General features: G+C 46.8%; 1 protein-coding gene and 1 pseudogene across 1 annotated transcript; both read left to right on the forward strand.

Moving 5' to 3' along the window:
- Window positions 1–16,856: 16,856 nt before the first annotated feature.
- LBH (LBH regulator of WNT signaling pathway) lies at window positions 16,857–45,031 on the forward strand. The gene is made up of 3 exons (XM_032239204.1): window positions 16,857–17,157; window positions 19,770–19,872; window positions 42,378–45,031. Exons 1-3 carry the CDS (start codon window positions 17,132–17,134, stop codon window positions 42,564–42,566), a joined length of 318 nt encoding a protein of 105 aa, XP_032095095.1. The 5' UTR covers window positions 16,857–17,131; the 3' UTR covers window positions 42,567–45,031.
- An 11,220-nt stretch (window positions 45,032–56,251) lies between these two features.
- LOC116524345 lies at window positions 56,252–56,370 on the forward strand (annotated as a pseudogene).
- The last annotated feature ends 14,974 nt before the right edge of the window (window positions 56,371–71,344 follow it).

The raw sequence follows: 71,344 nt of genomic DNA on the forward strand, positions 1-71,344 counted from the left end.
TTAGGAGACTTTTGAAAGAGATGAATGGTATTGTAAGGAAAGATACTGAAGCCACAACAAGAAATAGAAAGTAAGTAATGTCTGGGAGAAAGCAAGAAGAGTTAGAGAGGGAAGAAGAGGACCAAATTCAGGGTCTTACGGAGGGCTTGGAAATCATAAGCACACGGCAGATAAAAGGAAATGAATAACAAGGAAGATTTAAAATCATAAAGGTGTCAATTCTTCTCAAATCAATCATAGAATTTCAGTTGAAGTCCAACAGAGATTTTTTTGTTGCTGTTGTTGTTGGGTTTGGGTTTTGTTTGGTTTTGTTCTGTTTTGTTTTGAACTAGACAATCTGATCTCAAAATTCCCTTGGAAGAGCAAGGGGCCAAGAATAACTGAGAAACAATTTCGAAAAAGTACAAGGTGGAAGAACTTGCCCTACCAGATATCAAGATTTATTGTCAAAATATTTAGTAAGGAAGACAATCTAGTCTAGGCGCAAGGATCGGCAGAGAGCAGAAGAGAGGGCCCAGCCACTGGCCTGCCCACGACGGGAAACAACACGGGGCAGAGATGATGTTACATGCCAGCGGGGAAAGGGGGGTCTGTCTGATAAATGAGTGCTGGGAGCAACGTTCATCCAAATGGAAAATACAAAAGTCGATTTCCACATCAGAGCAATTTCGGGTGGATTAAAGAAATTAAAAAAAAAAAAAGCAAAACTTTAAAAAAGAAAATGAAGAAACAGCCAAATTCTTCGTGACTTTAAGATGAAGATTTTATTAAAAAATGCTGAAAATAGAGACGTGGTAAGTTTAATTTTAAAAGTGGTGACTTTGACTAGCATACTAAAATTCACTTTTGTACAGCAAAGGCCAGCAGAACAAAATGAAAAACAAGCCATAGACTACAAGATAATATTTGGAATGAATACAATATGTAACACGATCTCTCAAATTAATAAGAAAAAGACAACATATGGGGGAAAATGGGCAAAACTATCAATTCGTAGAAGAACTCCAGAAGGTCAATAAAAATATAAAAAGATGCTTACTCTCACTATTAAAGCAATACAAATCCAAACAACAGTAAGATACCATTCACATCCAGATAGCAAAAGTATTAGCCAACGCCAATTGTTGGGAAAGACGTTAACTCATGGAGGCTCGTTCACTGCTAGTGGAACTGTAAATTGATCCAAGTACTCCAGAGAGCAATCTGGCAACAACAAATAAAGTTGAAGATGATCATGTCCAGAAATTCCACACTTAGGCATACAGTCAAGAATACACGTATTAAGATGTTCACTGCGGTACTGGAAACGACTTAAATGTCCATCAACAAGAGAATAGATAATTAAATTGTATTACAGTTATACAATGGAATACAACACAGAGTGTGTCAGCATAGATAAAAATCTCACAATTGTAATGCTGAGGGAGAAATGAACCTGGCAGAAGATAATGATACTATAGATATGATTATACACTATATGAAGTTTAAAAGCCTGCATAAAAATACTTTGCAATGTTGGTGATACATAAAAAATGTAGTACAAAGAGTAAAAATATAAAAACATGCATGAGGATGATTAACACTGATTTCAAAACAGTGCTTAGCTCTTGGAAATGAGGGAAGAAAATGGGATGAAGGAGGTGTACAGAGAGGAACTCAGTTGTACCGCCGATATTTACTTGGTTCGAAGTGAAAAGACATGAAGCAAATAAGGCAATGTGTTGATAGTTGCTAAAGCTGATGTGGCCATCATTAGTGCTGCCCACCAAATATTTCTGGTTCTCTGCCTGCCAGGCCCATAGTAGGATTCCATTTCCCTACCCACTTTGAATCAGGAGCAGCCTAGAGATTTGCTTTGGCCAATGAATGTGACTGGAATTGACTTGTGTTTCTGGCCTCCTGAGCCAGTGCACAAAAGCTTTGGCCAACATAACAGCTCAGAGACAAAGCTTCTGTCCTCCCCAGTCCCTGAGCAAGAATGACACCCCCAGGCAACCTTAGGAGGATGGGAGGATGAGTGGGAAATGAGTACCGTCAGCCACTGAGGTTTGAGAGTTGTTTGTTACTACAAGTCTACCCTGGAGAATAGAGCTGTGAAATGGGTCCACTCCTAGTCATTGGATCAGTCTCTCATTTTATCTACATGTTGAAATACTATCAAAAAATTTGTAATGTTTTCAGTTGGACAGGGTTTCTGTTTCTTCGTTCATGAAAATTCTTTGTACTGGCCTGTGCAAGGCCCCTCTCTTAATTTACTAAGTTCTGTGTTTTCAAAAAGTACCTCTAACTAGGGATGGAAGCAATGCAGAACTGCCGGAGCCTCTTGGTATGAAGGATGTATGGCGGGAATCATTGATTAAGCCCAGGTTTCTGGGTGAGCCCACGTTTCCTGCAGTGCTGTCTGCTAGCATTTCCCATCAATTCAGGGAGCCAGAAACCCAATGAGAAAATCTTAGCTTTTCTCCAGAGAAATATAAGCAGTAATTTTGATGAATGCAAGTGTCATTAGTTCTTTGTATGGTTTTTAAAGAGATCATTTCACCCTTTGATCCCAATTCTCTGCAGTTCACCTCTGGGAGAAATGTCAAGAAAACTTTCCCACACCTTCTGGCTTCCAGGTTCCTTTTTAGTGCCATAGGCAAGGCCCACGGGGAATAAAAGCCCCAACAGAAGGTGGAGGAGGGGCAGCACTGTGGGAGAAGGAAGAGAAACTCCGTTCTTGGCCAGTTGTGCTCTGTACTGTGCAGATACACAGGCAGCGCCTGGAAGTCACTGAGAAATGCAATGCCTTTGAGAAGTTCTGTGGAAAGAATGACATCATGACCAATCACTCCCCCACCCCACCTTTTTTCCAGTGGGAGTGAGAAATAAATAGACTGACACATTTTCCAGTCAGGGAGCCATTCTGGACAGCAAGTTTACCTTGGCACAGGAGCTCAGGTGGAGCTGTGAGAAACCTTATCTGTGCTTGCCCGGTAAACAAGGAGCCCGCAATCTCCCCGGAGTCTTGGCCACTGAGCAGGTGACCGCAGGAGGCAGGTGAGCAGAGCAGGTGAGCAAGGTGAGTCTTGGGCCCAGAAGTGTTAGGTAAATATTTCCTTAGCTTGATTGATGGACTCCCTAACTGACTGTCTGTTTGTTGCCAAGGGAAATGCCATCACCACCAAATTCAAAGGTAAAATTCCTGTCCCTTACATCAAGGGTTCTCAGACTGTAATGTGTTATTAGGTCACACAGAGAGTGCCATTAAAATGCAGGTTCTGATTCAGCAGGTTGAGGTGGCTGAGAAAATTGCCTTTCTAACAAGCTGCTGGAGATGCCGACAGCACTGGCCTGTGGACCACACTCTGAATTTGCAAAGTCTTAATGTTCAGGTGACTGTATGCATCTTACACAGTCAAATAGTTGAGGGTTAAGGAGCACTGATGCAGGTTGCAGGTGCTGTACCAGATGTTTGCTATCATCTCTTGTCACTCTTCACACCAACACTGCAAGGTGGGTGTTATTATCCCCACCCTGTCCTTGGCTGGCAAGGAAATTGAAGCTAAGAGAGGTTAATTCATGCATTATATGTATAATTTCCAAGAGATTTCATTGCTACCTTCCCTCCTTTCAGTGATCCGAAATAACCCAGACAGAAGATAATAAACACCTGTGGTAGAGACGGGCGTTGCCTGCTTGTGGTGATCGGCCCTCTCGCCACCTGGAAGTGAGTAATTCTGTTTTTACATTGTCAGGACCAAGCTCAGGAATTCAGAAATCCTGGTTATCAATGTTTGGCCTAGGAAGTCCTCTCTTCAAAAGAGAGAGTTGCTCCAAAAGGTGGACAAGACTGGTTTTCAGATCCCTCTGGTACTGATGTGTTTGCCCCTAGGACATGCAACTGGAGAAAGTTCTGAATACCAGGAGGAGTTGTTTTGATGTGTCAGCTTGGAAAGAATGCCTGGTAAGGGCCATTCAGGACTCCAGGAGAACAACAAAAACAAAAAAGCCCCAGCTCCTGGAAACATCAAAGTCAAGGCAATTATAACCAGACTGACCCACCTGGAGGTATTTAAATACCTGGAAGAACAATGATGTGTCCTTGCAACACCCAGGCAGCTTCCAGGTACAAACCTGAGTCATGTCTGGATCACAAGGAGGGAGGCAGCCCGGCTGGCTGACCCTGGCCACTCATTATAATCAGGAAAAAGTGAGGATAATGTGAGACTCTCCCTCCAGGCCCTTGGAAGACCTGAATTTTCGTGACCACTCAATAAGTCAGGCTGCTCCAGGGCCCCATTAACATTGGAACCTCATTCCAAGTGGTGCCAAGATGCTGCCGTGATCTGTACTGCAGGGTGGAGAGGCCAGATTTGAGCCCTCCAGGAAGTCCACAGCAACTCCATCCCTGGGAAGCCGTTGTATAGAAGAAAATACAGCTCCAAGTCCCAAGACAAACTGAAGGTCTCCAGAGAAGACATATGTAATTTTGTTCTTTACATTTTACATCTTTACAGAAAGTATTCAAGTTTACAAAAACCACATAAAATAGAACAAAGTTTAAAAAATAGAATATAGAGGGAAAGGAAGCATAACAGATAAACGAGAACAAAGCCCAGTGTGGCTACTACCTTATTGCTGTAAAGTCCTGTATACTTTCAGATCAAGTTCTGACTTCCCAACCCACAAAGCAAAAATTCAAGAAATGCACGTACAGCACTGCACCCATGACAAGCAAAACCAGGCAGCTGCTGCAGAGAAGTACATCTATTCCCGATGCTGAGGCTCCCCATGGGGCCTCATGAGAAGGAACTGGGAGACATAGTGGAATGCCACAAAAAGCATCCCCAACAACAGCCCTACCGTACACCATAGGGAGTTTCCTGGGATGCTTCCTATGATATCCCAGTGCAGGCTACTGGCCATGCCAATGCCTGGTCCAGCGAGAACAATTATGGGAGACTCCAGAATGACATCGGCTGAGCTGGCTTAATCCTAGGACAAAAAGCAGAGGAAAGAAACTGCTTTGGGAATCTCAGGGGCCTTGCCTCTCTGGGAATCTGAATCCAGGCTTCTCCCTTGGTCTTGTGCCAGCCTCACTCTTTGCTTTGAAAGGGCAGTCTCTAGGGTTTCCAGCAAAGTTGCAGTCATTGAAGACAGAGGCACAGCACATAGCCCATGCACAGGCCAGGCCCATAGTCTTCCCATCACGACCTCTGGGCATAGAGTAGTCTCCTCTCTGGTCAAGCAGAGGCCAAGGGGAAAGAAGGACTAAGTGCTGGTCCTGGGTTCACCATTAACTGACTGTGGGGACTTGGGAAAGCCACCTCCTCTCTGCAGGCCTTAGTTCCGTCAACTGCAAAGTGGAGCAGACGAGCTAGCATTGATCTGTCCTTTTCCTGAGGATTCTCCTGGCTGCACAGCTCTTCAGTTCACAGCAAGCTGAAGAGAGGCAATGAAGCAGCACTGGAAGGGTTGGGGGTCTGTGGAAGACGTGAAATGTGCCATGCAGATCCCCCTTCTACAGAAGGCCTGCTGCCCAGCTGCAGGAGTGGAACCAGCAGCCTGCCTCCAGCTGTTCACTCCTTCAAAGTCTGCCACGGCTGCAGAGAGCTGCCTCCCCAAGCTCATGCCCTCCCAGGACAGCCCACGCTGTGGACCGAGTGTGGCAGGCACTTTGTTGCTGTGCAGATCACTCTGACAGGTCATATTGGCTCCAAAGCTTCTCACAGAATTGGCCAAGATTCATTGAGCTGCATGTCTGTTAGACTTCTTTTTCTACCAAAGCCTGCGTCTTCCTTCTTCTTTGCTTAAGTGTTGGTCCCAAACCTATCCTGGCATCTGCTTCTGAAGAACCCGGTCTGCAACAGAGGCCAAGTACCCACAGCACAAAGACTTGACTGGCATATGGCCTTTGGAACAAACACCTGAGCCCCTGTGGACCCAAGAGCTAGAGAAACAACCAGCATGGATGGTCTGACAGCAGCGCTGGCCACGGCTGCTATTCAGTGACTGTTCATCACATGGAAAAGGGACATGACCATCTTCTCCCCCAAACCAGCCCCTTCTTGACTGTGTTTTTCCAGCAGATGATGCCAATTTTCCAGTCACCCAAGCTCAAGATCTCTAAGACTTTCCCAAGTTCCTTTCCCTTCTGCTTCTACATCCGAACAGTTACTAAGTTTTGAAGCTCTGTCTTGGCATACACCTCCCTCGTGGGCTACTGCAGTAACCCCCTGAGGACCCTTCCCTCCTTACTATAAGATGCTCACCCCTGGTACAGGTCCTGTCACTACGATTCCCCCTGGCGCTCTCCACCGTATGGGTCACGGCTCTGTATAAGGAAGGAATGACATATTGGAGTCACACCTGTTTCCCCAAAGTCATTTGGAGGTGTTCATTGCTGCTTATTAGAAATACCCAAACACAAACAAAAGGCGTTAAAACAATGTGAATTGGATGAGACGTTACTGCTTCTGTTTGGGTTGAGGTCAGTGCTATTTCCCTAGCGTAGACCCAGAAAACAGAGCACTTGTTCAACCGATGAGATGCCCCTGGCACGTAAGTGAATGTGCTTGTATGGACCTGTGGAGCTTCCAAAAACAAAAGAAGAGCTGGGCAACTTGCTGGCACTTGATACCCAGGAGTTTCTTAATGTTCCCAGTGAACAAATAGCTGTAAAATGCTGAAGGAAATGCCCACTTCCCTGTGTACAGAGGGCAGGCTGCAAAGGTGGGACACCATACGATCTAGTCCAAAGAGGACTCGTATAACCTCTCCATTAGGCCACACAAATGCCTCAGCCATGTGTGTGTAGCCAAGGTATCAGCAAGGTGAGACCCCACACAAATACTCCAAAATAGGCCCTGGAAAGAGAGAGGGATGGAATAGCAACCATGCTATTTCGCATCATTCTCTGCTAAGAGAACAGGCTTGGCCTCTCTTTTTCAGAAAACAGGAAAGGGCTTTGCTGCCTTCGCTATGATTTCCTGTTGACCAGCAATGAAGTGAACTAACCAATGTGGTTTCCCTTTCCCTTCTTTTCACTGTTCTTCAAGTAGGCCCATTAGAGGATAACTTACTACTGCACTGTGGAAAGCGGAAAAGTTCCATTTTAAACTTTCCGTCCTTGTTAAAGAATAAGTGTGCTCATAACTTTGTTAAGTCCTATCCTATGTAGCTGTTAGACATGCCATGCTTACAGGCATGTAGTACATTCTATGTCTTTGTACTTTAACCAGGATATCTGTGCTGGATGTGCTCACAGCCATATCCCAGCTCTTCCTTACTTTTACCTGTTTAGAAAAGTTTTAAGTTTTTAGCCAATTGGGTTTAGTTTAAAATGTGAGGTCTGGCTCAGGCCAACAGAAATCAGACACAGCAGTAAGGACAACCCCAAATGCATAAGGAATAAATTTGTGTGTTATCCTTTGTTCATTGTACTCTCATGGCACAATGGCTAGTGAGGGTACCCTTCCTGTAGCCCAGGAAGTAAAACTTGCGTTCCTGAAAGATCCTTTGTCTCAGTGCTAATTTTTCTTTGCGGCACCGCACATCTATTTCCAACATACACTTTTCTGTCAAGGAAGCTGAGTCTTGTCACGATTGCACAATTCTTGCCGTGCCGTAAGCAGAAGGCCAGGAAATATCAGGCTCATTTTACAGAGAAGCAAACTGAGCCCCAATAAGTTAAAAGAACTGATGGTTCTCTTATTAAGAATGCCGGGCAGCGTCATATCTCATGTGCAATCCATTTACTTTCTTCTTTTAAAATGGAGACATTAGTAAGCATTGTGGAAGAATAGGGTCCTGGAGATGAAGGCAACAAAATGAGGATAACGCTGGTGAATATGTATGAAGGAGTCCTCTCTAGGGCGGAAGTGGAGGCCAAGTGAGTCAAAGCTTCTATTGGACAACCTGCAACCATCCAGATAAAATAATCAGGTGGCTAAGAGTGGGGAAGGCCCCTCTACCCCTGGGAAGACTTAAACACAGAACATTCTAGCTTTTTGCAGTAATAATATCAAGGGCATTAAAGAAGGAGATTAGAAAACAGCTTCAGGTGCATCGCCCTCTGTCTTTCTGGTCTTTTCTTTTCTTCTCTTTTCTTTTCTTTTTTGGAGACAGAGATTCACTCTGTTGTCCAGGCTGGAGTGCAGTGGCATGATCTCAGCTCACTGCAACCTCTGCCTCTCCAGTTGAAGCGATTCTTCTGCCTCAGCCTCCCGAGTAGCTGGGATTACAGGTGCCCGCCATTATGCCCAGCTAATTTTTTTGTGTTTTTAGTAGAGACAGGGCTTCACCATGTTGGCGAGGCTGGTCTCAAACTTCTGACCTCGTGATTCACTCGCCTCGGCCTCCCAAAATGCTGGGATTACAGGCATGAGCCACCTCACCTGGCCCTCTGGTGTTCCTTTCTAAGAAGAGGGCTGGATGAGAATGGACAAAAAAGCCAGGCACTCACTCAGGAGAGTGCAAGGCAAGGTTCCTGCCTGGCTGGGCCTCTAAATTCACCCACCCAGGGCCCCTGGTGAGAATGGGAGGTGTGGGTGGCCTTGCCCCACCATCTTCAGTAGCTGGGGGTAGTAGGGCCACTGGCTCTGCCTGAGGCCAAACTGTGCCACCTGGCTGCTCACTGGGCTCTAAAACCCTGCATGTAAGCCACCCCTGAGGCCTCACCAAGCATGTAGAAAGGTCTTCCCTCTGTCATTACTTGTCCTAGCTCTTGCTTAGATTCACACAGGACTTACACCCCTGGGCAGGGGCACTGAGTGTTCAAAGTCCCTTTGGTCTAAAGCTCTGTCCCTTCTTAGGAAGGAAAGAAGGAAGGAAGAAAGGAAGGAAGGAAGGAAGGAAGGAAGGAAGGAAGGAAGGAAGGAGGGAAGGAAGGAGGAAAGGAGGAAGGGAGGAAAGAAAATGGTCTGCCCAGATATTTTTTCCCTCTTCCATTGATCAGTGGAGCTAACCCGCTAGATTACATTAGATCTAGGGACAAGAATTCCAGTCAGATCCCTCCAGAAGGACTGGGAAAGACAAGGAAAGTCACCTCCTAGTGTGCCCACTGGTTGCACCCACCCCAGCCCTTCCAGGTGGTTCGGTTCACCGTTTCTCTCTCTTGTTATGACATGGTTTCCTCTCAGGCTTCTACCAGCAACCATCAATCTGCCTCCAGGGCCAGAGACTTTCCTGTCACCCACTTACCCTGTCTGCAGTGCCACTGTGAGACTGAGACCTTTGAAGTGGTGCCTGCATGTCATTCTCACAATAGTGTGAATTTACTTGTCTGATCAGGTTCTCTGTTCTGGCAGCTGCCTGGGCTTAGAGAACTGCAGGATGGAAGTTTCAGTGGAAACGACAAGAGTGGTTTTGGAGCTTGCGAGGCGGTTGTGAAGAGAGCATGGGGCTTCCTGAGTTCGGTGGGTGCTGGGGCGGGTGGAAGAGAAGTGTGAAACAAGAGGGGCTGGAAAGGGGAAGTCTCAAAAGACAAATTCACAGACCCGAAATCTGACCTACTTAACACTTCTGGGGAGGCCCCACCAGGCTGGAAGAGAATCGCTGATATTAGCTCAAATAACACAGAGGTGAGGGAACCTGGATTGATTTGGCTAATGGAAGTGACAGACTTTTCTTTCTGCTAGAAATTGTGTGCACAGTCCCTTCTGCAGAGCATGAAGCCTGCTACTCACAAAGCCTTATTCCCTTCAGCATGAAAACTTGGAGTCAGGGGAGTGCCTCCTCCCCAGGTCTAGAATAGATACTGCTGCTGCTCACCCTGAGTTCCCGGCAGCCTGGCCCTTTCTGACTCCTACGCCTTTGCCGATGCTGATCTGCTGGCAGTGTTACCCTTCTCTAAATTCTCCCCATTCTTCGAGGCCAGCTCAGCTCCCATCCCTTCCCTTTAACTATTCCTGCTACCAGTCTTTCCACAGATATTCCCTGAGTGCCTACTAGGTGCCAGGTACTCTTCCAGTGGTGATCCAGTAATACACAAAACAGACCAATTGCTTGCCCTTAAGAACTTCTCTTCTGCCAGCCAGCCCCTCTCTCCCAGTCCCTCTGCCCAAGACCGAACTAATCATAACACCTTTCCTGCTCACGTGAGTCTACTGCAGCAGTTATTATATGGCATTAGAGGGAGTGGCATCTAGGTCCCCGGGCTCCCCAGTGCCTGACACCTTACCAAGCACCAGACGCAGACTCTCATTCTTTAAAAAAGAAATCAGAGGTAGCAATTTGCATAGGAAGGGAAGAGTCTGGGGGACTTACCTGCAAAATGCACTTGCTAGCATGTGTGACAGTTCTACTTAGTTTTGTGATTCTTTGGGGGATCACTTATGCAGTTTAGGGAATTTGTTTTACAGCTGCAGTGACCTTGCAGACATACTACCATCATACAGAGTGTGGTTATCTGGGATGGTTATGGGGAGTGATGGAGACGGGAGAAAACTGAAGGTCTCCTAAACAGATTCCTTGGAAACGCCAGCACCTGTCTGGCACACGGTGGGTGCTAATGCCTGTTAGAATTGTTGTTGAGAGGGCAGGAGGGTGAAATATGGACCCAGCTATCTGATCCTGAGGCTGGGTGCCATGTGGGTGTGAAGTAGATCAGGGGCTCCAGCCAACAAGTGCTAGCTCGGGTTACAGTTAGGGAGCTGGCAGAGTGTTCAGGAGGAGCTGTTCTCTGGGGCATGACACACAGCTCGCTCCTCCGGCGACACAGCTGCCCCTGGAGGAAGCTAGCAGACATCCTGTGTACTTGAAAAGGAAACTGAAAATGCTTTTCTTCACAAGAAACTGTTGTGTTTCCCTTTTTTTTTTCTATAAGACTCGCCCCCCCGCCCCACACCAGGTATGATGGATTTTCTCTGGTCCAGAGTTGTGGGTAAAATAGCAGGAAATGTAGACAGAGCAGTGTGAAGGAAGTTTGTACTAAGCTGTGGTCTGTGCTGTTCATCTAATTCAGGGAAGGTATCAGCCTACCCCAAGGAGCACTCTGCTATATGATCTGCATCCTGGTGATAGTCACCTCTCTTTTCTGGCTGTTGAAGTGCATTCCTATGAGGATGTGGAAAGAGAGAAGGCAAGATAGAGCCAGGGCTAGGACAGGAATGTGAGTATTTCCTTAATTGGACATGAGAGCCTTGAACTGGTTCCAGTTGGAGTGTTTTCTTTTAGGGCCTGGACCCTAAAGATTTCATACAGTTTTCTGTGTCAGAAAAATCCCTTTGGTTCAAAGGCCCCTTGACAGAAATAAAGAAAAAGCCAGGACTGGACTTCTTTGATATTTGGGAAGGCAAGAGTTTATGAGCTGCCAGATCTCAGGCTTCTTTTGGGGCAATGAGAGGATTCTGGATTGAAAAACGGAGGCGCCTCCTGCACTGCCGCATGGGAAGAGGGCCAGTGGCTTTGGGGTGAGCTGCAGAGCCTGATGGTAAGGATGCAAAGCGCTTTTCTCTTGAGCCTTTATAGAAGCAATTTATCTCAACCTTACTAGACCCCAGGCCTCAAAAAGAGACTTCTATTGTCTGCTTTTATTGCTTCCCACATCTGAGACACAGAGAGGTCAACCCACTTGCCTGAAGACTTACAGCAAAGTAAGTCACAGGCTGGAGGATTTTGTCTGGTGGGTTCCGGTTGCTTTCTGTTGTTGACTGCTAGTTCACTGAGGACCAGGATAGGGGGTTCACACTCTCGGGCCTCATTCATTCTCTGTGTGGCCAGTACCCAGCTGGGTACTTCCTGAGAGGTACCAAAGACAGAGGAAGTCATGGCTGTGAGAGAAGATGCTTGGAGAGAAAATGCTTGGACTCTGGGACCGCAAGAGCGGCCACCAGGCACAGCCTTACCACTTGCCTCTAATGTCTGCTCCCTAAAAGCTGGATATGTCAATCAAGGGACTCCAGGAGGAAAATGGGGCAGTCTGTGATGGTAATGAGTAAAACACTGAAGCAGATGCAATCAGCTCTGCTAAACTCCCTCTTTCTCCCAAACACCTTAAAAACAAGCCCTACGTCTGCTCAGTGCTTTCCAATTTACCAAGTGTTTTCATAACATTATCTCATTTCATTCTCACTTCAACCCACACACATTCTTGCCTTTTAGATTTCTTACGTACCCAAATGAGTTTCACCGAAAAATTGGCTAGAAACTTCCCTTCTCCTACTCACTTTTTTTTTTTTTTTAAACCCAAGCCTTTGATTGATATCTTTAAGAAGCTCCCAGATTCCCAGGGTGAGAAGGTTGTTTATTCTGCCAGCCCTGCCCTGCTGGATGGATACCAGTGGTCTTGGTCTTTGCTATTGGAACCAGCAGTTTTGCATTCAGTTCACAGTGTAACTGTGAAAACAAACAAAACCACAGAGGCATGGTAAGTGTCGTATGGTGGGGAAAGCATCAGCTCTGGAACCAGCAAGCCTCAGAGTCACATTTTTTTTTTTTTTTTTTTTTTGGGGGGTTTTTTTTTTCCCCCCGCTGGAGTGTAGTGGTGCAATCCCAGCTCACTGCAACTTCCAGCTCCTGAGTTCAAGGGATTCCCCTGCCTCTTAGCCTCCCGAATAGTTGGGATGACAGGCACCCACCGCCACACCTGGCTAATTTCTGTATTTTTAGTGGAGGTGGGGTTTCACCACATTGACCAGGCTGGTCTTGAACTCCTGACCTCAAGTGATCCACCCCCCTTGGCCTCCCAAAGTGCTGGGATTACAGGTATAAGCCACCACGCCCTGCCCAGAGTCACATTTGGTTCAGCCATTTGAGAGCCCTGTGGCCACAGCCATGGTACTTAACTTCTCAGAGCTTCTGTTTCTTTGTGACGTGGGGGCAATAGTGCCTCTGTCTAACATTGTTGCAAGGCATAAGCATAGTAAGAGACACCAGTGTACCTCAGCAAGTGTTGCCCCTTCCCTTCTGTTTTCCTCCCCAAGGTCAAATAGCTACTTTGTAAAGTCCCTTATTAGTAACCAGAATATCAGCTTTACCACCACTAAGCAAAATAAATGCAATACTGTCTTTTTGCAAGTCAGGGGGAGATAGGAAGTGGGAATGTATTGTTTAATGATCTTTTTCTTTGAGACAGGGCTTTGCAGGCTGGAGTACAGTGGTGCGATAATGGCTCACTACAATCTCTGCCTCCCGGGGCTCAAGTGATCCTCACACCTCAGCCTCCTGAGTAGCTGGGACTGCAAGTATGTGCTGCCATGCCTGGCTAATTTTTTATTTTTTGTAGAGACAGGCTTTCATCATGTTGCCCAGGCTGGTCTCAAATTCCTGAGCTCAAGCAATCTTTCTGCTTCAGTGTCCCGAAGTCCTAGGATTACAGGTATGAGCCACCACAACCAGCTGCTAAATGAATTTAGATGGAGACTTTTTTTTTTAACTAGATGAATGCCTGTCCTACATACACAGCATCCTTGCAGCTGAGGTAACTCTAATAAGATCTTAAGTTCATTATCTTTATTCTTTTTTATAAAATTTGTATTTTAGGTAGGAAAGAGAAGGTGCTGGCAAAATGGATGGATATAATGTCCGAAAGCCAGGCAATTCTGATTACACCTGGATATCTATTGAGGCAGAATTGCAATTCAACACTTTAGTTTCCAAAGACAAAGGTGGGAGAAGGGAGGGAGTGCAGAGGGCTCTGACTGGATAATTAGTTCACTGATCCACATCTAGTAGATGCTCAATTAATGTTGGTGATGGAGGGCAGTGGTTTACAGAGTCCAGGTCTTGTGTTTGACCTTTGCTGTGGACTTCTTGGCAAATGCAGTGCAAGACACAGTGTTAAAGTGGAAAGAACATCTGACCAGTGGTCTGAAGACCTGCATTAGGTTCCATCTATGCCACTTAATAGCCTGGTGACCTTGGACATGCCATTTAATCCCTTGGGTGTCTTCTCACCTGTAAAATGAGGAGACTGGGATGAGGTGATTTGGAAGGTCTCTTTCAGCTCTAAGGTTCTGGGGATCTAAGTAACTTCATTCACTTGTGTTTCTGTTTCTTCATTTATTCAAAGGCGGTAGGGACAGAAACCTATATCATAGGGTATTGGGAAGAAATGGTCAGTGTGCATGTTGAAATACTCTGTATCTTTAGAGATATGAAGGAAATGCAGTCAGCTGGAGCTACGTTAACAGAGTGGGAAGCTGAGTATGCCTACAACCTCTGAGTTCCAGGCTCAGCTCAACCACTTTCTGGCTGTGTGATCTTTGGCAAGTCTCCTAATTTATTTAGGTCTCACTTTGCATATCTGTGAACTGAGGACCTTAAGTTGTGTTATGTTACCCTTATCACATTCTTTTGAAAGCCGAGACAATAAAATGCTTAAAAACAAAAAACAAACAAACAAAAAACCTGCAAGGGCATCATATAGGCTAGTATAACTGAGAAACAGCATGCTAATTATGGTTTCATCAAAGCTTAGCAACATGCCTCCCCTATTTTCAAATGAATGGATGTGTGATTCCAGAGGAGAAATAGAAAATGTAGACTTGGAGGCCAGATGCAATGGCTCACACCTGTAATCCCAGCACTTTGGGAGGCAGAGGCAGGTGGATCACAGGGTCAGGAGTTCAAGAACAGCCTGGCCAAAATGGTGAAACCCCGTCTCTACTAAAAATACAAAAATTAGCCAGGCACATTGGCATGTGCCTGTAATCCCAGCTACTTGGGAGGCTGAGGCAGGAGAATCACTTGAACCCAGGAGGTGGAGGCTGCAGTGAGCCAAGATTGCACCATTGCACTCCAGCCTGGGCGGCAGAATGAGACTCCGTCTCAAAAAAAAGAAAAGAAAAAATGAGAAATGTAGACTTGGGATCACAACCCCAAGGCTCATTTTCTACTTTAACTTACCTACAGAGGTGAACTTTAGCTAAAATGGGCATTCATAAGTTTCCCAAAGAGTAGGCATCAGGTAATTCCCTCAATGCACTCCAATGTAGAGGATTTTTCCAGAGGCCAGGTGACAGCTGATGGAGGACTTACTCCCCACCCTCTTCTCCAAAATGAGGCCATTTTTGCATTTAGATATTTGGGGGAATGGGGAGAGGGAGGAAATAGCTTTCTGAGTTTTGAAAGCTTCACATGGCAATAATCACAAACATGTAAAGTGTGTCTGTTGTGTGTAAAAATGTCGAGACACTCTTTGATCCCAGCCTCACCAGAGATTGCTACTGAGGAGGAATGGCAGAAGGCTTCATCCTTCCCACCTAGGGTCCAGCTCAGAATTTTCCTGAGTGCCAGGAAGCCCCAGCCTGGAAACCAACTCTCCAAGCATTGGCTTCTCCTGTGGCTGCCTAGATGACATTGTGTCACACCTGGCCAGTGACACTAAGAAGCTTCCCCACCCTCTGTGCAGGACACCAACAATAACCCCACCCCAACAACAACCCCATCCTCCTGCAACATCTCCAGTTTAGCACCTCCATCAGACACCATTCCCAGAGGAAGAGAATGGGTTTAGCTTGGGAGGCGGGGGAATTTCTCTGGTTGGAGGGTGCAGCCAGGGGCTTGTCATGAAGATGCGTTTTCATAGGAAGCCCACTATTTTTACTCAGATTGTACATATAGGCATATAAGTGATTGAAAATAGCCAAGTTATTTTAAAATATTCTTGTCAATTCTTATTATTTTTGTTTTGTTGGTTTTGCGGGGGCTGATGAAAATTATGAGGGTCTTCTCTCCTGGCTTCCTTCAGGGTCCTACCCGTTGAACCCTCACCATTAATTCTGTCATCCTTTTGAGTGAGATAAGCTGTTAAGTTTCCACTTTCAAGCACATATATACGGATTCAATACGCTCGCTGCCTTTCTTTTAAAGAGTTGATTAACTTAAAGCCGATTTAATTTTGCTTAGTTTTTGATCGCCCCGCGCCCCCTTTCCCCAGCCTCTATACACACACGTAGGTCATGGTTCTAAAGCCATTTTACAGGCGTAATTGAAGCATAGGCCACAGAGAGGCAGCGCTGGGTCCGGAGTGAGACTCCCCTCATCGGGCTCTGGGGGACTGCGCGGCTTTGCCTGGACAGACCCCTGGAGCTGCAATTCCTGGGCAGTGTGGGAGGCGTTCGGCTGAAGCTCTTTGTTTCTGCTTTCATGAGCGAGTCCTCAGAGAAGACGTGGGAGTTAAGGATGGGGGGCGGCGTGGACGCTGCCTGCCCGCACCCCCTGCCCCCGCTGCCGAATGTGTGCGTGTCTCCAATGGAAAAACCCTACCTAGAACGACACCACATCCTTGTTCCCACAAATAAAACCTTCCACGGATCTCAGGGTTGCAGACCAGCCCTTCGCAAACCAACGCGCCCCGTGGGCACTCGGTCCCCCGGCTCCGCGTCTCTCCCACTTCCCACCGCGTCTTCTTTATGCTCTTGTTTACCCGCGCTGATCGCGAGGCTGCAGGCGAGGATTCCAGGGAGAGGCCTAGTCCGGGGAACAAACGCTTCAGAGGGGTCCCGAGGTGCGGGCTGGGGACAGCCAGTGGGTGGGAAGGAGGGCGCTGGCGCCCGGCGGCCGGGGTGGAGGAGTGGCGGGCGCCCTCCCTCCGCGCAGCGCAGCAGCTGAGCGGTCACGTCCGGAGCGACCCCCGCGCCCGCCTCGCGCCCACCCCGCGTCCACCCCGCGTCCACCCCCGCCGCGCTGGAGTCCGGGGTGAACGCGGAGGGGGCTGTGAGCGGGCGGCGGTGCGGACTCTGAGTCGCGGCAGGGTGCGAGTGAGCGCGTGTGCGCGTGGGAGAGTGGCGGGAGGGGGCCGGGCTCGCAGCCGCAGCGAACCACGGCCCAGGGAGCACAGTAGAGCGCGCCCCCGAGCCGCCACCCGCCGGAGCTGCGAGCGCTGAAGCCATTCATGATTTTGGTGACGTTATTCCAGGAGTGGGCGAGGGAGGGCGGGGCCTCTCGGGGCCGAGCTCCGCCCCCGCCCCTATAAATACTGCTTCCCGGGCTCTTTGTGGGGCCGAGAGCTCAGTGGAGAGCTGGGAGTTGTGTCCGCCTCGCCGACGCCGCTGGCCGTGGGGCTGTCCTGGGAAGGCGGACGGCGAACGCCCGGTGCCCGCACTCGGCCGCCTGCCGTGCCCGTCTGCGCCCGTGTCATCCTCGCTCAGGACGCAGGGACAGCTTTTAAATCACAGGGGCGTGGGTCAGCCTCCCCTAGGACTTCATGTCTATATATTTCCCCATTCACTGGTGAGTACCCTGCGCCTGCTGCGGGCGTCCGTCTCGCGGCTGTGGCTGCTGGCCCGGGCGCCTGCTTCGTGCCGGCTCCGGGTGCGAGGGCAGCTAACCCGCCGCCCGAGCCAGTGCAGGAGTCAACGTCAAGGTTGCAAAGGTGCGGGTGGGGGAGGGGGCTGCTGAGAACCGCCAGACAAAGGACGTGAACTCGGAGCCCGCACCTAAGTGACGGCCGGAGGGTTTGTATTGGTTGGTGGGGGAGCCAGGGGTCACGTGTGAATCCCCTCAGTGAAACCCCCTCTGCGGAGGGCTGCAGGAGGCGCGCGCCGCCTGGCGCAGGGGGGCTCCTGCTCTTCCCGGGCCCCTCCTCTTTTTCTTTTTGTTTGCATGCAAGTCTCGGCGTCGAGGCCGGTTGCAGCGGGGCAGAGCTGCTGCAGCCGCGGGGTTTGCAGAGCTCCGGGGGTTGGGGGACGGGAAACGCTCTCCCCAAACGTAACCCCGCTAAAGCCACAAGCAACAGGGCACAGGCTGCAGCCTCTCGACCCCTGCCTTCTCCGTAGCCCCTAAAAACCGATGCACTTTGGTGAGGGCCGGGGCCGGGAGGTGCCGCCTTCGCCGTGCAGAGCTGGAAGGAACCCCAGCCGGGCTCGGGGCGTCAGAGGTTTGCCACGGACTGGGAATCGGAGCCGGGAAGGATGCAGAGAGAGGCAGGCAGGCCCCTGGCTGCTGGGACTTCCTCGCCGGCGGTTTCTTTCTTCCTGCGCTGGGTTAAAAGAGAAGCGGCCGGGGCCGAGCGCTAGTGGCCCCGGGGCGCGCTCTCAGGTGCGGACGTGGGGAGCTCGGCTCCGAGTCGCTGGCTGGCGCTGAGCAAAGGGAAAGCAGGCTCAAACCTCGGCGCGGTCCGGCCTGGCCCAGGAAGCGGAAAGTTCATGCTTCTAGCTTCAACTTTTCGGGCCGGACCACAGCCCCGAGCGAGGATAGAGCGCCCCTAAGTCAGGCTCTTCGCCCTGTAGGCGCCCTTCTGGCTCCTTTCTTTGGGGGTCGATAGCAGCCTTTCCAGGACCCAGGAGGAAACTGCCTTTGCAGGGCCCGGCTCCGGAACCTAAACTTGCCCCAAAGAGCCCCATCTTCTCTTAGTCTCCCTGCCCCCATCCCAACCTAGCAGTGTTTAGAGAGGGGACTGAACTTCCCTCTCTCAGCAGTTCAAGTTCCCCCACCCGGAGGCTTGTGTGCCCTTCTTGTGGGCGCCCCTCCCTTGCCTCTGCCATAGTGTATGAGCAGCTTGGTGCCTTATTCCAGGTGAGGATTTGAAGGCTGTTGGAGGCTTTGTGCCTTTGGCTGCTCAAAATGTGCCAAGGTGGGTGTTTGGGCATATTAGGCATATTATGAGAAATTTAAGGTTTAAGATGATTTCATCAATTAGCACTTTGTAGCTTGCAATGCTTTTGTGGAGACATTAGTCCTTAACCTAACTATGAGGTATGCACTATTAGGATCAGAGTAACAAACAGGACACTTGTGGCTCAGAGAAGTTACAGGACTTGTTCAAGATCACACAGCTCTTGAGGGGCAGAGCCTAGAATCTATTGCTTCTGTTTCTAAATCCAGCGTCATTTCTTGTCTATGTAGTAACCTTACAATAAAGAGGAATCTGGTACCCCTGTTTCCTTAGATAGCGTACCTCAAAAGCCTTCCCCACATTTTTGTTTTAAACCATGTGCACAGGCTCGAATGTGAAAGCATTGGGTGCTGTGTCGCGGGTACCTGGATTTGCTGGGTATGTTCAGCGTTATGTGCACGGGATCCCTTATGTGCCCAGGGCTTGTGCAAGGATAATGGAACATTTGTATCCTGCTTAGAGAGTACAAAGCACTTTCACATGGCAGCCATTGGTGGGCCAGCTTGGCCCCTCTGGAAATTTCCTTTGCAATCAGAGTCTGGTAGCCTTAAGGCTTTTAATCCAGGGGATGTTTTTCAAGCTGTGAGCAAGCAGCTGCTATGGCTGGGGCTAGAGAAAGGGTTGGATGGCAGATGTGAAACTTGCAGAAAAGCTGACCCCTTGGGGCTTTAAGTGGAACATTTTGCCAAAAAGAGCACCAGAGAGACAGATATTTAGGAAGGCCATATGATTGGACTTTGTTTCCCTCCAGTTGACCTGTTGTTGTTATTATATGTTATATAATAACATATAGTTTTGCTTTGGAAAATTTATGTGAGGATTATTTTTATTCTTGGTTGGAGAGGTGAAGGGAGATGTGGTTGAATTGGTTTTAATATAGACAGATGGACTCAGCTACCTACTGTTTTGGTTTCTCTAGTTCTGTCATTTAAAAGAACATTCAGGGTCCTTCTGTCCCAGTGGGGACTAGAGTATAGGGGAGGAGGGAAGAGGAGGTTTGCCGGAGAGGTCTGCAGACAATGGGCTTTATCCGCTGGGGCTGAGTCCTGGGGCTGTGGGCTTGCAAGGCGCTTCCTCAGGGTGTGAGCTTGTTTTTCTGCAAGTTCTGTTTTGAACACCTCTCATCCTGTCTCCAGACAGTCCCCTGATCCCACAGCAGCAAATGCATGAAGAGTAGGAATGTGAAAGTGAGTGTGTTTGTTGACTTTTGGTCTGGGTTTCTCGGCAGCCCTGACTATCTGAGATCGGCTGAGATGACTGAGGTGATGATGAACAGCCCCCCCATGGAGGAGATCGGCCTCAGCCCCCGAAAGGATGGCCTTTCCTACCAGGTAAGTCCTGGCTTCCCTCTGACTCTCTAGAGCCTGGTGGCTTCTGCTGGGGGTGGGACAGACTTGGTTTTGCATCCCAATGCTACTTATAAGAGCTGTGGGACTGTGGCAAAGTCCCCTAATGCCAGTAAGCCTCAGTTTCTTCATCTGTAAAATGGGGCAGCAAATGCCCTTACCTCCTAAGATTGCGGTAAAGAATTCACTGGGATGAGAGGATGTGTAGAGGGCCTTCCTAGCGTCTGGGACAGATGAGGGGTCAGCCAGCATTAGCCATTGTGATGAATTAACCCTACTGGCTCTGAACTTTCCCACTCACCGCAGCAAAGGAGGAGGAAGTGATTTGTGCAGTTGATTGACACCAGAACTTTCCTTCCCAGCCATTCCTGGGGCAGTAGAAGCATTGCTGTGCGGGGCTTCTGCAGAAGGGTAGTCTGGTGGGGATGGCCATGTCCAATGATACTTTTGTCCTTGGGTTGATGATTGACCAGTTGATTCAGAGTTAACATTCAGACCATTTAGGAAGAGATTTCCCCCAAAGGGAGGCTAGCTCAGGGGTGCTATTGCTGGGATCTTGCTTAGAGGTCTTGTCCGGTGGATCCAAAATGCACAAGGACCACAAAGAGGGACCAGAGTGACCCCACTGTACTCTTCACCGCAGCCCTCCCTCCGGCTTTCCCTGCTGTCTTTCTACTGCCCCCAGGCAGTGAGCTGGTTTGGGGTTTTGGAGGAGAGTTCCAATGAAATTAAACGGGGGGGAGGAAGGAGTGTGTTCTTAAGGGAAGACCGTGGGGCTAGGGAAGTTGTATAGGATGGCCAGTCCTGGGAAGTCAAAAGGGAGTGTGATGGATCCGTGCAACATACATGAAGGGCATGCCCATCGTGTGCCAAACATTCAGACGTTACCTTGCTCACACCTTACCACAGCTCCCAGTTGGGAATCCTCACCCTGTTCACTGATGAGGAAATGTCTCAGCCTGAGTCAGTGACTTGGGTCTGTCTAACCCCAAAGCCTTTTTCTTATGATGTATTGTGTGTCTGAACCATGGCTTGGTTTGGCTTGGGTCTAGGAGGACTCAGGGGTACAGCTTACGCCTGTAATCCCAGCACTTTGAGAGGCCAAGGCTGGCAGATCACCTGAGGTTGGGAGTTCAAGACCAGCCTGACCAACATGGAGAAACCCTGTCTCTACTAAAAATACAAAATTTAGCTGGGCATGGTGGCACATACCTGTAATCCCAGCTACTTGGGAGGCTGAGGCAGGAGAATTGCTTGAACCTGGGAGGTGGAGGTTGAGGTGAGCCAAGATCGTGCCATTACACTCCAGCCTGGGCAACAAAGCAAAACTCCATCTCAAAAAAAAAAAAAAAAAAATAGAAAGAAGGAAAGGAAAGAAAGAAGGAAGGAAGGCAGTGAGGGAGGGAGGGAGAGAGGGAGGAGGGAAGAACTGTTTCAGGGACATTTATTTGAAAAAGAAAAAAACAGAAAGCCAGGGAGTCAGGGTGGGTGCCATGGAGGCAGAGTGATCAGATAGAACCAAGCTCAAAAGCTCAGGCAGGGAAACAGAACTTCAGACACGCTTGGGAGGCTAAGGAGGCCCTTTTGTTTTGCCTAGATTGGCAGGCCCGTCTTGAAGACTGGAAATAAATAGCCATTAGCCTGAAGTGGGTGTGTGGGGCAAGGGGGAACTCTCTTTCCTATGTTTGACTTTTCTACCCTCCTCCCCCAGAGTAGGTCTGAGGAAGACAATTGAGGGCCCCCCAGCCTGGTGGGAGGGGTAGAAGTTTCCTGGCCCACCAGCCAGGGGGTTTTGGGTAGCAGTTTCCAAGCCCCTGAGTCAGACCGAATCTCTTTGTGGTTACAGGTGAGGTTCTCTTTCGGTTCTGGGTTTTAGATTTCCATCACAGAACCTTTCCAAATGCAGTCATCTGTTCATCTTGTGTGTGCTTTTCATATTTTCCTTTTAAACGCATCCCAAGATAAAGGGCCAGGCCTTACAGGGCAGTTTTCCCAATGCTTCGAGTCCCTCAGGCCATTCTGCTGAACCTGAGGCTCAAGGAAGGTAGTGAGGGAGGAAGGGGCTGGGGGAGGAAGGCCGAACTGGGGCTGCAAGGGCAGGGGGAGAATAAAATCACCTCTGGGCTCCTCACACATCTGGGCACTGCCTGAGCCAAAGATCCTCAAATCATTCCTTGTGGTGCTGGACTGAAAGCCCAGTTCTCAGAGCCCTCTCTCAGGAAACCTGTTTCTGCTACCTTGGTCGGGACCACTCCGCAGCTCTAAAATATCTTACTTGGAATTTACAAAGCACTCTTGTCACACTTTTTCACAAATTTTCTGATTTCAGAAAGGTCTCATGGATGCCTGGCGAAAAGGAAGGGGAGCAACGGTAGTATTTAACCAAGCAATCTCTAGGGGCACTTTATCTGTGCAACCTGCTGGCCTCTGTGCCCAGGGTCCAGGGCCCTTGTAAGAAGCCAGCATCTACACAGACATCTGGAACACAGGCAGTGCAGTCAGTCCGGTGTGGGACACACAGAAGCTACAGCGAGTCCAGATATTGACAGCAACAATGAAGTCCCACCGACAGAATTGGAGGGAGGGCAGACTGGGGCTATTTGAAAGAAAATTAGGACTTTGAGAGGGCAGCTCCATCTCTAAGGTAATGTTCTTGCACCTTCAGACACCCCTGGGCTCGTCCCTGTTTAAGCCAGAGGCAGGGCTGTGCAGTGAGCTGGTCTAACAAATGCGGTGTGACAGATACTCTCTGGGCCCACTCAAAGCTAGTGCCATCCAATTAGATACATTCCCACCAGAGCTCTGGGGATTGGCTGGGACAGACACTTGGCTGGAGCCTCTTCCCTGTGCATGCTTGGGCTCGGCTCAGGGCTGGGGGCAGGGGATCTCGGAGCTCTGTTCTTGGCGTTCCTCCTAAGGATAATAATAGTACGTGGCTCTTACCGAGACCTGCTTTTCTAAGGAACTGAGAGTGGGAAGGAGACATCAGTCCAGACTTGGCAGATGAAACAGGATCTCAGGCTTGTTGTTTGACCTTGAAACAAAGTCATCAAATAAATGGCACATTGGACTTTGTCAATCACTTCCCTGCCTTGCAGATCTACCGAGAATCGAGAATGATGTTTTCCCGATTTCTCTGTACCAGATGTGACCTTTTAACGCCTGTGGCATTTTGTACTTACCAGCGATGCCGTGCTGGGCTTCAGGGGTACCGGTCCTGCTTTACCTTCTTTTTGTCCAGGTCCTTGAGGGCAGGGAAGGACTTATCTTCATCTTTGTGCCCCGCCCCCACCCAAGGTGCCTAAGTGCTATAGTGGGCGGTGGTTGTTTCCGTGAACTTGAACCTCCTGATTCGAAAGCTGGCCACCTCCTGTCTGCCTTAGCCTGTGTAAAGGGCCTGCTCAGGCTCATGCCTAGCAAGGCTTCCGATAGATACCCTTTTAATCCCCTGAAAGATTCAAGCAAGCCCTATCTCCTGTCCTGGTGCCTTGTTTTGTAGTAACATTCATTTGGAGAGGCAGTTCGGTAAGGGAAATCCACGTGTGCGCATTCACTTAACATGAATAGTGACACCCTGTGGGGTGGGTGAGTAAACGGTTACTAGAAAGTCTGAGTACATTTTGGGCAGGCGGGCTGTGCGCGGCCAGCTCCCAGCTCGCCCGCTGAGTGGGAGAGTCTCCAGCAGGATGTTGAAGGCCGTGGTGGCAGCAGCTCCCTTCCCACCTCTATCCAGCCTGTGGAACAGGAGTTTCTGCCGCCCAATGCCTTCTTCCTTGTCTTGATTCAAGGAAGCAAGTCAGAGGCTGCTTTCTTAGCTCCAGGGACTCTAAAAATGTGGTGTTAGGGAATGCCTCTGCGACCTGGTCTCCTTCCATGCTGCACCCGAACTGGCCTGGGCTCTGTCTGGGGAAGGATCCTGGGAGTTTGCCTGTGGGCACTGGCACTGCCTGCACCCAAGGGCCCTGGGACCCTGGCCTTGCTACTGTAACTTCCTCACACAGCAGCAGAGGCTGCTACAGTTTCAGCACACCAGCCGAGGTCTAGATACAGATGTGACTCCTTGGTTTTCATTTAAAACTGTCCCTTCTGAGCACCAGGACCAAGGTCTGAACACATTGTCCCTCCCTAGACTCTAAATTCCGTTAATCAGCACACTCCCTTCCTGACTGCCCTTTGTATTCCCTCTGCTTTTATTCTTGGCGTGACCCCCGCCATTTGATATCCATCTGTCAGTCAGGCAAGCATCAGGCTCCCCTCCTCGGGAAAGTGATGGAGGATGCTCTAGGAGCCAGAAGGAGCAATTTTTTCACACACCACAGTGCTCATGTGTGCCACACATTCCTTTTGATAAACGGAGCTGAGAGGGAGTGATGTCCTGGTGCTTGCTACGGTAGGGAAGGGCAGGCGAGGGGGCTGACCTCTCTTGCTTCAGCCTTAGCATTTTTGAGGAGAGGTGTGAAGGACCCTCCGGGGTCAACGGCCAGCCCCTCTCGGCATAGGATCTTTTGCCCCTTTATCTCTCAGGTCCAGACACAGCCACCTCCTTTCTCTCACTCCTTCCCATTTTCCTTCCTTCCTTCCTTCCTTCCTTCCTTCCTTCCTTCCTCCCTCCCTCCCTCCCTCTCTCCCTTCCTCTCTTTCTTCCTTCCTCCCTCCCTCCCTCCCTTCCTCTCTTCCTCCCTTCCCTGCCTCCCTCCCTCCCTTCCTCTCTTCCTCTCTCCCCCCCTCCTTCTTCCTCTCTTTCTTTTCTTTTCTTTCGAGATGGAGTCTTGCTTCGTCACCCAGTCTGGAGTGCACTGGTGCAATCTCTGCTCATTGCAGCCTCCACCTCCTGGGTTTAAGCGATTCTCCTGCCTCAGCCTCCCAAGTAGCTGGGACTACAGGAGTGCGCCATCATGTCAGGCTAATTTTTTGTATGTTTCGTAGAGATGGGGTCTCTCCATGTTGGCCCTCCCCACTCTTTGTCAGAAGCAGCAACTCGTCTCTCAAAGAACAGGCTCAGTTTCGTCACTGAAGCTAGGTGGCAGCTCAGAAACCCCTTCTGTTTGCTCATGTCTCTGCTGAGCCCCTCTTGACGGAGACCTCCTGAGCCTGGCTTCACTCTGCTGGTGCCTCCTGGGTGGAATGTGTGTGTAGAAATAGGTGACGGGTTAAGCCCTCGGCAAGGTTTCTGCTCAGTGGCCTCTGTCCCCCACCAGCCCTTGCTCACGAGACCGTTTTGGGCATAATGCATCTTCTACCTCTGTCTCCTGCTCTCATTACCCCGTCTCATTGGTTACCCCCAGTTGTAGTACCCCACATGTTCTCAAGAGTTTGGGAGGCCCTGCTGAGCAGTGGCAGGCAAGTCCCATGGTCTCCAGGAAATCATCTTTCACAATGTCTGGCTTAAAAGGCCTCAGTTGTCCCTGGAGAGACATAGAGCTAAAATTCCAAAACACTTGGCAGGAGGCATCCAGCGCAGACACATGTTCCTGGAACTGCAGCGACTTTCTTTTCTCCTATCCCTCTACCCGCCTCTCTCCTTGATAAAAATCATAGGAATGGGATGTAAAACAGGCATTGAGGGCCATTGATCTCAAAAGCACAAATAGTGTGTTTCTCTGAGTGGCCCTGGGCCCGTGTCTGCGCTTTCTGCGTCCATGCGAGTCACTGTTCACCTTGTTCAGAGCAAGTGGACTCTGTATGAGGATCCAGCACCTCCCCTCCTGCAGTATCCTGTAGAGGGCTGGAATTATTCCCATGGGGATTTCCTCCTGGCTCCCACAAAGCCCCTGGTCACAACAGTGAGTCTGTAGCCTGGCCAGGGAGAGAACAAGCTTTCCTCACTTTCCCAGCCAACACATTGCATACTAGGGCCATACACCCCGGCCTCCTCTCAAGGGGCCTGTGTTGGGCCTGATGCCTCTCTCTCCAAGTGATAGTGTGTTTATCTCTCTGCTGAGCTAGGGGCTGTGTCTTAGACTGCTCTTTGTTTCTAAGACGCTGGGCACAGTGTCCTACAAATAGTTGTTTAATGAGCCCGGATGATGGATTGGCCCTTCCTCTCTCCCCATCCTGCACTGAGAATCCCTTTATCTTGACAATCCCATGAAGCCGATTTTTATGGGATCAGCATTTTCTCTAAGTAGGCCCAGTCTTCCACGTTGGATAGAAAGGATGGTGCTGTTAGGGAAAGGGATGAGTTTGGGTGGCGAATGTTGTGACTATAGCCAAGAGCTATTCCGGGGTGTCTAGTGAATGTCCTGAAATGATCTTGCAGGCTTGAGCCCCGAAGTAATCCTCAGAGGATGTGAAGACAGGACCTCATTCACACAGGGCTGAGACCTGCCGGGGCCTCATTCCTCCCCAGTCTGGTAGTTGCTGTGCTGCCTCTGCCTGCCTCTCACCTCACCACCTGCCCTTCCCCTGTCCCCCAGCGCAGCTCAGGAAGGAGTGGTTATCAGCACATCAAATCCTCTGCTTCCTTCCTGGGCTGGTAGGGGGAGGCCCTTATTATACAGACACATCTTGAAAAACAATTGAAATTTGCCCAAAGTTTCTCCAACCTGTTGTCAAGCTAGCATTTGAACCTCAAGGCATGATTGGGAGCCCCTTCAGGCCCCCTCTCTGGTGGACTTCATTGCCTTGCATCGGTGGTACCTTATTTTAAGTAAACTGTGTAGAAGAGACCCCAAGCATTTAGCTGAAACTCATCCACTCCTTGCTCCTCAGCCAGGAATTTTATTTGAACCAACGGGAAGGAAAGTTCTGGATCTCTTACGTAAAATAGAATTGGTCCGAGCACAGGTGGCACTCATAAATTTCAGCGCAGATACAGTTGGTGTCTAAGCCTGACTTTCTCCTAACTTGATTTGGTGGTTCCCAAACAGAATTTAAAATATACCTTGAATTCATCTTCTACCTTTATTTTGGAGAGCTTAAAGCACTTGTTCAAACTGGATTTGAGAGGTATCCTTGGCTTTCCCAAATTCCTAAACATTTTCACTAGACGTGGCCCTAGATACAAGGTCTAATTTAGAAGGTGGCCTTGAGGTCAGCCACTTATCCCCATGGACACAGGCAGTGGTGCCAGCCCACATCCACCAACACACACACTCACACACACAACTGTAAGGGCAGATGGGGGTTAATAAGTGGTTGCTTTAGATTAGTGTTTTAATTATAGGAAACTTTTCCTTCCCTTTCCCTCTTTGTTGGCAATTTCATATTTTCATTGATAAAGTGTGTATTTTATTGTTTTTATGCTTGCTTTTCCAATTTTAAAAGAAACATATACTCATTATGGAATTTTTATTTTCTTTCTTAAATTTTCTTGTTTTACAGTCACCATAATTTCACAGTGTATAAACCATAATGGGTAACAATTTAGCATCTTTGCCTTCATTTCCAGTTCACTTATTTTTTTTAATTTTTTTTGAGATAGAGTCTCACTCCGTCACCAGACGCCAGGCTGGAGTGCAGTGGTGAAACCTTGGCTCACTGCAGTCTCCGCCTCCTGGGTTCAAGCAATTCTTCTGTCTCAGCCTCCCGAGTAGCTGGGACTACAGGCGCACACCACCACACCCAGCTAATTTTTGTATTTTTTAGTAGAGATGGGGTTTCACCATGTTGGCCAGGATGGTCTCGATCTCTTGACCTCGTGATCAGCCCACCTCGGCCTCCCAAAGTCCTGGGATTACAGGCGTGAGCCACCGCACCCAGCCTATGTTATTATTTTAAAGATAATTTTTTTTTTTTTTGAGACCAAGTCTTGCTTTGTGGCCCAGGCAGGGGCACAGTGGCACCATCTCAGCTTGCTGCAGCTTCTGCCTCCTGGGTTCAAGCTATTCTCCTGCCTCAGCCTCCTGAGTAGCTAATTTTTGTATTTTTAGTAGAGACAGGGTTTCGCCATGTTGGCCAGGCTGGTCTTGAACTCCTGACCTCAAGTGATCTGTCTGTCCTGGCCTCCAAAGTGTTGGGATTACGGGTGCGAGCCACCACACCTGGCCAATATTTATTCTTTATAGAAATTTAGGAAAATACAGAGATGCATGAGGAGAAGAAAAACCACACCCATATTTCTATCGCTGAAACATTTGGTATCTTTACTTTCAGTATTTTTCTAAGCATTTATAGTTAAAAAATAAAATTGAGACCATATTGTACATGTTGTAGTGAATCCCTTTTTCACTTAATATAATATCGTGACTATGTTCTTGCCATTTGGTTTACTTTATAAAATTCTATTATGTAACATTTCTTAATACTGAATATTTAGGTTGTGGCATATTATGTTCTTACAAAGAACGCTGCTCTGAACATCATTTTACGGAAATCTCTGCACAGGTCTGATTCATTTCCTTGGAGTAAGTTCCTGGAAGTAGAATTACTGATTCAAAGAGATTCAACATCATTAAGCCTCCTGATTATATGTTACCTTAAAAACAGAAAACATCAAAGAATTTATCAAAATATAAGCTCCCAGCATTGAAAGCTCTAGCAAATAGAATCTCCAGGATAGAACGTCTATAAAGACGGGATAATGGCAGAGCTTTTTGGATAGAGTCAGAAAGATATTTGGCTATTTTAAAGTGTTTAGGAGATATTGTACATCTTCCTATAGTTTGTTAATTACTTATTTTAAGTGTGATGATAACAGTTGATGATGTTTAAGCAACATTTAGCCAGCATTGCAAAATAGCTGGTGATCACATTCTTGTCCCGTAGTAGGCAGACTGACACCCTCTCTAGATTAAAAATGTACGTGGGTCAGTGATTGCTCGGCTTGTCTCCTCTGTTTTATTAATGACATTGAGCATTGCGTAACCTTGAAGACCAGTAAAATTACATTGTTCTGGAGACCCACGAAGGTTCACCAGATGCATGCTTTGTCTCTGAACCAACGTGGCTTTCCTGGGGTTCCAGATCCAGCTTATGGATAAACTCATGATTGAGAAATATTCCTTCCCTGGAATTAAGGATGGGCTGGACTCCTTTTTGTTTTTTTTCTTTTCTTTTCTTTTCTTTTTGAGGTGGAGTCTTGCTCTGTTGCCCAGGCTTAAGCGTAGTGGCGTTATCTTGGCTCACTGGAACCTCCGCCTCCCAGGTTCAAGCGATTCTCCTGTCTCAGTCCCCCAAGTAGCCGGGATTACAGGCATGTACAACCATGCCCAGCTAGTTTTTGCATTTTTAGTAGAGACAGGGTTTCTCCATGTTGGTCAGGCTGGTCTCAAACTCCTGACCTCAGGCGATCCACCCTCCTCGGCCTCCCAAACTGCTGGGATTACAGGTGTGAGCCACTGCACGTGGCCTGGGCTGGACTCTTAAAAGTAGATCTTAACATAATGGAAGTCTTGGACTCAGTGTCAAAGGGCCTTCTACCCAACAACCCTGCAAGGGTCTAGGTGCTTTGCAACACATAGACAGTCCAGGCCAGTGCTCCAGCAGGGTCCACATACTCCTGATGGTTTACAAAGTTCATTTAGGTGTTATACAGACAGCTTGAAAAATGTAAGGCTAGTTTTTCATTTACGTAGTGGTAGATTTTTAAACAAGTATATTTTAAACAAATGAGTGAAGGGAAACTAAAACGTGTGTGGCCATAACAGGAATGACGAAGGCAATATCATGAGGCTGACAAATACCAGCTCACATGAGTGTGAAATTCCACAGCACTGTCCTTTTAGGATCCCCTCAAATCTGTATCTCTTTGGTCATGTTCCCCTCGGGTATGGCTATTGAAGCATCAGGAACCTTCTTGGCTGTTTTCATTGGCATTTGATTATTAGAGATTTTTATGCCAAATTACTTCTTAATAATGTTTCTATGTATATACTGCCTGGCTTGAATGTAGTGGCATGATCGCAGCTCACTGCAACCTCTGCCCCCCGGGTTCAAGCGATTCTCCTGCCTCAGTTGCTCCTGGGGTTCACAGACACTTTCCCAAGGACATGACGGGAGGGAGGATTTTCAGGAAATCCATTCCACATCTTTAGCCTTCTTCTCTTGCTTTTTGCAAATTGCATTTTCTGAAGACTAGCTTCACCTGTTTCCTTTTCTTGCTTCAAAACTGCCCTTCTTCCTCTTTGCAAGAGGAGAACCTATCGCAATTCAATCCATCTATCATAGTAACAAGCCTTCATAAGGCTGGACACATGGCTCACACCTGTAATCCCAGCACTTTTTGAGAGGCTGAGGTGGGTGGATTGCTTGAGCTCAGGAGTTCAAGACCAGTCTGGGCAACATAGGGAAAACCCATCTCTACAAAAAAAAAAAAAAAAAAAAAAAAAAATTACAGGCGTGGTGGCATGCGCCTGTAATCCCAGCTACTTGAGGGGCTGAGGTGGGAGGATCGCTTGAGTCCAGCAGTTGGAGGCTGCAGTGAGCCAAGATTGCACCACTGCACGCCAGCCTGGGTAAAAGTGAGATCCTGTCTTAAAAAAAGGAAAAAAAGAAACCTCAATAAAAATTTACCTTTTTGTTTAGTAATTATTTGTGATATGTTCATTGATCAGTATATACTAATAGCTGCAATAAACCAATCCAGAATTTGTAAATTAACAAAGCCTTAAGGTCATAGGACATTTTTAAAATGTCAATTTATATGCATAAATATATCTTTTTATTGTAGAGAAGTATGAATAGCTAATGACTAAACTTTCGAACATGAAAATATATTACATTAAAAAAATTCAGTGGGGAAGTAGAATGGAAATACAGTTTTACATAGAGAAAGTAATAATACAAGATTTGAGTTAAGAGTTTGTTCTTGAGTTTTTTAATAGGTCATGGTTACTGTCAACTTCTTATGGTATTTGTAATCCATTGAGTACATTTAAGAGTGGTATGTATGTTTTATTTGAAAATGTTAATATTTATAATATATCAGGGGTTTAGAACATGTGAAAGGGGACAGAGTTGTTCCGAATTCTGTTGAGGGGCTACACTAAGAGTTCGGAAACCATGGACGTGTACACTTTCTTTAGAATCAAAGCAGTGGCACTGTAGCTCCTCAGAGGGGAAGGCGGCTTTGAGATTGGTTCTATTACCTTGATAAGAATGTCCTCTACAGTAGCCTGACATCGGGTCACCCAGGTATTCTTTGGACACTGTGACACAGAGCCCAGAACCTCTCAGCACAGAGGAATTACAGACTAAGAATCTGGATAACTGGTTTCTAATCTTGGCTTTGCTGCTATCTGTGTCATCTCAGGCAACTCGCATCACCTGTTTGGGTCTGATTTCCATGTCTATAAGTGAGAGAGCTAATCCTTACTGTGTTTTTTTAAAAGTCGAGCAATGACATGAAATCCTCTGTCCTGATCCTGGATGTGCCCACTGGAGTTTAAAAGAAAAACAAACAAACCTGCTATTTCCCTACATTTCAGCCTTTCAGATATTAGAAGGTAACTTTTATGTTCCCCTCAAATCTTTACCAGTTTTAAAATATGTTGTTTTTCAACCTTGATTTACATAATCTTCTTTTTTTTTTTTTTGAGACAGAATCTCACTCTGTCATCCAGGCTGGAGTGCAGTGGTGCAATCTCAGCCCACTGCAACCTCTGCCTCTAGGGTTCAAGGGATTCTCATGTCTCAGCCTCCCGAGTAGCTGGAATCACAGTCATGAACCACCACGCCTGGCTAATTTTTGTATTTTTAGTAGAGACCTGGTTTTGCCACGTTGGCCAGGCTGGTCTCAAACTCTTGACCTTAAGTGATCCGCCCTCCTCAGCCTCCTAAAGTGCTGGGATTATAGGCATGAGCCACTGCACCTGGCCCATAGCCGTTTTACTGAGAGGATTATTTCTCCAGGCCATCTATTCTCAAACCTTTTAGTCTTGGTCCTTTTTACACTCTTAAAAGTTATTTAGGACGACCCAAAGAGCTTTTGTTTATGCAGATCATGTCTTGATATTGACTGTTTCAGAAATTAAAACAGAATTAAAAAAATTTTTACTTATTAAATCATGTAGAACAACAAAACTGTTACATGTTAATGTAATAGCAGTTTTTAATAAAAAATATATTTTTCAAAGCAAAATGTTTAGTGAGGAGAGAGCCATTGTTTTACATGTTTGCATGTCTGTTTAATGTGTAGTTTAATAGAAGAGACTAGGCTGGACTCTCATGAGCTTCTCTAGTCAATCTTGCAGTGTGTGTTATTTGAAGTCAATGAAGGTCATCTGGCCTATGCAGATTTGTTTCTTTGGTATTTCATTAAATCTCAGCAAGTGGTAGTTTTTCTTTCTTCCTTTCTTTCTTTCTCTTTCTTTCTTTCACTCTCTTTCTTTCTTTCTTTCTTTCACTCTCTTTCTTTCTTTCTTCCTTCTTTTCTTTCTTTCTTCCTTCTTCTTCTTTTTTTTTTTTTGAGACAGAGTCTTGCCCTGTCACCCAGGCTAGAGTGCAGTGGCATGGTCATAGCTCAACTCCAACTCCTGGGCTCAAGTGATCCTCCTGCCTCAGCCTCCCCAAGTAGCTAGGACTATAGACATATGCTACCATGCCTGGCTATTTTGTTTATAATTATAGAAATGGGGTCTCACTATGTTGCCCAGGCTTGTCATGAAATCCTGGCCTCAAGCAGTTCTCCCACCTCAGCCTCCCAAATTGCCAGAATTATAAACGTGAAACACTGTGCCCAGCCAACAAGTGGTAATTTCTTAAATGTTAGTGGCAATGTGATATCTGAAATCTTATCAATGACCTTTTTGTACACTAAAATTCATTTGTCTGTTTTGTACTTTGAGTACATCTTTTACCAATGCTTTGTGTAATCCTCTGATCAGTTGGAAAATATAGGTTCACTGAGTTACGCAGGTCTTCAAAATGTTGACACATTTCCTTACATGATATCATAAAATGACATTTCTTAATGTCTCCACTAATCTCAAGCATTAGGAAGCTATCAAGCTCGTGGTGGCTGATACAACTCTTCCAAAATTCTAATTTTCACTGGCAAGCTCTATTTTTATCACTGGTGACAAATATTGTCAGTCATTTTCCTCGAAGTGATAGGCTCACTTTTTCACTTTGTCCATTTTCTGAGAAAAATGCCTGCCAAAAACCCAAGATGGAATAACTACAATTGGTTGGAAAGTCATTCTTTCAAGTAAGAATGGTGCTCCATGGTACAAGTGGCTAGTTCAGCTGGTAACTCCGTCACATGACTGCATTCCTCAAGACAGCTGTTTTCCGTCAGCAGCAGAAATGTAGGCTGACTGTCCATTTCACTGCGTATTATATAAGTAACGTGTAGTTGAGTCAGGATTTAATATAAATTGCTTTTTACTGCTTCATCAAAGGCATTAAGTTCTTTCGTTTGCTTGCTTTCATTTTATTCATAAAGGTAAGCTGGCGAACAGTTGATGACAACAAGTATGGTTTGCTGCCACCATGTTTATTCTTGCTAAGATGCCAGCAGTTCCATCCACTATTGCTTTCTATACCCTTGGTGTAAGTGTTAACACCATGGAAAAGGCAAACATCTTAGTAATACTATGAGAATATTTTCTCTCTGTGGATGGTCCCTGCTGGAAAGAATCTTGGCAATTGAGCTTGGAGAATGGCTGTCCTAGGCCAAATAGAATATGTCTGATAAGAGGGTAGCAGGGCCCTCAGCTCCTCTGTTAGTGTAGATGGCTTCATTGAAAGGTATATACCTTTCGGAATATAGCCCTACTTGCTTCCCGTGTTAGCTTCAATGCTGCAGTTGTGATCAACTAAAATCTCCAAGTTTCTTTTCTGAGAGCTACTAGCAAGCAATACTTTTTATTTGGGACAAAAAAAAATTTTGAGCAGGGGACGACAAAGTGAGTTGTCCTGGTAATGCACTACAGAATGGGTAGAGACGGAATCAAGTGGAGCGAAGGCCATGGGGCAAGACTGCAAGGAAGGCCTTGGAGATTTGTTGCCATGCAGGGATGTTTTTGGAAGCTACATGGGTGGGGGTTAGGAAGGGAACCCAGACAAGAAAGGGAAGGAAGCAGCAGGACCAGGCTAAATATTCAAGATTTGTGTTTCCAAAACAAAGAATGAGGCCCGGCGTGGTGGCTCACGCCTGTGATCCAAGCATTTTGGAGGCCAAGGCGGGCGGATCACCTGAGGTCGGGAGTTCAAGACCAAAACAAAGAATGAGCAAATGGTTATAAATGGCAGCTGAGAGAGAAGATGTGACCGGGGGACATTTCGGTAGTACCAGGGAGGGATTACAGAGGGACGGATGTGCCACCCACAGAGGCTTGGAGGTGACAGGGGCCAGTCATCTTTCCAGAAGATCATGATGATACAGTCAATAAGACATGAATATTTGAAGTCATCTGTGTCTGATAATTGCACAAGTCTTTTTTCGCTGTCCCAGATAAATTAGAAAAAATTCTCTAACATTCCAAAAGTCCCCTCATTCCACTGGGCCCAGAGTTATCAGTAGAAATTAGTGCTAATTAATTAGAATTTGGAACTCCTGATTCACAGGATGGGTGTGTGTTTGAGAGATGTTTATGAAAGATGGTGTTTATCCAAAGGATTTCCTTTTCTTTCAAGTTTCAAGGCTGGAGGCTTAAGCATCTTTGATCCAAAGGAAGGAGGTCCAGCAGTTGTCATAAGCCCCAAATCTTTGCTTAAGTCCTCTATAGGATTAGAGGCACCAGGGTAAGGCAGAATAGAGTGAGGTGGAGGTTCTGTAACCCCAGTCCAGGGGAAATTTAAGGAAGATGAGACAGACAGTGAGTGGATAAGTCTCTGAGTAGAGACAAGAATATTCCTCCTTCCCTGCGTCTAGTCAGTAGCTGTGCTGCCCGTTTGCTACAATTCTTTCTGTTCTTAAGAACCACATTTCACTTGGAAAAGCCAGTAAAATGCAAACAATCATAATGATGATAATAAAATGGCAGGAGGCAAGTATTTCAAAGACTGAATTTCTTGCCTTCACACATTGTTAGGGGGCAAAAACAGGTGTGCTTTTTATTTGAATTAGTTGTGGCTTGTCCACTCATCCTTTGGCAGAGCGGGATGCTGGTAGAAATCTACCCATTGTTATAAGCCAGCCCCTCCTAGGAAGGAAGAAACATACAAGGCAATTCATTGTTGTTCTCCAGGAGACATAAGAAATCCAGAAGAGGAGGGGCAGGCCCCTGGAGTAGGAAGGAGGAGATGCGTACTAGGAAGGCCTCTGGTGGGGGGTGGGGTGGTGACAAGGACATGGTTTCTATTCCAGTGGGCCTAACCCGTGCCCTAGGGGAAACAGAGGCACGGGGAGGAAAGTTGCAGCCGTTTCCCCAAATAACTTGCCCTAGGATTTGTGGGTACAAGCCCAGGAGTGCTGTGTATTTGCTCCTGTCCCAAGCTACAACTGTTGACCCCTTGATTCCTCACTCTAAGTGCTCCTGAGGGGCCCCAGCCTTACCTAGTAAGAGCCATCATTAGGAAGCTGAGGTGTACGGATCACCTGAGGTCAGGAGTTTGAGACCAGCCTGACCAACATGGAGAAACCCCGCCTCTACTAAAAATACAAAATTAGCCAGGCGTGGTGGTACATGCCTGTAATCCCAGCTACTCAGGAGGCTGAGGGAGGAGAATTGCTTGAACCTGGAAGGTGGAGGTTGAAGTGAGCTGAGATTGTGCCATTGCACCCCAGCCTGGGCAACAAGAGCAAAACTTTATCTCAAAAAAAGAATAAAAAGGACCATTGTTAGGAAGTTTGAGTTTACAGAGCATGTTCACACATACCTGTATTTGATTCTCTCCAAAGCCTGCAAGGCCAGCATTAGCATTGATCCAAAGTATAGAGGAGGACCGGAGGAGAATGTGCCACCACTTCCATGAGACTGTCAGACCCTGTGCTGGCTCTCAAGGCACAGCACTGTGACCATGCCAACCATACTGTAAAGTGGAAATGATTTCCTTCTTTTACTCAGGAGGCAGATGAGGCTCAGGGGCGATAAAATGATGTGACCAGGGTCATAGAGATAATAAGAGATGGAGGCAAGGGAAAAGCCAGATCCTTCGGACTCTGTGGTCTGCCTGTGGGAAGAGCAATTTTCCTGAGCGGGTTTGGGCTGATTTTTCTTAGCTCTCTACAACGAGAGAGGGTAGAGGCTTACTGTGTGGTTTTGTCCACAGTGCCTTAGGGAGCTAGCCTGGTTATGTATCTCAGGCTCTCTGCCCTCCCTCACCACTCCGGCCCTCCTCTTTCCTCTTTCCAGCCTTGCAAAGAAGAGCAAGATGTCCAGGCTCCTGAGGTCTCAGCTTGCAGAGCTGGTAATTAGCCCTTTGTGTCCTGTTAACCACCTTTCATCTCCTCCACTTGCTGGTGTCCGCTTTCCCTATTAGCATCTCCCGGTTCTTTGTAGAGCCCTCGGCCTCTCTGTGGCCAGCTCGGGTTGTTTGTCAGAGACGGCGTCTGAGAGATGCACGCTCACCGGGGAGGGCGGCTCCGACCAGAATCGCTCACATTTTCCATGCTAGGTGCCAGGCATCTCTCTCCTCTCCCCACCCTGCGCAGCCAGGTTTAGGTCACCTGGCGTGGAGGCAGACAGTTGATAGCCAGGTCCCCAAATTTGGGGCCTTTGAAGCCCTAGTGTTGCCTTTCAGTTCCCCTCCATGGGTGAAATGGGAACTGGCTTATTGGCAACTTTTACGCCTAAGCAAGAAGCCTGAGGCTTGACCAATTCAAGCTCACCCTCAGGCCCCGGATTCCCTGCTCCAGGGAACGCCTGGGCTTCCCTGGAACCCCCTGCTGCCTCGTCATCCTCATACTAAATTCCCTCTCCAACAGGGCAGCCACTCGCCACACAGGGCCATTTAAAGTTACATTAAATTGTTGTTTATGTTGCATCACATATAAATTTATATTAATATAAATAATAAAATATAAAATTTTAGCCACTTTTCTTTTTTATTATCAGCAGGATTTTTTTTTTTTTTTTTTTTTTTTTGAGATAGGGCCTTTCTTTGTCACCCAGGCTGAAGTGCAGGAGCACCATCTTGGCTCATTGCAGGCTTAACCTTCCAGGCTCAGGCAATCCTCCCACCTCAGCCTCCCAAAGTGCTGGGATTACAGGCCTGAACCCCCCTGCCTGGCCAACTTCAGCAACATTTCATGTGCTCCATAGTCACACGTGGCTACTGTATTGGGCAGCACAGATAGAGAACGTTTCCTTATGCAGAATGTTCTATTGAACAGCACTGACCGATACAGTGAGAAATCCCAGTATCTTGCAGACCATCTCTTCCTCCTACAAAGTCTTGAAGCTCTCTGGACCTTTCAAGTGAATTCATTTGAGTTCCCAAAATGCTAGGGCCTGTTGGGACTGGAGGTCACCAGGCAAAGGATGTCTCTGAAGAGGTGTCCCCTGTAAAATTCACTGTCACCATGGCCAGGTACGGTGGCTCATGCCTGTAATCCCAGCACTTTGAGAGGCTGAGGTGGGAGGATCACCTGTGCCTGGAAGGTTGAGGCTGCAATGAGCTGATATTGTGCCACTGCACTCTAGTCTGGGTGATGAAGCAAGACCCTATCTCAAAAAAAAAAAAATACTATTGATAATAAAAAATAAGAAAAATGACTAAAATTTTATTTTATTTTTATTAATATAAATTTATATGTGATATAATATAAACATCAATTTAATGTAACTTTAAATGGCCCTGTCTGGCGAGTGTCTGCCTTTGATTTAGTATGAGGACGACAAAGGCAGCAGGAGGTTCCAGGGAAGTCCAGGGCATTTGTTTGACCCACCAACAACAGCAGCTGTTGGAGCAGAGAATCCTGGGCCTGAGGGTGAGCTTGTGGAGACAAGGAATGGTGCTTATTCTTCTATACTGTGGGGCATGCAAGACCTTGGAGGTTCATGGTGTGTGTGAACGTCAAGGCTTCATTCCATTTGCAAAGGATGGAACTTGGTGAAATGGTTTGGCTGTGTCCCCACCCAAATCTCATCTTGAATTGTAGTTCCCATAATCCCCTCATGTTGTGGGAGAGACCTAGCAAGGAGGTAATTGAATCATGGGGGGCAGTTATCCCATGCTGTTCTCATGATAGTAAGATCTCATGAGATCTGATGGTTTTTATAACTTCACCACTTCTCTCTCCTGCCACCTTGTGAAGAAGGATGTGTTTGCTTCCCCTTCTGCCATGATTGTTTCCTGAGGCCTTCCTAGCCATGTGGAACTGTGAGTGAATGAAACCTTTTCCCTTATAAAAATACCCAGTCTTGGGGATTTCTTCGTAGCAGTGTGAGAATGGACTAATACACTTGGTATCCATTCGATTCATTCCAGCCATCAGCCTTGGCAGTCCAGCGTGGCAGCTGGATGTGGAGTCCAGGGCTGGAAGAGGGAGGAAGGTGTAGGGCAGGGAGAATCACAGCTGGGGGTGGATGCTTCTAAACCTGCCCTACCCTGAGCTGAGGGTGAGAAATGCCTCTGAGAGCCACAGAGAGAAGGGAAAATGATTTTTGTTTGTATTTCCCTTTCTGTAGTATAGAGAAGCACTTTGGGGTAAGAGGTTTAACTAGAAGCAGTTTCTTTTGGGAAGAGGGGCAGTTCTTTGCTCCCTGCCAGTTCCTGCAGGCAGACAGCATGCCGGGCTGGCCTGCCGCCTCAACCCTACCTGTCACGTGCTTGGCAAGTCTGACTCAAGTCCTTTTTTCCACTGCCTTCCCCACCCCATCAAATTGCAGTTGCAACCTCTCATTTTTCTGCTGCCTAGATGATTAAAAAGCATGACTTAGTGGAAAAATGTTGACCTCCTTGGGGTCAGCCTCCGAAGCAGCTGTCAGAGATAAGATTGTGCTGGCAAATTACTCAGCAGCACTGCAAGGCTTTCTGTCTGTCTGTGAGGAAACCAGAAGCTGTTGGTTCTGGGTACTTTTTGTGTTTGGAGAGAGCGACAATTTTGAGGCCCAAATGGGTATAAGCTGATAATAAAATAAGATCTCTGATGGAAGGGTTTGATTATTACAGTAATTTTTAAAAATACAATTATTAACAGGCTTTGTAAAAAAAAAAATTTTTTTTTAAGCAGTGCTTGCTTGGGGCCATTCAGGGAGCAAAGTTCTCTGGCAGCTAAGCACTATCAGAAGTTCAATTCTCAGACTTCTTCTAAGGACTTAAAAGACTTAATTGTGTAGCTCTCGGTATGAATGGCGCTGTTTGGAATTATTTTAATTACTGTGTTTGTATGACTGGCTCTTGCTTGGAGATTGGATGCTTACTGTAATTCTGTTGAAACCGCTTCAAAGAGGACATTATAGATTGAATTTCACTTATTTCCTCGAAGTATTTTATCATCTTTATGTTTGCCAAGAACTTGTATCCATCTAGTGAGACAGGAAGGTCACTCACTTCTCAAAAGGAGACACTGAGGCATTTGGGTTGAAAGGACTTGACCAGAGCTTTGCAGTGGTGGTTGTGTGGCTTAACCCATGGCATTTGAAGTCCTGTAGATCTGGGTTTGGATCCCAGTTCAGCTGCTTCCCAGGTGTGTGGCTTCGAGCAAGGCATTTACCCTCTCTGTGCTTCAGGTTTCTCATCCATAAAACAGGGTGACAGTAGTCCCCGTTATCTCTGGGGGATACGTTCCAAGACCCACAGTGGATGCCTGAAACCACAGATAATTCCAAACCCACATATGCTATGTTTTATCTTTTATATCCATACCTGTGATAAAGGTTAATTTATACATTAGACTCAATGTGAGATTAACAAGGATAGCTAAGGATAAAATAGAACCATTTTAACAGCATACCACTATTAAAGCCATGTGAATGTGGTCTCTCTCTGCCTCCTTCTCACAATATCTTACTGTCCTGTACCTACCTACCTTGGGACTGCGGTTGACTGTGGGTAACTGAAACCAAGTAAAGAAAACCTGGATGGGGGAACTTGAATTAGCTCGAGGTTTGAGATTCCGCTCAGCAAAAAATTTCATCCATCATCATCATCGTTATTGAGTTTTTTCTCCTTATTTTAATGAAAGACCTGTTCCCAGCTTGAAATGAAATCTAATGCTTCTCACCCCTCTCCTCCTTTTCTTCCTCTTTCTCTTCCTCCTCTCTTCCTCCTTCTCTTCCTCCCCCTCCTCCTTTTGCTGGTCCTGCCCTGCTTGTCATCCCTTTTGCTTTTCCTTGGCTTAGGTCATCATGGTTAGATTGGATTTTCCCTCTCCCAGCCCAGGCAATGAGTGTGGTCAGCATAATCCTGGCAGTGAGGTCAGAGGGTGTAGGCGGGGCCAGGCTCTTCCCGGGGCACGTGCCCCTCTCCTCTTGACAGCTCGCAGCTCTGTCTTGGATCCTGAAGGTTTAGAACAAGCATCAGAACTGGGAAGCTCACCTCCTGGATTGGTGCCCCCACAGCTCCTGGGCAGTCAAGGCCAAGAGTTTGGCTCTCCTTCCCTGCTCAGCTTTCCATCTGTGAAACAGGGTGGAGACCCAGCAGCAGCCTAATCCATTTTCCAGAAGGCACGGGCACTGAAAACAGCAGATGTAGGTTTGAATCCTGGCTCTGCCATGTGACCCGCAGAGTCCCAGGTCTTACTGTTCCTGGGGTGGCAGTGAGCCCTGAACAAGGCGACATCTGAAAGAGCTTTGTGACCTGTAGTGTGGGAGTGGGTGAGAGGGACCCCGATGGAGGGGTCTGAAAGCTCATGCTTGGAGGGCGCCTTGTGTCCCCACAGCCCATGGGGAGCTCTGGCTCCACCCAAGAAATGAGGAAGTGTCTAAAAAGCCCACTTGGCCATGCCTCGCTCGGCACACGCGTGTCCGGTCACAGCACAGTCCGAGGGCAGGACTTCCGGGCTGGCCTGGTCAGGAGGACGCAGCCCCGAGTCAATGTCCATGTCCCTGCGCCTCCATGACCCACACTGGCCCAGCCCCTCCCTAAGCTTGTTTTCCTCCTGGCTGCCATTATGATACCTTTTATGAGCCTCGTTAAGTCTTTAATGATGCCTGGTTGTGCAGCTGGCTTAAGGCTTAATCCCCAGCAATAGGCCTTTATTGGATAAATGGTTAATAATCACTCGTCTGCAGGGATTGGGGAGGCTTCATTGAGGCCTGTGATTCCTGGAAGCCCCACGTGGCCTGTGATGTGGTGAGAGTGTGACTTGGCTGGGGCACTGCATGGGCTTGGGTGGCAGTAAGACCCGGCACCCTCAGAGCACCACAGAAGTTGGGGAGGCCTGAGTTTGCAAAAGAGCCTTCCATGTCCTGGTCACGGAAGATTTCTGTCTGCTGCCATGGGTCTGTTTCCATCTGGATCGAGGAACAGGCAGCCCCCCAGATCTCTTCAAATATGTCCCCACTCAAGGTTTTGCTTTCCTTTCTCGTGCCATGAACAAGCTGTGTGACCTCGAGTGGCTCTCCTGACCCCTCTGGGCTCTTGGTTTACTCATCTACCAAATGGAGAGGTGGGAAGAGATGGCGGTGAAGGTGCCAAGTGCCTGATTCTGTGAGCCCAGCATCCCAGACAGAGCCTCCTCTCTCCGGCTCTGGGGTGTGTCACTGAGGGCTGTGAATGGCAGGGACCAGCAGCCCAGCGGATTAAGTACTTAAGCTGCTGGGCAAAGAATTGGGTCAGCTGTAGTCACAGGGCAGTGTGTGCAAAGGGAATCCACAGAGCCAGATTTGGTCCTTGATTTTATAGCTGAGTTTGGGGTTTCTGCCAGCTCAGGGCAGGACACAGAGCAGGCATTAAAAAAACAAAGCCTGATTGCTGGGACTCTGGAAGGAGAAGTAGATGCCTTCAGGTGTAGAGCTGGCAAGAAGCCAGGTCGCAGGTGAAAAAGAAGGGATCCTTGGATTTTGTTCCCAGCCTGCCTGTGACTGGGGTCCATGCTTTTCATCAGGATTTGGCTTTGACTTTACAGTTGCAATGGGATCAGGACCGTCTACTTGAGGGACAGGCTGGTGTTGGGGCAGGGGAATTGAACAGACCCAGTTTTTAATCTCATCCCATCCCTCACTCAGCTCTAGGCTGTCTGGCCTTGGACCACCTACTCTCCCAAGCCTGAGATTCTTTGGGCTAGCATTAGCAACAGCTATTTTTCAGCATGACTGTGTAGGCTGGAAGTTATATATGTATAGCACATGGCAGCCTGCTCACTTAATGCCGATAATTATTCCGGGAGGCACTTAATGTTGTGGCACCTGTGGTATCCTTTGCACTGCTGGTGTAAATTACTTGCTGCAGAGAAAGATCAGACTTGCTGTGGATAATATGATTTGGGATTATTTTATCTGAAAATGAAATACAGTCATCGGCCTTTAGACTCAGCGGCACTGTCCCAAAACTTTCAGCTCCAGGATTAGAATCAAAGCCTGACTGAGGGACTGTTTCCTATGTTTCCCCAGAATTTTCTCCTGTGGTTCCCATCTTCGGCTCCACAGCCTCCCAAGTGCAAAGCATAGTCCCTGGCCTATGGCACACACCCAGTATGCCACACGGATGTGCAAAGAAGGAATGGAATTTCTCTTTTCAAATATGTACATGACCAGGCACCTGCTCTGCTTTTCTTTCAGATCTTTCCAGACCCATCAGACTTTGACCGCTGCTGCAAACTGAAGGACCGCCTGCCTTCCATAGTGGTGGAGCCCACGGAAGGGGAGGTGGAGAGCGGGGAGCTCCGGTGGCCCCCGGAGGAGTTCTTGGTCCAGGAGGATGAGCAAGACAACTGCGAAGAGACAGCGAAAGAAAATAAAGAGCAGTAGAGTCCCCGTGGGCTCCCATGGGTCATACCAGCGAGCATCTGTTCCTGAACTGTTTTTCCCATCATGATGGAAGAAGAGAGTGAACCACAGTCATTCTGAAAATGTCAAACGAGGCTTCCGTTTTGCACCTGCAAATCACCGAGTTGGTTTTCTTTTCTTGTCTTATCTTTTATTTTGAAATTTGCCGAGCAGTGGAGCCCTCTGACAATTTGCAAGGCCTTCTAGAAAGGAAGCAGCTTAGAACCAGGGGGTTGGGCTTGAGGGGGAGTGAGTGCTGTTTTTGAGATCATTATCTGAACTCTGGCAGCCCAGTTAGAGGCAGTGGTGGGATTCCAGTGGGTCTTGGGGGGTGGGAGGTGGGGCATGTGCAAAGCAAGCAAGGAACATTTGGGGTAAGAAAACAAACATGTGGTAAAAGAAGAAAACACATGTTTTTAGGAAAACATTGAGCAGAGAACTGCAGCCAGGATGCGCTCAGCAAACATTCACTCCGGCTGCCGGGGCGTCAGAAAACAAAGTCTTCATCTCTCTATCCGGTTTCACCCAGCCCACCCTTTGCTTTCATTTCAGGAGTGTTGGTCTATGACAGGGAGGAGAGGAAAGGAGAGCAGGAGCAATTGGCTGTTGCAAAGCCAGCTAGAGGTGATGTGCAGGAAAGAAAGGTCACCCCACCCTTCTCCATGGCCTCTCTTCTCCCAGCTGTGGTAGGCTCACAAAGCCAAGGTGATCGGTTTCTAAGAGGCAGTGCTTTTCAGCTTTTCTCCCTGATCTAGCCATGTTGCTTCCCAGCACTTTTAGGAGTAGTGAGAGCATTTCTTGCCCTTGTTGGATACCCCGGGGTGGACACTTGGCATGAAGGTCTCTCCCTCAACTGCTGCCCTCCCAAGATGAAGTGGTGTGCCCTCCCTGGCTGGCCCTTCCTCCTCCTCACCGCCACCTTCCCTGCCCCAGCCACAGCAGCCATGGACACATAGGTCCCCAGCTCAGCTGTGGATTTCCGCCAGGCTGCCCAGCTGCCGTACTCATGCCCATGGGGGCTCTTGGTCTGTTTTTCTTGTGGGTGCCAAGTGGAGAGCAGATGTGGCTTTTTCTGTGTCTTGTTGGGGAGGTGAGCTTTCATGAAGGTCCCAAGAGCTGGCACACCCATGCCAAAAATAATTCCCAATAATTCTTGGGAATTATTGCATGGTGGGGGCAAGGCTCTCGTGGCAGCCTTGGGATGAAGTTTGAGACTAAAGGATGTCACGAGATCCCTGGCTTCTCCCCATGTTGTTCCTGGGCAAGAGCGGAAGGGAGGCATAGCAAGGGACCTCTGCTGCTCTTACTCAGTGGTGGTCCTCATCCCTCCCCACCGCCCACCCACTTCCTGCAAGGGCACCACTCGTATGAGAAAGTTGGCCTTTGGACTTAGCGTTTCTTATCGTAGCTAAGAGCCGTCTGGAGTAGTAGGTCGCAGGACAAATGCTTCAGTCCACCCGAGAGCAGTACTGTGTGGCCCAGGGGTGGACCGAGAGCCTTCCTTGAGCTGAACTTGGCCAACCAAGGCACGCAGCATGTCCCCTCAGGTCTCCAGTCAGTCTAGGCTGACCCTCGGTTCTGGACTTGTGTATATAGCTGTATTTAATACCTCAAGGTCATTGTGGCTCTGGGGATGCCAGGGCAGGAGGATGAGGGCGTGCTGTGGACGCAGCAGTCTGCGGAATTCAGATCTGGGAAGCCGATGGTCGCCCGCACCCCCTGCTTCCTCCCTCTGTCGTCTGCCTGTGTGACACACATTGATGGCAATAACTTCTTCCAACTCCTCACAGAAGTGGGAGAGGCCTGCAGCCTGCACCAAGAGGGGCTTTCTCTCTCTCTTGCTCTCCGCTTCGTTCTGTTTTGGCTGCAGAGAGTGGTTCACCCATACTCTCATTCCCTCACCTCCTTTGTGGACGGGGGTCTTGCCTTTTCAAGTCCTGTGTTTTGGTGTCTTCCCTCATCTGCTACCCTGAATCACCTGTCGCGGTCTTGCTGTGTGATGGGAACGTGCTTGTAAACTGCGTAACAAATCTACTTTGTGTATGTGTCTGTTTTGGGGGGTGGTTTATTACTTTTGCCGGTCCCTAGATCACTTTGTATGACTGTTTGCAGTCTGAGCAGGCCAGGGGCTGACCGCTAACGTCAGGACCCTCAGTGGTGGAGCCTGCTGGGGGGACCCACCTGCTCTTGGACAAGTGGCTGAGCTCCTATCTGGCCTCCTCTTTTTTTTTTTTTTTTTTTTTTTTTTTTTTAGTAATTTGTGTGTATTTCTAACTGATTGTATTGAAAAAATTCCTAGTATTTCAGTAAAAATGCCTGTTGTGAGATGAACCTCCTGTAACTTCTATCTGTTCTTTTTTGAGGCTCAGGGAGAAACTAGCATTTTTTTTTCCAAACTACTTTTTGTCACTGTGACAGTTGTAAATAAAGTTTGAAAATGCTTTCCACTCTGGTCTGGTTTTCTTTTTCCTTCCTGTTCCATTGGAATGGAGTGAGCTCAGGAGCAAGATGAAACCCTGCAGGGAGGCTGAGCTGGGGGAGTTCCAAGAGTGGTGCCTTATGTAGCTCACCTGATGGCTTGTCTGGGGAGAATTCCCTGGGGAGATTTAACTCACAGCCAAAGTTTGAACTACCCCCTAAAGGAAGAAAAACCCAAGACATATTGTAAGATCATTCACATGGAGGGTGAATGGTTGGGCATGCGGCAAGCTCAGGCTATCACGCAAAGCATTTACTGAGCACCTACTGCTTAGCAGCCATTGGTAAGAGGTCAAGGTCACAAATGTCACTGGGCCTGGCTCTCACAGCACTGCCTTAGTGGGAAATTAATGACGAATATGGTGAGTGCAAGGCAGGATCATACTGGGATGTCCTGAGAGTGAACATCAGTTGCGATGGTCAGGAAGGTCTTTGGAAGCAGTGACAAGGAGAAGTTAGCCAGGTACTAGGTTGCAGGGAGCAGAGGGGAGTGGGGGGCATTGGAAAATGTTTCCATTAGGGAGAACAGCTTGGAAAGGGCTTGGCAGGTGGGGTGGGGTGGTGGGAGAGGAAAGCATGCAAGAGGGCTACTCAGTCCTGGTGAGGAGTTTGGGGATTGTATTCTAATGGCAAGGCCTAGCATGGTCTGCTTTATATTTTTATATAACCCAGATGAATGGAGATGGGATTGGAGGGGGCAAGATGAGAAGCCTAGAGACCAGGAAGGAGGCTTTTTGGAGGTCAGAGTGAGAAAATGGTGCTTTGTAGAAGGGACTTGGGGGCATCTTTCTAACCCACGGCTGGATATTTTGCCTTCACCCAGCCCTCTTCTGGATTCCTTAACTGTGGTGAATATAGCCAATCCAGTGGTTTGTGCTGAAGGTGTCCACCAGGACTTACAGAATAGCGACCCATTTTAACATTAGCCTTAGTGAAACACCTAGATCTGTGGGTCTGCTGCCCCAAGGATAACCGGCAGGACCTGACCCTCCTCATATTGGATTACCCCTTTATTTTCCCCCAGCAGCCTGAGGATGGAGTTTATTAGAATGCAGACTCCTTGAACACAGCCCTGCAGAAAACTGTTTGCAGATGGCATCATCTATGTAGAAAATCCTATGAAATCTACACAAAAAAGCTCCTGGAACTAATAAGTGAGTTTAGCGTGGTTGCAGGATCTAAGCTCAGTATTCAAAAATTGACTGTATTTCTGTATGCTGGTAATAACAGGACAAAAAGCAAACACTACATCTTCTCACTCATAAGTGGGAATTGAACAATGAGAACACATGGACACAGGGAGGGGAACGTCACACACTGGGGCCTGTGAGGGGGTTGGGGGCAAGGTGAAGGAGAACATTAGGACAAATGCCTAATACATGCGGGGCTTAAAACTTAGATGATGGGTTGACAGGTGTGGTAAACCACCATGGCACATGTATACCTATATAACAAACCTGCACGTTCTGTACATGTATCTCAGAACTTAAAGTAAAATTTAAAAAAAATAACAGAACATTGAAATTTAAAATACAATTTACATTAGCATAAAAAATACAAACTACTTAGGGTAACACTGATACAAGGTATGCAAAACCAGTTCAATGAAAATTTCAAAACACTGCTGAGAGAAATTGAAGAATCTCTACATAAATGAAAGCTCTACCATGTTCGTCGGATCTGAACACTAAATGTTAAAATGTCAGCTCTCTCCAAATTGATCTATAGACTCAACACAATCAAAATCTCAGCAAGCTGTTTTGTAGACATTGATGATCTGATTCTGAAATTCATATGGAAATGGAAAGAACCCAGGCTAGCCAAAACAACTTTGAAAAAGGAAAATGAAGTTGGAGGACTCTCAGTTCTCAGTTTCAAAAACTTAATACAAAGCTACTTTCATCAAAACAGTGTGGTGTTGGCATCAAGACTGAAAAATAGATCAGTGGAACAGAATAGGGTCCAGAAATAGACCCACAGATGTGTGGTTGACAGATTCTTGACAAAGGTGTCAAGGCAGCTCAATGGAGGAAGAGAAGTCTTTTCAACAAGTGGTGCCGGAACAATTGGATATCCACAGGCGAATAGCTCCTGGGGATGAAAGGCGAGTCTTCCCTTCTGTCTCCCACTGTCTCCATGTGACTTTCTAAACAAAATAATTATTTGTTTGGTAAAAAGTTCTGTCATTCTTTTTCACGGTTAGCCAGTTGCTTTAATACCCACCTGCTTCATCCCAAGTTGTCCCCTTTCCCTAAGAGAAGGATTATGCAAGCCGACTTGCATTTGAGTCCTGCGCAGCCCCTCCATGGGTGCTTTGGGTCCAGTTTCTTAATGTCTAGAATCCTCAGTGTTCTTGTCTGTAAAATGGAGGTAAGATTAATAACTCCTACACAGGGGTGTGAAGATTGAGCACCCAGTAGGTGATCCACAGTCAGGGTGTTTTCTGTCTTTTGAGGGTCTAGTGGCTAATGAACTAACTTCTGCCTTCTGTCTCCTGCTTTTTGCTTTGGGTTCTTTGTGGACATACAAAGGTAGCTTCAAGGTGAAGATAAGATGCAACTCCTTCAGTCTGCCTCCTTTTGTTCATCACCTTGAGAGGGGAAAGGCATGGAGAAGAGAACTTTAATGCCTCTGCCCACCTAAGATTGGAGAGGGAAGAGTGGGAGGTCCCTCATCAGGGTGGGTCTATAGCTCTGCCCGGCTCCTCTTTAGAGAGGATCCCTGTGCAGAAACCTGTTTGAAATGAGAGCTGAGCTTTGAGAGTAGGTTGGGAAGAGATTCCAGGTGAGGAGACAGCAAGTTCAAAGGCCTGAGATAAAGATCATCTCCATCTTTTTGAGGAATGCCTATGAAGCTAGTATGTCTGGAGTAAAGAAAAAAAGAAAGCTGAGAGCAAACACCACAGAGCAGTGCCTCATGGGTCCTGGTGAAGGTGGGTTTCAGAAACACAGGTGGCCATTGTGAGAAGCCCTCAGGGAAGGAGGAAGGCTCACCGGGCATCCCAGCCCCTGAGATCCACTGATCAACTCATTCAAAGTTGCCCAACTGGTGGCCTATGGAAGTTGATGTTGATGGACCTGAGACACTGTCACATCCGGAAAGGGCTTCTGGATCATTAGAGGAGGATTAAATTAGGTAGAATTCAGTCTGTACATCCGTCCTTAAATGACTGAAGGGTGATTGTCGCTAACAGCATGGGCTCTGAGATCAGACGCCTAGATCTATAACTCAGCCCTTCCTTTTCCTAGTTGTGTGACCTTGGACAAGTTACTTTTCTTCTGTATGCTTCACTTTCCTCATTTGTAAAGTGAGTACCTAACTCATAGGGTTGTGGCAACACCTAAATGCATATTATAAGTAACATGCTTGGAATTCTGCTAGACACATAGTAAGTGCTGGAGAAATGTTAACCACTATGGTAGACAGAAATAATGTCTTCCACCCCCACAGATGTCGCTGTCCTAATCTGAGGAACCTGTGAATATGTAATGTTACATGGCAAACGGGCATGAAGGTTGCTAATCAGCTGACCTTGGCTTGGGGAGATCCTGGATTATCTTTAAGCCCAATCTAATCACAAAGGTACCGTAATGAAAGAGAGGGGCAGGAGAGTGAGAGTCAGAGAGAGATGTGGAGATGAAATGCTGTTGGCTTTGAAGACAGAGAAAGAGGCTGCCAGTCAAGGAATGCAGGCACTTCTAGAAGCGGGAAAAAGGCAAGGCCATGATTCTCCCTAGAGCCTCCGGAGGAATGGAGCCCTGCCCACACTTTGATTATATCCTAGTGACAGCTATTTTGGACTTCTGACCTCCAGGACTGTAAGATAATAAATTTGTCATAAACCACTAGGTTTGTGGTAATTTGCTAACAGCCACAACAGGAAGCGAATGCAGCCGTTATCATCATAACTGTGATAATGATGGTGATAAAGACTTTTCCCTCATGGCCTCAGAGAATAGGGATGAGGGAGTGAATGGAATGGTAGCAGGCAGGCTGAGGCCACCATCCAGTAGCTGGAGCCCACACCTTCCTAAGTAAGGCTGTCTTCTCTCGGTGCTGCAGCCAGAGGTATCTGTCAGACGGAGGGGCTACCGCTGCCCTAGGACTAGACAAATTTAAGGCTGTAGAGCCCTTATTCTAGAGTTTTGAAAATTAGTGATTCCTCTGTGACATGTTCATCAGTATAGTCTTGGAATCAGAATATTCCTTAGACCGCTCCTTTCTGTCTGTTTACCTGGGTCCTACTTTGACATGCAATTCATTTGCAATATTTCTTTTTCTGTTTTCAGTCACAAAACCATGAATTCACACATTTCTATGATTGGCGTCTGCCAATTACAGAGCACTGGTTTACCTCCATTTCTTCTAATTTCTCATAACACTTCCCCAAAGTGTGGGTTTTCATATATATAATGTTTTCATTTTTGTACAAAGTACATTTAGCACTGATGGAAATTATTAAAGATGGTGAAATTTAGGGACTTCATCTTTCAAATCCCATCACGGTAACATATCAGTTATTTGCATTTTGGTTTCCTTCCAGTCACTGTTCCCCCATACTTACCAGAATGTGCTCCACGAGTATAATTTTTTCCTACAAAGCAGACATTTTTAATGTTATTTTATGGATGAGGAAGCTGAGGTCAGAGGACTTCAAAATATACTGACTTTGGAAAAGAGTAGAATCAGAACAAATGGTGTGCTGGTAAATTTCTCTGAAATTTTGGGAAAAAAAAAAAAAAAAGGCCTGGATTTGTAGTGTTTGCCAATTTCCATGGTGTAAATGCTCCCACTGTGGCTGATTTTGTGGGACTGGGATGATCTGGGAACCAGTGCAGGCCTATAGCAGCGCACCTCTAGAATCCCTGATCCTCCACTGCTAAGCTAGAAGAACATGGGCTCAGACTGCCTAAGCCTCAATCTCCTTTTCAATAAAATAGATATCACTCAAAAACCAGAACAGTGCCTAGTTCACAGGGACTCAATAAACTCTAGTGCCCTTCTTCCATTTGGAAAAGAGAAATCGCCCTGGAAAGTTATCTGCCATAGTATTTTTCAAGCTAAATCATGACTCATTATGGGGTTGTGAAAGTAATCTATTTGTGGGCTGCAACCAGAATTTTTTTTTTTTTTTTTTTTTTTTGAGACAGAGTCTCACTCTGTCACCAGGTGCCAGGCTGGAATGCAGTGGCACAATCTCGGCTCACTGCAACCTCCACCTCCTGGGTTCAAGCAATTCTCCTGCCTCAGCCTCCCAAGTAGCTGGGATTACAGGTACGCACCACCATGCCCAGCTAATTTTTGTATTTTTAGTAGAGACGGGGTTTCACCATGTTGGCCAGAATGGTCTTGATCTCTTGACCTCGTTATCCGCCCGCCTCAGCCTCCCAAAGTGCTGGGATTACAGGCTTGAGCCACCATGCCCGGCTACCAGAATTTTTTTAAAAAAGAAAGAAAACAAATAGAAAAGACTACAATAGAAAAGGAAAAATCAGAGTACAGCAGATATTGGAAGAGTAAATGTTATTCCCTGAATTTTCGTTTCATCCCTACATATCGATGAGTGTGTGTACTTGGTCATGAAAAAAATATTTTTCTTTCTGTGGATCGCAGTTAAAACAATTTGAGAGCCACTGATCTGGGAAATCTGGCTTTCTAGAAAGCAGTACCTTTACTCAGTAGAGTCATGGGGGTGGGAGAGAGGCAACTAGAAAAAGTAGCTTACATACCTCTCTGCAGAGGAAATGGGGCTAGCACACCCAAGGGTGGAGGCTGCGTGGTCAGTGTGTTGGGGACAAGCCTGGGAAGGCCACTACATCCTTGGTCTCCCCTAAAGCCAGGATTAAGCTCTGGGTAGGCTTCAAATGCTGCCTGAGCCTTGGAGGAGGGAGGGAACTGTGCGTGGAGAAGGAGGCGGAAGCTACACAGGAAACCCTCACTGGCACCCACTGCAGCAGCTACCAGACAACCAACAATAGCGACCTCAGATAAAAAATAACCCCCCATGTCCCAGCCGTGCCATGCAGGGGCAAGGGCATGCCGTCTAGAGGGCTGAAGTGTCACCAGGCTAGGGCTGAGGTTATGCTGCCTGGCGCCGTGCTGTGCCTTGATTTCCTGATTGCTAATTAGAGGGCACTTTTCCTGCCCAAGGTCACTTGGGCTGGCGCCAGCAACGGGGCCACTTGCCTGCAGAGTTTTGCCTCCCCTGGTCTCTTGCACAAGGTGGTATTTAAAAAATCACTCATGCCAAGACCTTCAGGTCTGAATGTACACCTCTGCCAGGGGACTCTCTTCTTAAAAGAAGGCCCCAGCTGTTCTTATCCAGAGGATTGTCCCATGCAGGGGCTGTGCAGAAAACCCCAGCAGCCTTGCAAGCCTCTCCTCTGGCTATGGTAGGCTATGACCCCAGACTCTGTGCTGTCCCAAAAGCACTTCCCTCTGTTGTCCAAACCTCTCTCTCCAGACCAAAGAAACAGGCTCCCCATGGTTCTCCAGCACTGCCAGCTGGCACATCCGCCCATGCACCAGGGAATGGTGTAGAAAGGCAGAGCTCCATCAAATGTTACTGCACCAGGCCATTCTTGCATTGCTATAAAGAAATACCTGAGACTGGGTAATTTATAAAGCAAAGAGGTTTTAATTGGCTCACGGTTCCGCAGACTGTACAAGCATGGTGCTGGTATCTGCTTGGCTTCTGCAGAAGCCTCAGGGAGCTTTCATTCACAGCAGAATGCAAAGCAGAAGCTTGCACGTCACGTCACGTGGTAAGAGAAGCAAGAGAAAGCAAAGGGGTGGGGCAGATGCCACACATTTAAACAACCTGATCTTGCAAGAACTCACTATGGTCAGGACAGCACCAAGTCATTAGGAATCTGCCCCTGTGACCTTCCACTAGGTCCCACCTCCAACATTAGGGATTACATTTCAGCATGAGATTTGGGCGTGGACAAATATCCAATTCCATCATTTACTTGACTGCAACAAAGCATGTTGAGGATTAGCAGCCGGCTTGACACAGAGCAGCTAGGGTCCCCTGCTTGCTTCTGACCTCACGGCTTGCTGGTTAATTAACCAGTTTCAGCCTGGTTCTCAGCCTCCCTTACCTATCCTAAGAACACCCACATCCCTCAAGGACGAGCAGTATTCACAAGGACATTGCACTCGACAGTTTACAAAGCGCAGTTCTTATCTTCCATCCACCTACACAGCATTTCTTAACCTGGGTTTCCTAGAATTCAGGGATGCCTGTGACATTGGATGGGACAAAAATCACATCTATATGTTAGTTAATTACTAGGTGAAATTCGGCATTTCCTGTTGGTAGGAATGCAGTCAACAAACCACAGTGGTGTCAGCAGCGCCTGCCATTTGTCACTGATAAAAAGTCACAGGTATTTTCATTTTCACAGCACACTTGCTGCAGGTGTTATGAAATATCATTTGTAGTCATGGCTACCTCAAAATTACAGCTGCTGCTGGATCTCATTAGGTAAAGCTTTAATAAAGAAGGATAGTTCTGACTTTTTTTTACAAATGTGTTTCTAAAAATATTTTTGATGGCTGTATCTCAGCATACTTTATTTTCTTTGCAACTCTCTGTATTTTATGCTATGCATTTAAAGTATTATTCTGAGAAGGGAATTAACTTCTTCAAGGTGCCAAAAAGATCCTCAATACAAAAAGATTACAATTAAATCCCCTAAAAAGAGGATGCTCCAGCCCTGAGTAGAACTATAGTAGTGTGCAAAGCCAAGGAAAATTCACTCTTACCCCTAAAGGGCTCAAAGTCAGATAGAAATATCCAGAAGCAAAGAAACAATTGCACACTAACCTAATGGGTGCTGTGAAGGCAGGGACTGTATGGGCAGATGGCATGGCTGGGAAAGCCTGAGAGGGCTGGAGTGGGATCTGGAGGGCCGAGAAACAGGGGGCCACTGCCTCGTTTCAGACCCTTGGTGGATTCACAGCCCAGCCCTGGTGAGAAAGGAGAGCGCCCATTCCAGCTACACGGACATGGGCTGCTCTGGAACAGCTTGGTGGCCCTGGGGGGAAGTGGCTTCTCCCTGGGTCTGTTCCATTCCCTTACCATGTATCCAAATGCCACCCACAGCCCAGGCCTGGGAGCAGAGGGACCAACTGTCCCTATTTACCTTGGCCTAGAGGTTTCATGGGGCATAGAAATTTGAGTGCTAAGAAGGGGAATAGTCCCAGGGCAAACTGGTACAGTTGGTCCAAACCCCACCCTTTTCACCTAGGACTAATTCAACTGCCTGGAATTTGGGTCAAGTTAGTCCCCTAGCACCTTCTCTATCTGAGTTTCCATCTCCGTTCCCATCCTTCTCTCTCTGGAGGTCACTCTCTCACCTTCTACCCAATTTCTGCTTTAGCTCCCAAGCTTACTAATGTCACCGGCTCCTGTTTGCCAGTACCCTGAGGACCTGGCTATTTCCTGGGGGCCTGTTGTGCACTACTCACACTTTGTTAATAATTGAAGCACAAATGACATGAAGTGCTCAGTTGCAGGTGACAAGCTGAGCTAACATTTTACGCCCATAAAACTACTACCCAGGTCAGGATGCAGAAGGTTATCACACCCCAGAAGGCTCCCTGGTGTCCCTCACTGTCAACCACTCCTCCAAAGGGTAGCCACTGTTCTGTCTTGTCGCACAGCTGAGTCCGACCTTCATGTGAATGGAAGCAGCCTCCGTGCCCCTTAGGAGCCTGTCCCACGGAAGCTGCGAATGATCCCACTTCAGCAGGATCTCAAAGCAGGAACGGGGCAGAAAAGGCAGGGGAAACAGGATGTTTGGGCTGGAGGAAATAAACAGCCTCGCGTTTAAGTGAGGACACTGGGGGCTCAGACAGGGACAGTTCTTTGACTTCTTCCTTATTTGACCGGCATTAACTGGTCTCAGGGACACACAGCCAGTCGGGGGAGGCAAATTTGAGATTAGAACTCAGAACCCCAGGAAATCTTCCTTTTGTCCCCAAGGTGCCCTTGGGACAAAAACCAGGACTGACTTGCCCTGGCTGGGAGGTGTTTGCCATTCTCCATTTCCTCTGCCTCTCCCCCTGCCAGATGTCCCTTAGGCTACACAGGAGTGATTCCCAATCCTCACTGGGCATTAAAAATCACTGGGGAACTTTAGAACAATCTCAGTGCCCAGGCCTCAGCCCAGACTAATGAAATCCCTATCTGTGGGAGTGAGACACAGGCACCCGTATTTTTTAAACTCCTGGGGTGATTTTGCTTTTCTCTACCAAGTTTGTAAAGCAGAAGCACTTCTCAAACTGCAGTGCACGTGACTCTGACAGGGCTGTGGTTAAAATGCAGATTCTGATTGAGCAGGTCTGGGTGGAGCCTGAGAGTCTGCCCTCCTAACAAGCTGCTGAGGGACGCCAATGTCTCTGCTCCACAAACCACACTTGGAGCAGCAAGCTACCGAGGCCTCCTGTCCCTTTCTGCCTGTATCCCAATTCTTCTTCATATAAATAGACTTTGCAATGATTTATTTTTCAGTTTGTCTTTTAAACATACCGCTTCCACAATCACCCAAATAATTATAGATTTACCCACCCTTACCAGAAAGGGTATGATGATTTATCATGTGCCTTCTACATGCAGAATGTTGTCTTCAACAGCTTTGAGGACTTACAGCTCCTATTCAATGATGAGGAACAGTAGCTCAAGGCCCCTGGTGTTAGCGGCAGTTCGCGCTTCAAGGCTCCAAGGCTCTTCTAAGTTACGTGCTCTTCTTCACCTGAATCTCTCTTTAAATTTGTGACTATTAAGCTTGTGAGTCTGACTCACATTTTAGCTTGGAGGTTCAAACCTCACCTGGCTTTTAGTACACACTTAACTGGAAAAGATCCTTCCATTTTTCTAATCTCTATCTCAGATCTCTTCTTCACTTCTGCTTTCTGTAATTCCTTGCTCTACCCAGTCCAATCTTACCAAAAGTTCCTTCCCCAAAGCCCTTCCCTCTCTCACCACTGTTACTGTCCCACCCTCCGCTGGCCTCATGGCCATATACCCAGACTGTGGCAGGCTTCCACCAAGTGGGTTAGAGAGAGCAGTGCAGTTAGGACACCCTTAAACAGCCCCAACAGAACCATCCCAGTCCTGGTTTACTTCTTTGTTCTTTATCCAACTCCAACAGTGAGATTTGGACTATGGGATCCTGGCCTGGGAGTCCCCCAGAAGTCTTTGGGTTGCTATTGCCAAATGCCACCAAAGAGAATTTCCCTACAGAAGTGAAAGCTGTGCTCTGGCATTGCTGTGATGGTTAGTTTTGTGCATCAACTCGATGGACAACTTGGGCTAAGGAATGCCCAGGTAGTTGTTAAAATACTATTTCTGGGTGTGTTTGCAAGCGTGTTTCTGGAAGAGAGCAGCATTTGGATTGGTGAATTGGTGGACTGATGCCTTCCCCTATGGAGGTGACATCATCCTATCCACTGAGGCCCCAAATGGAACAAAAAGATGGAGGAAGGATATCCTAGCTGAGGACAAAAAGATGGAGGAAGGATATGCTCTCTCGCTCTGCCTGAGCTGGGACATCCAGCTTCCCCAACCCTTAAATACTGGTACTCCTGGTTCTCAGGCTTTCAGATTCAGACCTGGACTCTACACCTTCAGCCCCCTGGGTCTTAGGCCTTCAGGCTTGAGCTGAAATACACCACTGAATTATGCCTGTTTCTCCAGCTTGTAGATGGCAGATTGTGAGATTTTTTGACTTCCATAACCACATGAGCCAATTTTTATAATAATCTGCTTGTGTGTGTGTATATAAAATTGCCTCATTGATTCTGTTTCCCTGGAGAACTTAAATACAATTGTGATACCAATCTAAGGAGCTGCCCTCCTGTCCCCTCACCTAGAGGACAGAGACATCAATGACACACAGCTCCCAAGCTGGTTTTGCCCATCGTCATTCCCTCAGAGGTCTGTTAACCAGCACCCAGGTTATGGGTAGAGCAGGGTCTCTGTGGCAGCCTGCATCTCTGCAGCTGATGCCAAGGAACTACCTGGGGCTCTACCACACTGCCACAGCCAGGCACACAAGATTGTCCTCCTTACAGGGCTAGCAGGGCCAGCGAGGCCGGACCTCTGATGAGAGGCAGCCTCATGTGGTAGTGAGAGAACAGATTTTGGAATTAGACAGACATGGGTTGAAATCCTAATTCCCATATATGACCACACCACCCTGAACGCACCCCATCTCGTCTTATCTTGAATACTAAGCAGGGTCGGGCCTGGTTAGTACTTGGATGGGAGACCACCTGGGAATACCAGGTGGTGTAGGTTTTTTTTTTTTTTTTAAAAAAAAAGAAATCCCAATTCCCCCACCACCAACTATCTGACCACATGACTTCATTCTTTGTGCTGCAGTTTAGGAGAATTACTGCAAAGATCAATATGAGTATGTATTCAGGTTTACCCCTTCTCTGCAATTCTGAACATGACATGAAATGATGCCTGGGAAAGCGCTCATTAGCACAGCACCTGGCCCAACATGTGGTGAGAAGGTGCTCATCAGATATTGCCTTCTCTCCCTTTCTTGATGACCATCTTTCTGATGCCAAATAAATCACTTCTCTGCTCTAACCTTCATCCCAGGTAACAAAGGACTGTCGGGTAGTGTAAAGGGTCAGACCAAAGCTCCCAAGTTTGCAGTTCTCCCTATGCGCACCCTTCCCAGACAGCCTCCTCTGACTGTTTGTATCCTGTACCTTTGCTAGAATTCCTGGGATCAAGAAACCTCCAACCTCAGGCTTGGAGCAGTTAGCTCAGGTGCTGGGGGTGGGGAAGAGAAAAATGCTGGCATGTGAACTGGTTCACAGTGACCCCAGCTCACAAGCTGCATGGATAATTGCTATTTATCAACTCACTGGAAAAAATGACTACAATTACATTTCACACATCAACAAAAGGAAAAAATAAAGCCGCATTGGAATGTCTGAGTCACTCCTCAGAGCCTTTAAAGTACCCATTCATTATGACCCTTCTCAACATGTATCCTCCCTTGCAGGGATCTGCAATCTCCCATCTGCCTGATACTTGCCAGCCTGGCCAAAAGACTCTGCAGATCGGCCAAGACTCTGGGGGCTTACAATAGACCACGAGGAGCTATTAAGGGGATCACCAAGGCCTGGAGGGTCATTCTTTTAGGAGCAGTTGTTTCAGACTCTGTTCTGAACTGTTGACTTGGGTGTGTCATTTACACATGCTTACCAAAGTTAGGCTGAGTGAGGAGGAGTCACGGTAAACAAGGAGACTTTGCTGTCACTGGGGCCAGCATTTTTGCACTGATGTGAAATAACAGCTCCATGGTCAGTTTGTTCAAAAATGAATCACTTCATTTAGGAGAAGAGATAGGAGGATTCAGCGGTGATCCCCGACTCCTGTCCCACTGAAACCTTTCTTGATGACCATCTTTCTGATGCCAAATAAATGCCGCACCTTTTCTGCCACCAGATGTGTGTGATCCGGTACCTGGTTTACCATCCATACGTCCCCTGAAAACTGGGTGTAAGTTAAATGCTGATCTCCACAATCACATCTTAAATTCACAGGAATAGTGGTTTTAAAGCAGTTTGGGAGTCTTGCATCCCTTTGAGAATCTGATGGAAACTATGGATTTTCTCTCCACAAGTATCAACACAAGCTTACAGATTTCAGGGAGCCCACAGGCTCCCTTGAGAGGTAGGGCATCCCTGAAACCCAACTTGCACTATACAGACTGGTTACTGAAGAAATCCTGGAATGAATTTGTTTGTGATGGGTCCTTCGGTCCCAGGGATCCCTCCTACCATGTCACCTCTTCTGTGTGTGTTTTTAAGACTTCACCTTTAAAGTAGGATTTGCTCAGTGGAAAAAGAAGCAGCTCAGACACGAGGCCTACAGGTCCCTGTCCCAGGTCAAAATGCCACCCCCCACCCCCAGAGCTCCCCTTTCAGCTTACTTGGAGATCAGAACATTCTTTCCAAACCAGGAAACTGGATCAGGGCAACATCAGCACAAAGTGCACCGTCAGGGCCTGGTGGGTAACTTGGCCTCTCATGGGTCACTCCTTATGCTACCAACACCAGGACTATCTTAGATGTCTCAGCCAAAACCATAATCCCTGTGCCCCCAAAGGGGATGCTGTCAGGCAGCAAGGAATGACAGGTTTCCAGGATGGAAGTGTACGCCCTGTGCCACTCAGAGCTTCAAGAATCTTGGCTATCATCCATTCATCAACTTGGTCATCAAATCTGCGGGCCATAGTGGGCAGTGAGCAACAGGTCTGAGCTGGAGAAGGCTGTGTTTACACAGCAGTTTAACACCTGCCAATCTGTCTGTGAGCTTTGGGAGACTCATTCACCACAGCAATATGGTAGTTATCAATTGGGACAATAAGGATTTCTTACATCTGTGTGCCTTTTTACCCTATATAAGTGCTTATGCCAATACGGCATTCTCTTTTTTTTATTGTGGAAAATATACATACAATTTACCATTTTAAGTATTTTTAAGTGTAAAATTTGGTAACATTAACTACATTCACAATCTTGCGCGACCATCACCCCTATCCATTTCCAGAACTTTTTCATCATTCCAAACCGAAGCTCAGTTATTTCCTCTCTCTCTGAATTTGCCTAACATAGGTAATTCATGTATGTGAAATCATACAATATTTGGACTTTTGTGTTGGTTCATTTCATTTAGTATCATGTGTTTGGGTTTATTCGTGTTGTGGCACGTATCAGAATTTCATCTCTCCTTATGGCTGAATAATATTCCATTGTATGTATAGACTACATTGTGTTTGTCTATTCATCTGTCAATGGGCATTTGGGTCATTTTCACCTCTTGGCTGTTGTAAATAATGCTGTTGTGCACGTTGGTATCCAAGTATCTGTCTGAGTTTCTACTTTTCATTCTTTTGAGTAGGAGTGGAATTGCTGGACCTTGTAGTAATTTTATTGTATTTTCTTATTTATATTGTGATAAACAACTCCTACTTTATTATAACCATTTTAAACATAAAGACATTGAAGCTCAGAAAAGTGCAGGAAATAATTCCCTCAATGAAGCTTGCTAACTTAGGGATTCCTGTGCCCAGGGTTGGGACTAAGGTGAGGCAAGTGAAATATCTAGGGTGCAAACTACAGGAGACTCCCTCTCAGGTTTGGGTGACCCCTTGCCATGGAGAATTTGTCTACCAGCTGCAGTAGTGGTGGCAGGACCCATGATAGTTTGGGAGCCTATGAAAATGTTTTAATAAATTTTATAATCAGAAGAAAGGAATATAATCCAGCTTGAATGATATTTTGAATATTTGAATATTATTTTGAATATTACTCTGAATATTATTTTGAATCTATATCAATGCAGTTCTAAAATATAATTTTGTGTGTGTATGTATAGATATTTTTTAGATAAAGGGATCCAAAAAGGCAATCGTGCCTAGGGCCCCCAAAAGTCATAATGGTTCCTGCCCTGAAAGTGAGCATCCTAGGAAGAACGAGGTGCCCAGGGCACATGATTTAAGGAGGCTTTCATATTTAGGCTCCTGCAAGTACTGAGCCTGCACTGTCAGGATCCCTAGAGTGAGTGCCTCCTTAAATGCTATGACGCAAGTGCCTGGCTGTCCTAACCCTAGGCCCAGCCCCACCTGCATCCTAACCAGGCTGGACTGCTACTCCTGGCAGGCTGGGCAAAATCATCTTGGGCCACAGGTGCCTCCCTTGGCAGCATGCTGTGTGTCTCTAAGGGAAAGAGGCTGGGAGAAGTTCACTTTAGTCATCAAAAGGCTAGGTGTTTGCCCATAGGGTACCCTGGAGAGGCCTCGATGAACCCCACCCCAGTCGGCCTGCAGTAGTAATACTTACACCACTTACGCCGTTATACTGAGTCTGCACCATCTGTAGTTTTTCTTATTTTACTAGGAAGTCCTAATTGTAGTCATTCCAAAAGCGTTAGCTAATTCTGCAACCCATCAGGACCAGAGGAGGAAAGGTTTCCTTTCTAAAGGTTTCCCTCTAGATTCAGACTTTTTCTTATGTTTTCATCTCTTCAGAGGACCTAGCTCACCACTTCCTCATGCTTCTCTGCAGCCACACACTTCACAGGGTGCTGCCTTTTTATATTCACTCCCACATGGAGATGGCATTTGGAGAAACAAGATTTACTTTACTTATTAATTAGTTCACTCAGCAAATCTTCATATAGTACCTACTAAATGCTCAGGTGCTGGGAGACAGGCGTGCACAGAGCAATCCAAAATCCCTGTCTTCATGGAGCTTACATTCTAGGAGGGAGAGAGCAATAATAAAAAATAAAGAAATAAGTGACAAGATTTATAATGGGCCTGATAGGGATAGGTAATGGAAAAATAAAGCAGAGGATAGGGGACGCTGGGTGGGGCTGGGAAGTACAATTTTGGATCATGCGGTCAGAGGGGGTCCCGTGGAGAAGATTACATTTTAGCAAAGACCTGAAGAGTGTGAGAGAATAAGCTCTGTGGATGTCTGGGATGTGCATTCCACGTACCTGGCCAGGGTACATCACTGCTGTGTTCCTGTGGGTTGATTCTTCTTTACAGAACCAAAGAGTCTCTGAATGTGAACTTTTAAAAACTGATCTACCCACCTCATGTCTTAAAAATCACCCATGACTCCAAAGAGTCAATGGGATGAAACTCAAATCCCTCCGTTTGGCACACATGGCTCTTTACAAACTGACCACAGCCTGTCCTCAGCCCGCTCTCCACACAGGGTGGCAGGCAGCCTGAGACAGCCTCTGGTGAGCCCCACCTCCTGCTATTTGTGTCCTGGTATAATCCCCTCCTTTGAAGAGTCATTGCACCTGGTGATTTGCTTCTGCCATGTGAGTAAGGAAAAATCATGGGATATCAATTCTGAGATTAGGTTGAAAAGAAATCACAGCTCCTGTCTTGCACACCTTTCCTCACCCTTCTTTGCTCTGAAGGAAGCCAGCTCCCATGCAGTCAGCTGATCTACAGCAAGGCCAGTGTGGAGAGGAACTCAAAGGAACCTCGGGTCAAAACTTGATGAGGAGCTGAGACCTCAGCACAATAATCTGTGGGAAACTGAATCTGACCAGCAACAACATGAGCAAGCTGGGAAGTGGACCATTCCCTGGTTGAGCCTTCAGATGAGACCCCAGCCCTGGCTGGCACTCTCACTGCAACCTTGCAATAGACTTTGAAGCAAAGGTACCCAGCTAAGTTGTGCCCAAATTCCTGACCCAAAACTGAGATAACAAACATTGGCAATTTTAACAAGTTTTGGGATAACCTGCTATACAGCAATAAATAATCGATACAATACAACCTCACTAAGTGCCAGAAAACCACTCCAAAGTTTAGCGCTACTCGAGATTCTTGACAAACATTTTCTCCAGGGCTGCCATCCAGCCTCACATTTTATTGTGCTTCCTGACCACCCAACTCTTCATCTCTCCCCCAAAAACATAGCAGATGACACCAACTATCTTCAAATTTCCAGCCCTCTGACTACCCACCCTCAGAGACTCCTCCCCAACATGCACACTCCCCTCAATCCCAGGAGATGACATCAGCAAGAAGATGAAAGTTATCAGATGGGAAGTCCCTTAACCTCTCAGCTCTAAAGGCACAAAGTTACCCATGTTTGCATGCAACCACTCATCTCTCCCTCCCATTGCAGTAGAGGACGGGTCCTTAAAGCTGATCCCAGTTCATCCTCCAACAACTGGATCTTATCCCATCTCCTTACATTTTCAATGATCCCTTTTTTTCTTCCGTATCTTCAATCCCTTCCTCTCCTTTCCAACAATCTTTGAAGTCACTCAGTTCTCTCTCATATTAACAAACATTTCCTTGATCCCAGAGTTCCCTCCAGCAACTGCCACCTGCTCTGACTTCCCTCTGCAACCAAACTCTTGCTGTGTCCTCTGCATTTCCTCCCTTTGCATCCACTGCAGTCTGGCTTTTGCCCTAACCACTCCACAAAAACACCTCTCTCCAAAGCCATCAATGTCCTAGAGGCTGCTAAATCAAATAAACATGTTTCACACCTCAGATCTGTTGACTTCCAGGAACATTTGAAACGTGGCTGTTCTGGGCTTCCAGCCTCTCCCAACCTCTCCTTTATAGACTCTGTTGCCAGCTCCTCTCCTTTACCCAACCGCCAATGCCATGGCATCTCAGACTACGTCCTAGGCCCTCTTCTACCCTCCCACCCCTCCCACCCAACTCCATATACAGTTTCCTTTTGCTAGGCAATCCCATCCACAACTCAAATAATATCTCAGCATCTGCATCTTTAAATGTCAAATTTATACCCCTGATCCAGATATCTTTGAGCTCTAGATCCTTTTTTTATTTTTGAGACGGAATCTCGCTCTGTTATCCAGACTGGAGGGCAGTGGCGCCTCGGCTCACTGCAACCTCTGACTCTGGGATTCAAGCAATTCCCCTGCCTTAGCCTGCCTAGTAGCTGGGATTACAGGTGCACACCACCACACCCGGCAAATTGTTGTATTTTTAGGAGAGACAGAGTTTCACCATATTGGTCAGGCTGATCTTGAACTCCTGACCTCAGGTGATCCGCCTACCTCAGCCTATCAAAGTGCTGGGATTACAGGAGTGGACCATCACGCCTGGCTTAAGTTCCAGATCTGTATACTAAACTGCCTGCTATCCACTTAGATGGCTCATAAGTACCTTAGATCCAACATGTCCAAACTTGAATTCATGTCATGCACCTCACAATTGGTATTTCCCCAATGTTTTATTTCTCAGAGAATTGCCCAAACCAAAATCGGACAGCTCTTGGTTACTACTATCCATCTGCTCCTAAAAGTATCCAGCATTTGCTCTCTGTCTCCAACACCAATTCTCCAGGCCAAACTACCATGTTCTGTGACCTGGAATAGACTAACATCACCTTGAGTCTTCTCCTCCTTCTCCTCTTTCTCTTTCTCCTCCTCTTTTTTCTTCTTTTTCTTCTCCTTCTCCTTCTTCTCCTACCCCTTCTCCTTTTTTTCCTTCTTTTTCTTTAAAGCAATATCCTTCTAACTGAAGGCTTCTCAACCCTTGGATATACATTTAAGACACCTGCAGAACTTTTTAAAAAATTACCAGTACTAAAGCTTTATTCCAAACCAACTAAAGCAGGATCTCTGGGAGTAAGCTCCAATCACCCTTATTACAAGTTCCCGAGGTAATTCTAATGTGCTGCTAGGATTAAGAATCACTCCTCTAACTGGCCTCATCACATCCATTATTGTTCCACTCTATTTTCCACACAACAGCCAGAGGGGTCTTCTTCACAAGGCAAATCTCATTGCATCCCTCCCCTTGCTCTTAGAACAAAGGTCAAAGCCTTCTGGCCCTCCACCATCTCCCCTGCCTGCCTCCTGTAAGTCTGGCTGCTCTATCGATTCTGAACTACTTTCAGATACTCTGGACTGTGTCCCTTCTGCATCGGGCCCATTCACGCGCTGTTTCCTCTGCCTGGAAGAAGACAGCTGAGCTGCCTCCTCCTCAGGCAGAACTCTCCTGATCCCCAGATCAAACGGGCTCCTATCACCCCATCCATGCTTCCATAGCTCCTTCTTCTTCCCCTCCACAGGCTTGGCACAACTGTCAATATACAACTGTTGTATTTGACCGAATGTAGAAAGTTATCACAAGACAAAAGTATGCCAGATTTGCAGGGTCATTTTTATTATGCCGGCGACCACAGAGGACTCACGTCTCTCCAACCTGTGGTGGCAACAGGAGGGTGCCACGATTTTTTATACCCGAAAAACCACCTTGGGAGTGGGGGTGAGGGGCAGGGATGGGAATGAAAAGGCTTCAGACATTCCGAGGGCTAGTGGATTCTGTAAATTACCTCCTGGGCAGAGATGAGGGTGGGGGTCTCCGGACATTCCAAGGGCCAAGGGGACTTTTGTCATTCCGTTTGTTACTTAAGTGGTTTACAGAAGTCAAGATAAACATTTGTTTACACATTATCTGGTTAAGGTGGAAATCACAGACCTTAGTTACTTATTACAAGCCACAGGAGCCAAGATGGCATGGGTTAGGACTGCTTGCCTGTCATATTAGGGCCACAGAGAGCAGTTACTGATAAGAAAAGGTAAGCAGCTTTACATAGTTTTGAAGAACAAACTGCAGTTCTATTTACAGAGGCCAAGGACAGTAGTTATTGTAAGGAGAATGGGGCAGCCATTTCAACTTATCTAAAAACAGTTTTGCATTTTATAAAATAGTTTTGCTCCGGTTCCGGCTCTAGGCCAGCACAATATCACACAACTCCTTGTGTGATTTTTGTTTGTTTACTTTCCCTTTTCTACAGAAAAAGATAAGAATTATGTCTGCCTTGTTCTTTTCTGCATTCCTGGAACCTCACCTAAATCAATTACCTGGAACATATTAGGTATTTAACAAAATTTTATGGAATGAGAATGAACACACACACATTCCTCCTACCCCAAAGCGTGGCCTATTTTTCCTTCTACCTGGAATGCACCAACCCTGTCTACAGCCTCTCCTCTTTTCCCCTTGTCAAACTCCTACTTCTCCTTCATGACCTAGTTTAAAAAGCCCTTCTCGGCCGGGCGCGGTGGCTCTCACCTATAATCCCAGCACTTTGGGAGGTCAAGAGATCGAGACCATCCTGGCCAACATGGTGAAACCCCATCTCTACTAAAAGTACAAAAAAAAAAGTTAGCCAGGTGTGGTGGTGTGTGCCTGTTGTCCCAGCTACTTGGGAGGCTGAGGCAGGAGAATTGCTTGAAACCGGAAAACAGAAGTTGCAGTAAGCCGAGATCGCGCCACTGCACTCCAGCCTGGCAACAGATCACGACTCTATCTCAAAAAAAAAAAAAAAAAAAAGCCCTTCTCCCCAGTTCCTTCCTGCCTCACTCAGGCAGAGCTCATCTCTCCTCTGTGAGCCTCCCTTCTTAGTAGTTTAGTTACTTGTTTGTGAACTGTCTTCCTGCTGCTGCTGGACTTCATGATCATCCTTCTTCTAGAGTAGATAACTTATTTACTGGATGAAAGACCAAAGAAATGAGTCAGTGAGGATCCCATCACTGTCAAGTCAAGCGGTTTTCCTTGGGGAGCCAGACCCTGCTTGTAGGCTCCAATATAGAACGGCCAAATTGCTCAAAGGCCAGCAGGCCAGACAGTGGGGATCCCATTGTAACTCCAAAGTATTGGACACACATACGGATTGCCCCACAACATATGAGCTAATCTCTTGCGTCACACACAAAGTCCTTGTGCTGCACCCCTGAGGCTAACCAGAGCGTTTTTCCCTCTGGGCCTCTGAAAACAGGTCTGGAGGAGTTCTTTGATGCAGGCCATTGGGTGAGCTTCTTACTTGGGGAAGGCCATGGGACTCTGCTCCTGGGGCGGTGTGGGGGCAGAAAGGAAGGCAACCTCAGCCCTGACACCCCTCCCCATCACTGTCAAGTTGAGCTGTTTTCCTGCGGGAGCCTGATCTCGCTTTTAGGCTCCAATTTGGAACCACCAAATTGTTCAAAGGGTAGCAGGCCTTCATTCCAAACTGAAGGTGTGGGAGAGACCAAGACCAGGATGGAATAAGGAGAAGGGTCTGCCGCAGGGCTGGGGCCGTGTGGAAGAGATGCTTCACGGCAGGCTCCAGCTGCCCCAAGACAGGAGCTCCTGGCATTTTCCATACCTGATTCTGGCTGACTGCTAACCTAGCTGGCAGCTTTCTCTCTCCCCAGCTGCTCAGCCTGAGGAGGGGCCTCCACCCTCAGAGCTGCCCTAGACACCAGCAGGTCCCGGCCCCAGCAGCTGGGCGGGAGGCCCGCTGCATTGGTTCACGTCTGCTGACCAAGTGGAGAGAAGCAGAAGCAGGCCTGGGCAGGGCGGGAGGAAGCCATCTGGGGAAATGCAGCTGAGGCCCCCTCTGCGAGCCCCACCCTGCCTACCCTCAGGCCCACCTTCTCTTTCCTTGACCAAATCCACTGCCTGAGTGACATGGGTGGAACGGGGTGGGACAGGGACAGTCTTTGGAGAAAGACCACCTGCCATGTGTTAGAAACAGTGCCGGGGATGGCCAAGAAACTCCTCTTCCAGGTTACAGAGATGGAGCAAGGTTGACATCGTGGGTGATAATAGTAATAATAGTGGCTGATATTTATTGACCTTTCCTAAGTAGCAGGCCAAGAACTTTACAGAAATTGCCCTGTTGGAGGACCTAGCTCTGTCATTGAAAGAAACTAAATTCCTGTTCTTTGCCTCTACACCTTTTCAGATGTTTTCAGAGAGCCAGCTGCGTGCACTATAGATGAGACGCCTCTCCTGGACCACCCAGTCCCTCTCAGCCTCACTCACTTTGGGGCGACCGGATGCTGGCTGCACTCTGGCTGTGCATGAGTGATCAGCTCAGCAGCAGCTCAGGCAGCAAAGCCCTCATGTCACACCAGCACTTGCACACCTCTCCTTCCTGCCTTGGGGCTACCTGTAGCCTCTGAGGTCTGAGACACCACTGATGTTCCTCATATGCAGAGCTCTGAAGGGTGAGATCAGCAGACCTTTGATCAATGGCAGACAGGAGACAGTGGGCACATTCTGTCCCCAGTGGCCAGGCTGGCCTGAGGCTCAGAGGTTCATACAACCTCTTAGAAGACAGCCCTGCAACATCCAGCAAGCAGCTTATCCAGTGTAAGCGGTGGTCTGCCTGACAGCACCCTCATAAGGGCTCTCCCAGCTTCCCGCCTCACTCCTCTCTTCCTTTGCTTTTACTTTCCAAGCATGGCACACCCTTTAATAAGGCAGTAGCGTACCAGCTTGTGCCTCAGGGTACCCAGGCTAAGACAGGCCAGTGGAGAAACAGATATGGGAACCGATATTAATGTGCATTATTTACGTGAAGGGGAAAAATAAAGATCGCTGGCGAACTCCAGGCTGAAGATGATCAGTTTTGTTCTGTGATAAGAGGGAGCTGTGATTTGTAGGGAACTCACCATGCAGCTGGCTGGAGGGTAGGAGTGAGAAAACGGTGGCTCGAGACAGAAGGTCTGGTTAGTGGCTGTGGCACTGTAGTCGGGTGGAGCTGGGGCTACTTAGGCACTTTCGGGGTCCTTGTCCGGTGGCCCAGTTGGGGTAACTGCTCCTTTCTGGAAGAAATAGTGGGAGAAGGAAAGAAAAGAAGCCCCAGCTTGGAGCCTCCTTCATCTTTGATCTAAATACCCCTGCCCCGTTACATCTGGGGCGTCCCTGGTACCCTCCAGCCACAATCAGTCACCTAAATGGAGAGTTCCAGGTTTTGTTAGGTGTGGGGGGTCGGGGGGCTTGAGCTCAAGACCAGCCAGACCAGCATGGAGAAACCTCGTCTCTACTAAAAAATACAAAATTAGCCAGGTGTGGTGGCACATGCCTGTAATTTAGTTTCTTTCAATGACAGAAACTAAATTTAGTTTACATGCCTGTAATTCCAGCTACTTGGGAGGCTGAGGCAGGAGAATTGTTTGAGCCCAGGAGGTGGAGGTTGTGGTGAGCTGAGATCACACTGCTGCACTCCAGCCTGGGCAACAAGAGCAAAACTCCACCTCAAAAAAAAAATTGTCACAATTCATCTTAAACATATAGTGTGGCAATTCATTTATAACATCAGAACCTTACAGTATATACTTGCATTTATACCCGCCCTTTCTGGCCTTTGTGCTATTCTTGGTAACCATTTTACTTATACATATAAACCTCACAATACATTGTTATTGTTTTTGTTTTTAATTATCAATTGCCTTTTAAAGACTTTTTAAAACAAATTTGTTTTTAATATTTATCGCATATTTATTATTGACAATTTCTTCATTCTCTTATGTAGAACAAAACTTTCTATTTGATTTTTTCTTTCTGTCAAAAAGTTCTCCTTTAACTTTCTTGTAGGATGAGTGATAAATTCTTTTAACTTTTGTATGTCTAAAATGATCTTTAGTTTGCCTTCTTTTTATGCAAGATATTTTGCTGTCTATAGAGTTCTAGGTTCACAGTGTTGTCTTTCAGTTCATTAAAGAAGTGGTCAACTGTTTTTTGGATTGCATTGTTTCCAACAATAAGTCTGCTGTTATTTTCTTTGCTCTTCATGCCTTTGTCCTGGCTGCTTTTAAGGTTTTTCTCCTTATCTCTGTTCTTAAGCAATTTGATTATGTACATTGTGTAGTTTTCTTCATGTTTCCTGTGCTTAGGGCCCATCAAACTTCCTAAATATTTGTATCAAATTAGAAAAAAATATTCAGCTATTATTTCTTCCCTGTATTTCTCTATTCTTTTTGGGAGGACCGCAAAAAGAATTATTATATATTATTATATATAAGCTGTGTATTATATTCGCTTTCTTGAAGTTGTTCTACAGCTGACTGATGCTGTTTACTTTTTTCATCGGTCTGCAGTGTCCAATCTATTCTTATTCCCATCTAGTGTGTTTTTCCATCTCAGACATTTTCCATCTCAGACGTTAGTTCTTGTTGGTTTGTTTTATTCTCTAGAAGTTTGATTTAGGCCTTCTCTTTAAATATCTACCACAGTTCTCCTTAATATGCCTTCTCTCTGTCTTCTCAAATATATGGAAAATATTTACCTCATTTAAAATACTGTTCTTGTCTATTCACCTGTGTCATTTCTGTATCAATTTCTATTGATTGATTTTTCTTCTCATTATGTTGTTTTCCTCGTTCTTTGATGCCTGATAATTTTTTATTGGATGCCAGATTACTGCTGAATGCTAGGTTTATTACTTTTGAGTTTTATTCTAGGACTCAATTAAGCTACTTGGAAACAACTTGATCTTTCAAGACTTGCTTTCAAGCTTTTTACGTGGGTCAAAGCAATCTTTAATCTAGGGCCAATTTTTCCCATTACTGGTTCAGGCAGTGAGATGCCATCCATGATTTTTAAGCAAGAGAGAGACATGATAGAATTTGCACTTAAGAAACCCACTCTGGAAGCATGAAGAAAACAGAGGGAAGAGATGGGGAAGACAGAGAGAGGTGCAGGGCAGACCTCATTGTTGATTCAGCCCAGGTAGTGAAGAAGACGGGAGCGCAGGCTGCAGCCACTGTAGGGGTCTGAAATATCAGGATTGGAATCAATGGTGCTTGCTGTGGGTAGAGTAAAAGGGAGAAAGGTGAGTCTGAAATAAGCGGAGGTTTCCTCATTTCTGGTGGGTTCAGAGGAAATGAAATCCCACAGGAAGCCATTAATAGAGTTGCCAGAGGCCAGGGGTTTCTAATCCCCCTTTTGTGAGTCTCTCTGTCACTACCAGGGGGCTGATGGCAGGAAGAAGAAAAGTCAGGACCACACAAACTGGCACTGCCCCTTTGGGTATCTGTGGGCCTTTTTGTCTGCTAGCTCAAAAGAATGCCAGTGTCCAAGACCCTGAGTATCGACGATTTCTCCTGCTTAAGACATCACAGACTTCCTTCTGTTCAAGGAAAACATTTCTCTCTGGAAGTGTACCATCTGGTGCCTGGTAGCGCTTGGCAAATTAGAGTCTTTTATAGCACTGGGTTTTTATAATGCGACAAAATTACATTAATATCTCCAGTGCTGCAATTATATTAGTCCAGGATCCAGCCTTTCTCTCTCTAATGAAAGAGTGCTGATGAAGAATTTCATTCATAGAATGTTGACATGGCCTCCCCAGCCCTCACTGAGCTAGCCAGAGAAATTTCCTCTAGGCCCACGGAGTCTATGTTTAGTCTCAATCTGTGATCCATCTTCCATCTCATTTCAGAAGAAAATGTTCCTTCATACGCTACATATCACATCATTTCCCCTTTTCTTTGACACAGCTATGTGTTTTCTAGCAGGAGATCCAAGAACATTAATCAAGTGTACAGTTGAAACCATGACCTTCAGATTTAAAATGCACATTCTCCACACCAGGGTAAAGAAAGAGTTAAGTCAAAAAAAAAAAAAGGAAAGTTTGGCAAGTGAGACTCATTCACTTCCACTCTCTCTCCTCTCCTCGTTGTGGTTGTGAATTTGACCAAGAGTAAACTAGGTGTCTCCAATTAGCCCATCCAAGTAAAAGAGCGCCCCTGCCCTGCTTCCAAGGACCCAGGAAAGCTGTGAACTTGGGTTACTTACAGGGACTATTGTTTCCCTTGGAATAAAAAATGTTTGAGGCTCAAACCTGACAGCTGAAGAAAAAGGAAATTATGAAGGTAATATCACAGTTTAAACACTTTGTGAGTTTTGAGGGTGTTCTCTCATTTCCTCTATTTTCTGTGTGTCTTTCACACATGCATGCACATTGAAACAAGCCAGCCCAAATATATTGGCAAAGTCACACTCGGGGTGTGTTGTCGTTCTTAATGAAAGCCATTAGAAAACAAAATATCAAAAACATTAGCTGATGATAACAGAGCTCCTCCTCAATATTAAACTCTCCTCTGTTTTAAAGGAAAAACAAAATCTGAAGCAAAGGGTTAAATTATTTGAACAGTTACCATCATACAAATTATCTGAAAAAATACAGGCCCTAAATCTGCCTTCCAAAACTGGGAAAATGCTAACTATGTCTCTGTCTCCAAATAGGCAGCTTCTAAATGATCCTAAATACCAAAACATGCCCAGGCTATGCTTCTTCAGCACTGAAACTGAAATTTCCAACACAACAAACCTCAAATCATTTGGTTTCTAGCAGTGCCTGGATATGTCCAAGCCTGATTTTGCACAAGTCTAGGGTAAACGAACAGAGGAATCCAGGAGGAGCAATCAATTGGTTGGGCTAGGAAGTGGGTAAGGGGGTAATTGGTGAGGATAGAAGAGGCTTTGTAAAGTAAAACAAAATTCAAATGATAGCCTAAAAAAGCAGTCTGCTAAAGGGTTAGAAAGAGACCATATAGTATTAAAAGTTGTTTTTCAGAAAAAAATAAAATTATGATTCACATACAGTTATAAAAATGTACACATTAAAGAATTTATTTACTCTTGATACCAAGAAACCAGGCAGATGTTCAAAGAAAAAGTCAAAAACACACAAATTCATATTGAGTAAAGGAATGTAGAGATGAATTGCAAATGGAGATTAAATTGCTTTTTTTTCCCCAAAAGGGAGGAAGTCAATTAAATCACTATCAGACAAGACAGAATTTACATATCTATCAGTTACTTCCAATTTATAGAGCCTGGCAAAATAGCTCAAAGACAATGAGCAGTAGAATCTGATAGCCCTGAAGGCTTTGCTATAGACAATGCATAGTTTTGCACTGAAACACATTTTTTTTTTTTTTTCCAAGAGGA

This window comes from Sapajus apella, unplaced genomic scaffold, assembly GCF_009761245.1.
Source record: "Sapajus apella isolate SASKATOON/1434 unplaced genomic scaffold, GSC_monkey_1.0 scaffold44, whole genome shotgun sequence".
Lineage (NCBI taxonomy): Eukaryota > Metazoa > Chordata > Mammalia > Primates > Cebidae > Sapajus > Sapajus apella.

Bases quoted from the DNA above. Each gene is read 5' to 3' on its own strand.
- LBH (XM_032239204.1), top strand. From the start codon at position 17,132: ATGTCTATATATTTCCCCATTCACTG. The intron at 17,158-19,769 runs GTGAGTACCCTG...GTTTCTCGGCAG, and splicing joins ATATATTTCCCCATTCACTG to CCCTGACTATCTGAGATCGG. The intron at 19,873-42,377 runs GTAAGTCCTGGC...CTTTTCTTTCAG, and splicing joins AGGATGGCCTTTCCTACCAG to ATCTTTCCAGACCCATCAGA.